Source organism: Lygodium microphyllum, chromosome 3, assembly GCF_053477565.2.
Source record: "Lygodium microphyllum isolate KBCC chromosome 3, Lygodium_microphyllum_v1.1.10, whole genome shotgun sequence".
NCBI lineage: Eukaryota > Viridiplantae > Streptophyta > Polypodiopsida > Schizaeales > Lygodiaceae > Lygodium > Lygodium microphyllum.
The window spans coordinates 117001750-117073838 of NC_141137.1; positions in this window are offsets into that span (position 1 = coordinate 117001750).

Below are 72089 nucleotides of genomic sequence, written 5' to 3' on the forward strand. Positions count from 1 at the left end.
AATACCTCAATTAAGCTTGAAGAATATGGTGGATGTCAGCTTCAATCCCATTGATGTAAAAATTCTTCATAATCCATCATAAATCCATCATAAAGCTTGAAATCTTCATAGAATTAGTCCATACAAGCTCCAACATGATGAAATCCGTGAAGAATCAATGCTCCGGCCTTGCTTGAACACTTGAATATCAAAGATTCAAGCCTCTTGAAGAAAAGCCCCAAAATAATCCTTCCATTTGAGCTCCAATGTCATGTGCGGGCTGAAATCTCCTCAATGCCTTCAATCTTGGGGTCTATCCGACTTGTACATAGCATTAGAGAAGCCTTGGAGGTCGGGGAAGTCCAAAATTTGAAGAAATTTAAGCTTCGAGATCTGTGGCTATGGCTGCCTTGCTGCATTTTAGGGTTTTGAGCAAAGGAATGGATGATCAGAGTTCTCTCCAACTGAGAGTTGCTATAGGCAAGTGTTAATGAAGTCTTTCAAAGCATTTGATCAATGAATTGAAGATCTGGAGCAGATCAAGTAGGGAAGAAGAGCAGGAAATATCAGTGCATTTTTTGGTGCATTTTTTGGGCTGTTCTTTGCTCCATAACCTGCATCATCCCTTGACCATGGTACTCCTCCTGAAGCTCATGCAACAAGGAACCTTTGCCCCATGCTTTGGCAGTGAGAAATGATCAGTAGAGAAAGTTATTTGAGGATTTCTTGGCAGCCACCATGGAAGCTTCAGCCAAAAGCTTGAAAGAGAGAGAAGAGAAGCTCTCTTTTGAAAAGTAACTATAGTTTAACCTCTAACTAAGCCCGGTTAACCATCCTTTACCCCAGTTACCTCCATTTTTGCATGAAGTTTGATGACGACCTGCCATTTAAGCCATCCTCCTCCATGTCTGACCTTGGATATCTCCAGATGTAGTCTCTTACTAATTGTAGATGATCTGCAGCACTCCACTACTGTCTTGTACAATTTTTGTCTGAAATTGATTTTGATAGAGGAAAATAGGACTGAAAATAGAAAAAAAGAATGGATCAAAGACCAATGCTCTGATACCACTTGTCAGAGAGAGAACTAGGGAGAGAGAAAGAGGAGAGAGAAGATTGCAGAAGAGAGAGAAAGACTGCAGGAAGAGAGAGAAAAAGAGTGATGGAGGAGAGAGAAAGACTAGATTTAGAGAGAGAAAGACAGGAAAGAGGGAGAAGCCATTGAAGCTGTGAGCAAGATGGGAGAGAAAGACTGTAATTGTATTAATGTGTCAAAAAGATGTGAAAAATTACATGTCCTCTTCTTTTATACCAATGTCAGTGTGACATGGCATAATATCAATGTTATTTACACTAAATCCTTATTCCTAGCTTCTTACATTCTTATGCTATTGTTTTTTTTTTAAAAACAATAGAAATTGCCCTTTAGGGGTTTAAAAGAGTTAAACTCTTAATTAAGAGTTAATTTGGCCATGGCTTTTGGGTTCTTTCATGTCAATGACTTTGAAGGGAAGTAAGGAATTGCGTATCTTGGCCGTTTGATCGCGGATTCCTGTGTAAAGACATGTGATTGAAAGAAAGAGAATTCTGCTTCAAACCTATAACCTCAGATCATCGCAGTACGTTGAGGCTCCACATTTGGGTATTTCAAAGGAATCATGGCGATGGCTTCTAGAGTAGGCCACAGACTTCAATTCCCTTCTTGTGTTATTCTAGAATGCTATTCAAGGAAAATGGGTGACTTCGCAATTGGTTATGGAGTGGTTTATGGAGTAGATAAAGCCGTTGCAGAGTAAGGCACCCCCTTATGGCTTTCCCAAGAGGCCTCTCTCTCTCTCTGTCTCTCTGTCTCTCTCTCTCTCTTCTCTTTCTCTATCTCTCTCTCAAAGCAGGTCGGTCTTGGGAAGAATCTCCATGAAATTCAAATTGATATGTGACAAATTGAATAGAAATCGCAACTGTTTCAACCAATTATCATCATCATGGGGACAGAGGAGGAGGAAGAGCAAAGGGCGAAATGGCCAAAGGCAAGATTGATTAGGAGTGAATCAAAAGAAGCATCATCCACATTGGATTGTTCTGGGCCTTGCGATATGTCTACGACATCTGACACACACACACACTCTCTCTCTCTCTCTCTCTCTCTCTCTCTCTCTCTCTCTCTCTCTCTCTCTCTCTCTCTCTCTCTCTCTCTCTCTCTCTCTCTCTCTCTCTCTCTCTCTCTCTCTCTCTCTCTCTCTCTCTCTCTCTCTCTCTCTCTCTCTCTCTCTCTCTCTCTCTCTCTCTCTCTCTCGCAATGTGACCCTTCTCATCCTTCTCCCTCTCTCCCTTCTCTCAGCAAGAAAACAATGCGCCCCCTTATTGCTTTCTCACGCCCCATCCCAAATCATAAGTGCCAGCCCCCCCAATGTATCTCCTTAACATGAGTGTAATACACATCACTATGGCTGCATAAGGCAAATAAAATTAATAACCCCCAATTTTTTGATATGAGCTATGGAAGCTTGTTCATTTGACAACTTCATTTGCACTATCAACTCCTACTTCAATTTTTTTGTAATCCTTGAAAGATAATTTTGCAAGGAAAATTTAGGGGCATGGCATGCATTGAAACATACAATTTGATGTAGGATTACAACTCCTCAATATTCGCAAAAATAGTGAAGTTGCTGACACGTGAAATCACTACAAGCACTGACACTGGGTTTTATGCTATTTCTTTCTTAGCCATGAAATGCATGAGTGGCCCAAATAGAAATAATGTCCACTAGTAGATTACATAATGTTGAGATCACTAGTCCAATTTGAATCACTATAAATTGTTGATGCAAATCCCCCCAAGAAATAAGCCTTGAAATTTGTGGTTTTATCCTCTTTGGTCTAGTGAATGACATATCATCCTCATAAAGAATGACAACCAACAAGTTTTCCCCCCCTATAAGCCCTCATAATTGCTAAGCTATTTCCTGGAGCAATAACTGGCTCACCATTGAAACCCATATTTTTGGAAATGATATAAGCCTTCTTCTTTTACCATTTGCTTGGTTGGACAGTAAATGTAATTGCCTTGGTTACCAAATCTATAAACTACCCTATGTAAGCATGCCTCTATAAAATCAGATACTGAAGGTTCTAGACTCTGTTCTTACGGATATATTTCAGTAGTCGTCTCATGCTCAAAAGGGAAGAACACATCACTATGGAGTCCTCTCATACAAGAACTTCCTTGTACCGACATCTCCTGGCTAGACATGCAGGGACACGGCCTCCAAGAACAGCAACAACAAACACCACATCTACATTGAACTAATGTAAAAAGTTGGTAATAATGTGCCAATTGTGTACAATTTTGCAATGTAGGCATTGCTTCTAGGTGTTGCCATTCTCCCCCACTTAATTGTGAAGTGACCTCACGAGCACAGCTACATCACAAAAATTCAGCATCACGAACACAGCTACAAGATCTGTAAAATCACACATAGACAACTAGTAGACACTGAAAAGGTAGGAAAAAATATTTATTCGTGTCATATGATAAAGCAAGCAATATAAATATTTCAATTAAGTTGTGTAAAAACTTAGGCAAAATAATAGTCCCTTTACTCATGCTCCCCACTAAAATGCATAACAAAGCTTCATCCAGTGCATATAATATACCAACGAGGAAGCTGTCTAGAGCCGCTAAACAACAAGAATCCCTCTCGGCAATAAATTGCCACACTACTATTCTACTAGAAATAGTGCTTATGAAATAGCCTTACTGATAAGCTCGATACCTAAAAAAAACCCAAACAAGGCAAGCTAATACTACAACACCAAATAGGACTCCTAGGGTTTAGCTGCTAACCCTCCATGTTCTACTCGAACAACCAGCCAATGGTCCCTAACTTCAAACTGTCCAAACTATTTTTCTTAAGTTTTAATGGCTTTCTTTTCATTGTCAAAAGAGTATATATATATATATATTCTTCTTTCCAAAAGGTCCCACCCCAAAGAGATGCAAGGCATCGGATGTAGGGCACCCGTCAAGGAAATCCCTACAGCCTACCACGATCTCAGAGGCGATGGTTATCTTCTTTTGGTTGTTTTTTTTTCTAACCTTGCAGTCTTAGGGCATTTGTTGTTTTTTTTTTGTTTCTTTCTTTCAAAGAAGAAATATATATAGACTCTTTCGAACTTTCAATAGTTGGATTTTAAGTTTTTTAGTTTAAAAAAAAGGATCAACTAGAGAGCTAAGAATACATCACTTAATTGAATGGTCAAACATTTCAGCTCAACAAATTTATTCAAGGATTCTAATCTAGTGCATAATACTAGTCACTCTGCTTGGGCAAATGATAAGCAAAGAGACTCACCAGCTCAACAACTCTCTGCCACGCTACTCCTAGTCAAAATTTTGTGGAGAGAACCTTGTTGCTCAGCTACCCCACATATATCACTAGAAAAACGACCAAAAAAAATAGGAAAAGACTCTATAGGATTCCTAATCATATACCCATGCAGTGAAATTCACTGTGTTATGCACACACATCACCCCCTTTTTAATCACTTCCTAGTGCTTAGTCCCATCTCTTGTGAGTGGACTTCATATAGACTGAACTGTAGATGTATCATTCATGTTTTAAATATTTATGTATTTTTTCTCTGTAATTACTTAGACTTTTAAAATCTCTAATGTAGTTAAATCAATTTCTATTTTTGTACTTGTCCTTTCAAATAAATCTGGATACAAAGTGGAGGTATGAAACAACCTGGTATGTACATGGATATTGCAACTCCAAGAATTATCAATAGAAACATGTGGCAGTGTGTAAATCAAAATCGTAGTCAAATCTGCAAATCAATCATGCACTAACTAGTACACTGTTAAAGGGTTAGATAAATAAATAATGAAACTTTTCCCCCCTACCCATGCAAAAGAATTGTCATATGCTGAGGCACATTCTCGATCAACTAGTCTATCTTAAGGCTCCCACTGCCTAGTTGTTTAAAAGCAGTATATTTCTCCACTGGATAACTATTCTTACATATAGAATCATCCACCTAGCTAAACTTAAGTAACCCCAATTCCTAGCACGGAAAGGAATACCCTAACCGTGAGTGCAACTAACTACTTAACTAAGTGGAGAAAAACTAAACTATAATGCGTTAAAACCTACAAGACATCAATAACTCGAAACATCGGTTTATTTTATTTTATTTTCTTTACCATTATTTGTTTTGTTTTGTTTTGTTGTTTTAAAAAAAATGAAGAATCAAGTAAAACCTGAAATACTAAGAAAACAAAATATCTAAACTAAAATATTCAAACTCGCTAAGAGCTTCGAGTGCAAATAGTAACCCTAATCCAAAATCATCAACACTATCTAAGTCAAACCTATCAACTAAACTATCAAATAGAGGATGCTCAGGAATAGCCTCTAGTGTAGGCATATCAGAGGTCACAGATCCACTGTCAAGTGCATCGTTAAGAACCTCCATCACATCATGGAACGAAGTCGAAGCTACATCATCATAGTAGGGCATAGGTGCCATTGGTAAAGCATCTAAAGAATGCCCCTCAATCGCATCCATATACCAACAGATATAATCCCAACATGGGCATGGAACACTAGTCTGCAAATCATGGTAAGATGGAGTAAGGTGGTAGACAATGGAATGATATCTAGCAATTCTTGCTGCTCTCTACCCACCCTAAACTGACTAGCGCCATGCTCAAGAGAAATAACACTAGTATAATCATGGTGCTGGTATGTGTAACCAATCATTCTTGCATTGCAATTGTACCATAACGTCGAAAGTATGTGCGACACTGCCAACATAAGAGCTGTGCATGCACAAATAAATACCGTTGACGAGACCTACAACCAAATGGTGGATGATACTGTAAACAAAAAATAATCACAAAAGAAGAACCACAACAGGCCTCCCCTCTCAGTGCATATAAGAACCTGTCATGCGTCTGAAAACATGGAATATAATAAGGCTCAACATGAATAGGATCAGAACTATCAGCATCAAGACGGGGGTAAAGCGCATCCATCCACAAAAAAGCCATACATGCATCCCATTAAAATCCCCCCCAAAAAGAAAAGAAATCCAAATGTAGATTAATCAAAAGATTATTTTAACCACAAACTGAACTATACCTAGCTACCCTAAGTCACAAAATGTTTAAGGCGGAGGCCATTAACCCTAAATATCTCATTTTCAGCATTAATATCTTGTACATCAAGAGAACCATTATCATAAACCTTAATAACCTTAAAAGGTCCTAACCAACGAATTTTAAGCTTCCTATGAAATTTGTAATAGGGGGAGAATGCGGTAAGAACATCAGACTTAGATGAAATTTCAGTAAGCTCCTCAATAACTATGGAGGAATTCAATACTATTGAGAATGATCATGACGAATCTGAGGAGAGTTTAGTTACAACATTTCTTTATGAGGTAGATATTCTGCCTTTTGGGTTTGAACAACTTCTAGTTGTTGCTAAAACATCTTACTATCGTTGGCTAGAGAAGAAAGAAAGAGAGTGAAGAAAAAGGAATAGTTGCAAACCTTTACAACAGCCGATATTACATGATGATAGAGATGACCCATCTCCACCTTTAAATAGATTTGTGCAGACTTTTAATGAATGTCATGGTAATTATGATAGGATAATCAAAGATTTAAATGAGACTTTGAAAATAGAATGTGAGGCAGCAATTCAGCTATGAATGAAGCAATGAAGAAAATTTCGGAGTTACAAAAAGAAAAGTCAAATTTCCAATTTAGGGAGAGGCGATATCTAGAAGAAATTTCACTTCTAGAGATGTATTTAGAAGAGCAAGAATCTAAATTTAAAAATGATGTGCAACAAATGGAACAAATATCGCCTATTCCTAGGAAATTCTCAGGAATGTGGGCAAACCAATGAATTTTATACAAGAAGTAAATTTCTGGCTACATTTGGAATTGGATTGCAAGAGAAAAAAATCTACTACCGCTCCTTGGCTATATCATTCCCTTAAATGCTCTATGAGCAGTAGGCCAAAGCCGTATCATTATTCTAAAGGGCAGTTAGGGAGATATCATACAAGGTAATTGCAATCAAGCAAAGCTCACCTGCCAAGTATATGTGAGGTAGTCTTATCACATCCCAAAGAAAGAGTAATGGATTTTACTGTCTATGGGGATGGAGTTGAACCAGAGCTTCGATGGTTTGAACCTCTGGCACCTAAGCATTTTCTAGAGCTAAAACGGGTTATACACTATTTAGGGTGTTGGATCCAAGGTGAGAAAGATGAGGATTTACACTCATTAATTCTTAATCTTAGCAGTACTCAATGGTCTTGGGATTTGAATGACCAAGAATGTTTTGAAAAGCAAAATGGAATTTTACATCGTTATCGTCGAACATTACATGCCCAATTTCCATGTAATCAAGAGCAGGTTTCTCGGATGATAGGTTTTATAAATACCACATTCACAATAAAGAATAATAGAAATGTGAATCCCATCTCGCATGGCTTGAGTAAAAGCCAAGGAAGTTATACCGATAAGCTATTTCTTGATATCTTGGATGTCCACATGATAGAAATGACTGAGGGTACTAGGGATCATTTATCTATTGTCACTTATAGGGCTTTACCTTTGGTACACTCTGTGAATGTGAGGGAAGAAGAACCGGAGTCAAGTGCTAGGCATAGTCCGATTGAAAATGTATCGATGGAAATATCAGAAGAAGTGCCTACAATCAAGCCTTGGAAAAACACCTATTTGTTTATTGAGGAGCTTGAAGTTGAAGTTGTTAAACTTAAAATAGAAGGAAAATATCTCAATATAGGAGCTCAATTGGAATCGCAAGATCGTGAGAGATTTGAGGAAGTACTACGAGACCACGTTGACGGTTTTTCTTGGTTGTATAAGGACCTTAAGGGTATCAAAGCTAAACTACGTCAGCATTATGTTGATCTGGAGCCAGGCACAAAACCCATATGTCAACATCAATGATGAACAAGCCCTATGTATGTAGAGTTGGTGAAGGTTGAAATCACTAAGCTTTTAGATGCTGGGTTCATTTATCCTATTGCATATAGTGAATGGGTGTCTTCTATTGTGGTAGTACCCAAGAAGAATAGTAAGAAGATTCATATTTGTGTTGATTATAGGAAGCTGAATAGCAAAACACGTAAAGATCATTTTCCTTTGCCATTTACAGATCAGGTACTTGATAAGGTCGCGGGCCATGAGCTATATTCTTTCATGGATGGGTTTAGTGGTTACAACCAAGTACTAATTCATCCTGAAGATCAATCCAAAACTACCTTTACTATTGAATGGGGTACATTTTCTTATAAAGTAATGCCTTTTGGTTTGTGCAATGCACCCACAACATTTCAGAGGGTGATGATTGTAGCCTATCAAGATTTTCTATGTCAATGGATGGAAGTCTTTCTAGACAATTTTTGTGTCTATGGGACGGCAAAAGAAATGCCTGAGCTACTGACGCAAGTGTTCAAGCATAGTGACGACATAGGTATCTCCTTGAACCCTGATAAATGTGTTTTTGGAGTGCCAAAAGGAATCTTATTGGGGCATATCGTTTCTAAAGAAGGCATTGCTATGGATCCATCTAAAATTCGAAAGATTTTTGCACTTCCACCTCCAATAAATCTTAAGCAATTGCGTGGTTTTTAAGGACATCTAAATTACTATCGATAATTTATTTCAGATTTTGCTAAGGTGGCATCACCTTCGACAAATTTGCTACGAAAGGATACTCCTTTTCACTGGGATGATGTCTGCTAGAAAGCGTTTGAATTTTTAAAGCAAAAGTTAATTGAAGGACCAGTATTGGCACCCCCAGATTGAATGAAGGAATCCCATATTCATCAAGATGCATCTATGAATGTTGTGGGAGCAGTTTTATGTCAAGCAGATGACAATAAGGTGAATCATCCAATTTATTATGTGAGTCGAAATTTAAGTGATGTAGAAAGGAATTATACCACCACTGAGAAAGAATGCCTATCAATGGTATTTGCGGTGGAAAATTTTTGTCATTATTTATTAGGGAATAAATTCGCCATTTATGTTGATCATGAGGCGTTAAAGTATTTGCTTAATAAAGCAGAACTTTCAGGACGTGTAATTCATTGGATGTTATTATTTCAAGAGTTTGATTTTCAAATAGTTACTCGTCGTGGTAGAGCTCATGTCTTAGCAGATCATCTCTCATGATTATTAACATCAGACAAGGAGGAAGGAGTGGAAGATGATTTGCCGGATGCATCACTTTTTGTTGTGGAGACACAAGTCCCATGGTATGCTAATATTGCCAATTTTCTTAGTACCGCTTGATATCCACCTGGTGCTGATAAGTGTAGGAAGCAATAGATATTAATGCAGGCACACTCCTATGGATTATTAGGGGGTTACCTTTATAAATTCTTTCCACGTGAGGGTATCTATCGACGATGTGTAAGGGAAGATGAAGTCCTAGTGGTTCTTAAGGCATTGCATGATGAGCCAAGTGGTGGCCATTTTGCTGGTGAATTAACTGCAAGGAAAGTTCTATTAGATGGTTATTGGTGGCCTACCCTATTTAAATATGCTTATTATTATTGTTGAAAATGTGATATATGTCAAAGGACTGATCGTCCTTCTAAGAGTCTTGCTACGCCTTTGACACCTATATTGGCATTAGCACCTTTTGAGAAGTGGGGAATTGATTTTGTGAGCCCAATTGATCCACCTACTAGATATCGATCTAATCATTATATTTTGGTCTGTACTGACTATATTGCAAAGTGGGTGGAAGCAAAAGTGCTTAAGAAGGATAAAGCCATTGATCTGGCTAAGTTTATGTAAGAAAATATTATTGCATGTTTTGGTTTCCCACTGGAACTAGTAAATGATAGAGGTTTCCATTTCTTGAATGGTCTAATTAGTGAGTTAACAGAACTATATCAAATTAAGCATCACAAATCAACGCCTTATTATCCCAGAGCTAATGGTCAGGTTGAAGTAACCAATCGCATTATTTGTGGGATTTTAACTAAAACGGTTGCTTCTCACAGACGAGATTGGGATGAACGTTTATATGAGGCATTATGGGCCTATAGAACCTCTTATAAAGTGATAGTGCAGAATACACCTTTCAATTTAGTTTATGGAACCAATGATATTTTCCCAATTGAGCAAGAGTTGCCCACTTTACAAGTAGCCCTATCATTTTGATTAGGTGAGGTTGAATCTTTGAAACAACGGATTTTACAATTGGTAAAGTTGGATGAGGAGAGATTATTAGCTCTACAAAGTTTAGAGGCGATGCAAAAACATCGTAAAGCATGGCATGATCAGAACATTAAGGTACAAGAGTTTAAAGAATGAGACTTAGTTCTACTTTATGATACGGAAAATATTTTCGATCTGTTATATGCAGAAAATGCATCTCCAAGGTCACCTTCTTCCTTGTTTTTACCAAATCGAGGACATGCATCAAAAAATGAATCATTCAAATCCTTGAATTCATGAATAACATCTATAGGATATTTATCTTCCTTTGTTGAAACCATTAAACAGTCTAGGGTTGTATATTTCGATGTAGACAACCAGTGAGTAATATCATTATCCGAATCATTGTTAGATGAAAATGTTACAACATATTCACCAATACCCACTTGTTCTGTTTTGTTAGGATGATGCATAGTATTCACCTCTACTTTTTCTGCTTTTGCTGGTTGTTGTGTTTTAAATAACCAAGCATAAGGCCCTTCGTTATCGGTCCTCTCTACTTCTGAATCATAGAATTCACTATTGGATTTTTCATCCATCTCACTAACTACTTCATCTCCTAACTCCCTCAAAAACCCTTTTGCGGTAACTTGAAGCTTGATCTTATCATTTGAGGATCAATCACAATTGAACCTTTATACCAATCCTGAGTGCACCTTGCTTGGTACAACCAAGGTCAACCCAGCAACACAGAATATGAAGAGATATTTGACAATGAGCGAACTACTAGATAATTCACATGAAATTCTAATCTAGCAATTATGGTTTTCACATTGCAAAGTAACCCCAAAGGAGTCACTTTGCTTTGATCAGCCACACGCAAAAATATATGGGTAGATTCTAGATCCTTCAACCCTAATTCTTGCATCGTTTGATCCATCATTAAATTGACTGCTGAACCACCATCCAGTTGTACTTCACTCAACGGTAGTGTCTATAATTGGTGCTCCTGGATCCACAAATAAATCTACAATTTTTACTTCCTTAGTTGTTCTCCTTTTGGATGCATTTGCAATTACTTTAGAAGCATTAGTCTCAATCCTTTTCCTCCTACATCGAATTAGCTTATGATAAAGCTGCCTTCAACATATAGGCACTATTTCAAGTAGCTGCCTTAGGTTAAATGTTAAGTTTATTTCCTCCAATGTTGCCCAAAGATCATAAGTCTTATTTATTATTTTCGCTTGCTCTTTACTCCCTTCTTTTGGAGGTACGAGTCTTTTAGGAAAAGGAGCTACCCCTAACTGAATCTTAGGATTTGCTAGAGGCATGGGTAATAACAGATGGTCTCATGACTGCTGAGGAGAATCCGATTCACGTAGCTCTATGTTAGGGTCTATGTCCTTAGATTTATCCTTCACGGCCTCTTTTGATTGGGGACTTTCTTCCTCTAGACCTTGCTCCTTTTGTTGTTGCTTTTGTGCTCTAGTAATGACACCAATCATGGGGTCAATCTTAAAGGTCACCTTATGAGGTATGAATTTAGACCTAATCCCAATCTCTTGCCTTGTTGTTTCTACTTCAACTAAATTTATAGCAGACGTTGAAGGTTCCTTAGAGGCTTGTTTACCTTTGTCAATACCATTACTATCTTCTTGCTTAGGACAATTTTCTTCATAATGTCCCTCGCCGCTACATCTCCTACAAAGAGGAGTAAAGTCTTGATTTTTACACACATGTGGACAATAAGTAGCTATGTGACCTTCTTGTTGGCATCGATAGAAAATTATTGGTCCTCTAGGCCTTTATTGTCCACCTTGCCCCATTAGATTACGAAAATTACCGTTATTTCTCTTGAAAGGAGAATTTCTCCCTTGATTGCCATCACTATTATAATTGTTTCGGGGTACTGGAGGTCTACCTTGGGTTGGCAATCCTCGTGGCCTAAAAGGTTGAATGGGTGGTCCAATCTCATAAGTCGTATTATTACGGTCCATGTAATTATAATTCGTTTGCATTGAACGGGCTTGTTGTTGCTCTTGCCCTATCTTATGCCAGCAATTGGTATCCAAATGCCTTGTCTTCAGGAAAAAAGTGCAAGACGGTGGATGATCAGGCATTAATCTTGAAGGCGTCAGACACTCTATAGCCACATGGCCATAACCATGACACTTACCACACCGGATATTAGATCTAGGTGGGTTTGAAGTTGAATTTTCCGACGATTGTTGTGCACTTGGACCTTTGTTATTACCGAATAAATTTCCTTCAAAGGCACTTGTAATGCACTCATAATTTCTTCCTTCAACTTTCCTAGGGATTTTGCAATAATATCTACTACTTTTGCTTCATCAAGAGGAGACTGAGGTTGAGGCATAGAGGGCATTCCTGTTTGCATCATATAGGCTAGAATTGAAGTGTATGAATTTAAAGGTACACTTGATACATTGGAACTTGCAGGTGCTGATGGATTTAAATGAACAGTCACATAAGACACATTCTTAGGTAACCCGCCTGAAGTGCTTGGATATTCTGTCCTCCGAGGTTCTTTGAATAAATCTCTCCGTCATTGTTGACTAAGTTGCACTTCTTCCCACCATCTAGCATGTATTTTAGCATATGCCAATGTAGCCGGCCATTGTAAACTAACATGCTGATGAACTTCATGATTAAGCCCATCAATAAACCTACACTTTTGAGTGGGATTGTCAGGAGCTGGATTCATATTTTGAATAATTGTCTCCATCATACGCTCAATGTAATGTTCAACACTTTCAGTTGCTCCTTGGGACAAATAATCCAATTAAAGTGCTAGTCTATCTTGGAAACCTTGCCATCAAAATTTTTCTAGGAAAGCTCTGGATAAGGCAGCATAGGTCCCTTTATGTTGGGCATCTAGGTTCCCATAACATCTTGCTGCTTCATCTTTTAATGTTGCAGGGAAAATATGAATCTTTTGATCATCGTCTACTATTTCATTGGCGACACAGGTCACCTCAAATCTTTGCAAATGTGCATCGGGATCTTCATCCCATAATCCCCCAAATTGCGTGAAATCGACTAATCTGACTGGGTTGCAAGCCATTGTTTCCTTAAAGAGCGTCCCTAGCCCAAAAACTGAAGTAGAGTCAGACCACAAGGGTTCCTTGGATTCTTTGAATAAGGATCTTAATCCCAAGTCGTATACAAGTCTCGATTGCTCTCTTTGACGAGGAATATGAAACAAAGAATGTAATCCCAAATCTGTATGGTTCAGAGAGAACTCTATCCACAAGGGTTCTTTTGGTACTTTAAATTAGTAATTTAACCCAAAAGTAGATTCTAAATCCCAACTAAATGTAGATTCGTTACTCCCTATCATGGCATTAGCTTTACTCTCTATGCTCTCACTTTGCGTACTCTTACCTCAGTAAGACTATCAGTGCTTGAAACCACTCGGTCCCACTGGTACGAATCTACTTTGCTTTCCTTTGGTGATGTTCTAGCGAATGATATGAGGGGCCTAAAAGGTTCTACGTTTGAGTTAGACACAGTGTCTACCCCCAAGTTCAATAATGTGTTGACCCTCTCAAGCCTTTCTAATAACCAAGCCTCTTGTCGCGCCACTCGTTCTCTAGCTCGTTGATCTCTAGCTTCATTTTGTTGTTTCCATCTCTCCTCCGAATTCATCCAAAAAAATAGATATTATTGTCATACTCCAAAATTTCACAAGGTTTTTTTGTTTGAACCTAAATAGTTAGGGTTTTACTTGCATGCACGCTTAAAAGGTTAAGAATGGTTGGCAACTCCGGATCTATTTCCCCATAAGGCAACTTTTCTTCTTGCTTAGAGATTAGGCCTAAAATTTCCGCGATCTCTCTAATGTCTTTTGTGTCGAAATTAACTTTTGCACCTCTGGATACATGCATCCAGGGCAACACATCATCTCATACTTCTCTTCTAAAGGTTCGATAGGAGTTGCGATAATACCAATCAAAGTGGTACGATACACTAATTATATTTCTCTTCTAAAGGTTCGATAGGAGTTGCGATAATACCAATCGAAGTGGTACGATTCACTAATTGTATTTATTTCTACTACATCTATTAGCCCAAAATGCACTGCTAATAAAACTATGCTTTGCGCACAATCGTTATAACCCCAGCTCCAAGAAGATATTTGTTCTACATCCGTAGTTAATTGCGGACCAAAATATTTACCTCCCTCTACTAATTCAATGTCTCTCGCCCAATCCAATAATCTCCTTTTGCAATCTTGGGGAAATTTTAGAAAATAGACTCTTAGAAAAGAGACCGCGTATTCGCTCATAAATATCTAGGATTTAAATATCCTAGGGAATTGATCACACATTCAAGTGCACTTGGCTCCTGGTAAACGCACCAAAAAATGACAGGCCAAAGATCACGTCACTTTTAACCAGGTTGCCAAGCCAACTCCTAAGAGTTGTGTTGCACTAGATAAGTGATCTTGATAACTAATTCTTGTGATTTATTCTAGTCTTCCTTTTTATTTATGACACTCATACGTAGTAGTCCAAGTAATTTAATAACCAGAACTCAGTAAGCTTGTTTAGCACTTCGTTTCTTAAATCTGCACAGCTAGGTATTTATTTTGGGCATAAGGATGCTAAGCCTAGGAAAAATATGGTTTCTCCCCATCTTTCAGGGGGGCAGCTCCTTATAAATTACTTCTACCATTCTAGTGGCAGTTTATCCAGGAAGTTTTGATGTTTAACTTTAGAAATATTTGTTTCACAACATAGATTCAATAGAATCTATGAGTATATCTCCATTTCAATTCCTTATTAAATGTTTCCTTCTCGACCTTTTATAAAATTACTTCATTTTATTTTTAAAAATCAACAAACATTCAAACCAAATCAACTAACATGCCATAAACCCATAAACTTTTAATTCCCCTTTTTAAACGTTTCCTCTCTCCATATTGTGCATTCCATTTTTTTTAATGGTTAAGTAATTAATTCGTTTTTATATTTTCCATGAAAATAACGACTTTTCTCTCCACTTCTATGTCAAATATAAATTAGAACAAATAGAAGTTTTTCTCATACTCTTTCGTATATAAATACAATATTGCTTTTAAATTTCCATTTCACCCTTTTAATTGTAAATTAATCCTAGTGGCCCTCCACTCTTCATTGTAATTATCAAATAAATTCTTTTAAATAATGCGAACAAAATGTAGATCTTCAGTGTGGATGCTGAGGCTTTCCCTCATGCCATCGGGTAATTGCCTTATTAATTTTATAATGTCTATAGTTTAAATTTAGGGTTATAGTTTTTTCTTGACATCAATTATTATTATAAAATACTATTACATTTCTCATTTTTACTCATCCGTGTGTTGTTGAACAGCACACAACGTATCTTTTTATTTTCTCAAAATGAAAACATCATGTTTTTCAATGTAAAAATCTTTTAGGAACAATATAATTAAATTTTTTTTCTTTTTATTTAAAATTTACAAAAATCCATTGTCACATAAAAATTTATCTTTTTAGTTCTCCATGAATACTATATTTTTATTGATACAAAATCCATTTTATGTGAAAATTGTTATTTTTTATTTAAAATTATCTATTTTTGAATTTTTAAATATACTAAATAGTCTCTAAAAAGTATGAATTTTTTTAGTAAATTTCCAAAATCATTTTATTTATGAAAAAAAATCATAGTTTATAATTGTGTAATAAAAATTTTATAAAAATTTATTTGTGTCATTTTTAAGCCATTTTCAAGCATTTTTGACTATTTTGTATTTTTAGAAAATAGAAATAGATCCACATAAATGCAACTGGCCATTTAGTGTAAAAAAATAGGTTTCAAGACATTTAAAAAAATATTAAACTGAAAATTTACTGATGCTATATTCTTTATTTTTGTTAAATGGTTTAGGCGCATACTTGTAAAACCCACGGATTGTCGTCGCTTCTTTGGAGACCGTGTCCTCTTTCAGTCCAGTCTCACCGAAAGTCTAACTTCTAGCCAGTCATCTCGACTGTGAGCTCGTACTATTTCCCTTTCTCTCATTCGGCTTCTTGCACTATTGTTTTTTTTTTAAACAATAGAAATTGCCCTTTAGGGGTTTAAAAGAGTTAAACTCTTAATTAAGAGTTAATTTGGCTATGGATTTTGGGTTCTTTCATGTTGACAACTTTGAAGGAAAGTAAGCAATTGTGTATCTTGGCCGTCTGATCGCGGATTCCCGTGCAAAGCCAGGTGATTGAAAGAAAGAGAATTCTGCTTCAAACCTATAACCTCATATCATCATAGTATGTTGAGGCTCCAGATTTGGGTATTTCAAAGAAATCATGGCGATGGCTTCTAGAGCAGGCCACAGACTTCAATTCCCTTCCTGTGTTCTTCCAGATAGCTATTCAAGGCAAATGGGTGACTTGGCAATTGGTTATGGAGTGGTTCATGGAGTAGATCAAGCCGTTGCAGAGTAAGGCGCTCCCTTATGCCTTTCCCAAGAGGCATATATATCTCTCTCTTCTCTTTCTCTATCTCTCTCTCAAAGCAGGTCAATATTGGGAAGAATCTCCGTGAAATTGAAATCGATATGTGACAAATTGCATAGAAATCACGACTATTTCAACCAATTATCATCATGGGGACAGAGGAGGAGGAAGAGCAAACGGAGAAATGGTAGAGGCAGGATTGATTAGGAGCGAATCAAAAGAAGCATCGTCCACATTGGATTGTTCTGGGCCTTGCGATACGTCTGTGACATCTAGCACACACACACACACACACACACTCTCTCTCTCTCTCTCTCTCTCTCTCTCTCTCTCTCTCTCTCTCTCTCTCTCTCTCTCTCTCTCGCAATGTGGCAATGGCCGCCTTCTCATCCTTCTCCCTCTCTCCCTTCTCTCAACAAGAAAACGATGCACTCCCTTATTGCTTTCTCACACCCCATCCCAAATCCTAAGTGCCACCCCCCAATGTATCTCCTTAACATGAGTGTAATACATCTCGCTATGACCGCATAAGGCAAAGAAAATTAATAACCCCCAATTTGTTGATATGAGCTATGGAAGCTTGTTCATTTGACAACTTCATTTGTACTATCAGCTCCTACTTTAATTTTTTTGTAATCCTTGAAAGATAATTTTGCAAGGAAAATTTAGGGGCATGGCATGCATTGAAACATACAATTTGTTATAGGATTACAACTCCTCAATATTCGCAAAAATAGTGAAGTTGTTGACACGTGAAATCACTACAAGCACCGACACTGGGTTTTATGCTATTTCTTACTTAGCCATGAAATGCATGAGTGGCCCAAATAGAAGTAATGTCCACTAGTAGATTAGATAGTGTCTAGATCACCAGTCCAATTTAAATCACTATAAATTGTTGATGCAAATCCCACCCCAAGAAATAAGCCTTGAAATTTGTGATTTTATCCTCTTTGGTCTTGTGAACAACATATCATCCTCATAAAGAATGACAACCAACAAGTTTTTCCCCCCTATAAGCTCTCATAATGGCTAAGCTATTTCCTGGAGCAATAACTGGCTCACCATTGAAACCCATATTTTTGGAAATGATATAGGCCTTCTTCTTTTACCATTTTCTTGGTTGGATAATAAATGTAATTGCCTTGGTTACCAAATCTATAAACCACCCTATGTAAGTATGCCTCTGTAAAATCAGATGCTGAAGATTCTAGACTCTGTTCTTGCAGATATATTTCAGCAGTTGTCTCATACTCAAAAGGGCCAGAACACAGCACTCCATCTTCCTCTCGTACAAGAACTTCCTTGTACAGACATCTCCTGGCTAGACATGCAAGGACAGGGCCTCCAAAAATAGCAACAACGAATACCACATCTGCATTGAATTAATGTAAAAAGTTGGTAATAATGTGCCAATTGTGTACAATTTTGCTAAAAAAATTTGCAATGCAGCCATTGTTTCTAGGTGTTCTCACCCTCATCATGAGCCTAGCCATAGCGCAACTATCTTTTTCCAAGTTAATGTCAAAAAAGAGTGGGGGAAGATGGGCTTCCTGCTAGATTTTTCTTAAGTAAAAACCTAATGGTCCTAAGGTAGTTACAGGTGGTTATGAAGGCTGGTGTGGGTCTGGGTAGGAAGAGAAATCCTTGAGGAAGTACTTGATGGATGGGTACAAGTGCCCTACTTTGAAAGTCATGCATCCCTCATGTGTCTTTGCGTTGACATTGTAGATCCTTGGAAAGTGGTATCTTGCATGTACATTCTTGTCATAGTCTACTCCATATCTGTGTGGGTAGGGCATGTAGATAGGAGCATTCTGTTCCTTAGGTAGCATGCCACAAAAGGCCATCCATGCATCAAAATTGGTGTCCCGAATCCTCCTCCACTTTGGTTGCACCTTGTAGCCTTAGACGGTTTTGGGAACCTAATAGACCTTATCCTGCTAGTAGTCCATAGTTTCCTATTAGAATATCAAGCTCTTTCATATGTGTTTGACTGGACATAGCTAGTCTAGCTATATTAGTCAGGTATATTAAATAATTCGGTACTCTAGTCTTTATGGTTGGTGTGAATGGTCCTTCTGTACTTGTAAATACTTGACCTATGTCTTTTCAGAAAGTAGGAGAATGAGAGAGGAAGCATGTTGCTTCACTCTGTGTGTTGCTCTCTATCTGCATCCATGAAAGCTAACATGGTATCAGAGCCATGAATGGGCTCACTGGTGGAATGCACTGAAGAAGAAGACTTGAAGATTGACCTGAAGGGCTGGAAAAGGAAGAGGACTGACAATCATTTCCATCAATGGTCACACAGAGGTATGCATTGTTGAGCATTGGATTCTCATTGCTTGAAGGAGGAGCTGTGGCTTGCTGAGGAGTCTCCCAAGGATTGGTTGAGCACTAGTGAGTGCTTCATCATTAAAATAATCATCAAATCATGCAGCAACAGACGTCAGTCTAGGCAGCGTGATTGCGCCTGTTTTGCAGGCTGAACTCCGTGGCTGGGATTTATTATATGGATTGCTCACCAAGGCTCCATTGAGCATTAACAAGTGTGTGGCTTGTTTGCAGGCTCACCAAGGCTCCATTGAGCATCAACAAGTGGGCATTCATCATCATTACCATCAAATCTGATCTGAATATACTCTGAACTGTTTGTGTGGATTGTGCCTGTGAACATGCTGCTCTCATTGGCAGAGATTTAAGGTGAAAAGCACTTGTCAAGTGGCATAGAGCATGGATGCATACCAAGGAAGGTTCTTGAAGGGTATACTTTGCTATTGCCCCTATGGGAGCTCATGTGTGAGCTATAATAGAGTTGTACAAATCTGAATACACAGGGCTGAACTATTATTGGAGTTACAGGGACATTATACACTTGTGTCTACATTTTGGATGCTCTTTGGCATGTACATTGAGCTTGAATGTAGCACATGATGCTTGGTAGAAGACATCTCATATTTCTTGGGTATTTTGACATAAATTTGGAGCTTGGAATGGCCTAATCTGAGAGCTTGTGACAGGCTGAAAACTGGAAAAAAAATTGCAGACATAAAGCACTAATTTGTTACTCCTGTTCTTGGAAGAACTAGTTGATTTGGTTAGCCCCACAGGTACTTGAAGACTTGGTCTGTACTGTTAAATGCTTGAGCATTGGAAACGGAAGTGATGCAAATGTTTTATGGTTTTTTGGGACTGAAATCAATCCCTGTTGCCAATGCATTGGCAGTTTGAAATCTGGGAATGTATTTACGACATTCATATGTGCTGGTTATATGCTATTTTGTGTTTCTATGCCTATGTACGGCTTGACACATGTACTAACAGCTATCTATGAAAGTTTGGGACATGTATGACATGTATACCACTCAGTTTTGGGCTTGAAACCACTGCTGGTCACTCATAGCATTACAGTTTTCAGACTGCATGTATGTACCCTGGTAGTGAGGTTGCAGGAGTTCAAACCGAAGTAAATACATAGCATTTCTACTGACTGTTTTACCTATAGGTTAAGCCACTTGTTTGTAGGATGTTTTGGGTTGTTAGTGGGCTAAAATACCTTGGTTTTTTACTACAATTAATTGCAAAAAACTATCATAAATAGTTTCGGGCTGAAGTTGAACTATTAAGAAGATCTTGGTTTGCAGGTAGTCAGGCAAGGTCTACAACATGGCAAATGCTGATAGAACTGATAACGTAACCCAGATTGTGGGAGAAAAGCTTGATAGCAACAATTATACAATATGGAAGTTTCGCATGGAGAACTTTCTGATAGGCAAAGGATACTAGGACTTAGTGACAGGTGTTGAGGCTGAACCTGAAGTTCGAGAAAGGAATCCTACAACTGATCAAAGATGAGCGCATCGAGCTTGGACGGAAAGAGCTCATAGGGTTTTACATTGGCTGTCATTATGTATCTCAGATGCTATGGTGATGCAGATCATGAACTGTAAATCCCCAGCAGATGCATGGAATATATTAGTCAAATACTATGGCACAACCAAGTGCCAGGAAGATACAATTGAAGTAGAAATTCAATAACATGGAGAGGAAGAGTAGATCCATACAGGATTATGTCACAGAGGTTAAGACCATAGCAGATCAGCTGACATCAATTGGTTCACAGGTTGAAGATGAAGATATGGTTGCAGTGACTTTGAATGGCTTGGGTCATGAATACAAGTCTTTTGACACTTGAGTATCTGTGCGGGCTGAAATGCCTGACTTTAATGAGCTGGTTGCATTATTGATTCATGAAGAGGTGAAGCTTGGCTTAGCTACAGGGTCAAGCAGTTCAAAGAATAAGGATGCAGTTTTTTACTCGAATCAGCGTGGCCTGTTGAGATATCGAGCTCCACTCGTGATACGCCAGGGTGACCGTTGTATATTTATGTCACCGACTTGTCAGTTGCAGACGCGGTTGGTACACCGCCCATGAATAATAGCTACATGATAGCTATCCTTATCTACTCTAGTTCGTGGCTCAGTTAGTATGCCACCTTAGTTAGTTGAGTTTGGTTTTGAGACCCATATATAGGGTTCTTCTATTTCTTTGTACTAGAGTTCTTTTGGCTTACACAACTAAGAAGAGGAAAACTGTTTTCAGCCTCCACCCTTGTGTGTCTTCCCCCATTGTGCAAGCAAGAAAGCTTCAAGCGAGACTCCTTCCTTCTCTCCCACAATCTTGACATGGTATCAGAGCCTTGTTCGTGGTAAGGAGCTCAAGAAAGCAAGCCAAGCTCGCGGTGGTCTGGTAAGAGGAGCAGTGTTGCTTTCATTTCCTGTTTTGGGAGCAGATCTCTGCAGGTAGCACAGCCGGAAATTGCAGGAGTGCATTGTCTCAGGTTGAGACGCCCTTCGCGGTGAAGCAAGAGGGCAGTATATGCTGCGGGCAAGGGCTTTAGCCCTCGGCGACCTTGTTTTTTTGATTTGAGGCCATTTCGGGGCATGTTTTGCAGACGGAAGTTTTCTGCACGCACTCAGGAAAAGGCTCAGTTTTATGCTGTGCGACCACTGTTCTACAGGTCGGTGAAAAGTTACTGTAGAAATTGCATCGTATGCTTGTGCGCAGAGACATTGGGAGTTTCAGAATCATCCTTGGTTCCTGTTTATGCAAAATCGTCACTAGGAAGTGACTGTGTGGTCAAATACCACTTTCGCCAGTTTTGCAGATTTGCCCTTGTGAGGGTGAAGCTGTGTTTTTTGCAGTGACAGAATTTCTTGCAGTATTCTGTAATGGCGTCTGATTCTCTTTCACAGATTGTCACTGAAAAGCTTGACAAGAACAACTTCCAGGCATGGAAGTTTAGAATGACGAATTTCCTTATGGGAAAAGGATATTGGGAATTTGTTGCAGGAAATGAAGAAGAACCAGTTCTTCCTGATGTTCCCAATCAACAACAAATGCAGGCATTTAAAACATGGCATGAGAGAGCCAGGAAAGTTATGTATTGGCTGTCTATCAGCATTTCAGACTCTATGATTGTGCATATTCAGGATGCAAGTACGCCAAAGGAGGCATGGGATACTTTGTCAAAAATGTATAGCACAAATACGCAAGCCAGGAAAATGCAGCTCAAGCAAGAGTTGCACAATGTGCAAAGAGAAAATATGAGCATCAACGACTACCACATGAAGGTGAAGAAGATTGCAGATGCACTTGCTTCCATTGGGTCGCCAGTGGAAGATGATGATTTAGTTTCCGTGACCTTGAATGGTCTAGGAAAGGATTATGCACAGTTTCGGACATCCATTTCAGTTCGTGAAAGATTTCCTGATTTTGAGGAGTTGATTGCTCTTCTAATTTCTGAGGAGCAGAGAAATGGTGGTGCATCTTCTTCAGGAGGAACTTCAAAAGAAGCTGTCTTCTACTCAAATGCTGGAAGAGGTAGAGGCAGAGGTAGAGGAGGCCGATTTGGAGGCCGTGGTAGAAATCAGAATATGCAGCAAACTCAAGAAAACCAGTCCTATGGAGGAGGACGTGGTAACTCTAGAGGCAGGGGGAGCCAAAGAGGTCGTGGTGGATGGCAAAGAGGTCAAAATGCAAACAGTAATGTTGAATGCTACTATTGTGGTAAAATGGGTCATATGGCTAAAGACTGCTATAAAAAGCAGAATGACATCATGAATGGAAAACTGCAACAAGGGAATTATGCATCTTCTAACAGACAGGGTGATGACAGAAATGAGCATTTGTTCATGGTGCAGCACATGAACAATTCTGTGACAAGTGCAGAAGAAAGCAATGATGTATGGTATGTTGACTCAGGTGCATCAAACCACATGACAGGTCATGCAGAATGGATGGAGGATGCAAGGAAAATGGAAAAACCAGGATTTGTGGAGACTGGTGATGATACTGCACATCCTATTGTGCAGATTGGAAAAATTCCTTTGTCTATGCAGGATGGGAAAAAGAAATACCTGTCCGATGTATTTCATGTCCCGAATATCACCAAGAATCTGGTTTCAGTTGGTCAAATGGTTGAACAGGGCTTGCAGGTCAGATTTAATCCTCATGGATGCTTTGTTGAGGATATGAAAAATAAAGGTCGCTTGATAGCAAAAGGAAAGAAGAAGGGCAGAATGTTTACATTGGATGCAGACATGTCTGAATTGAGTGCAGCAATGTTTGCACATGGGACCGGTGTAGTTGCAGATATTGATATCTGGCATAAACGCATTGGTCATGTTAATGTACATCGACTTAAATCAATGCAGGCCCAAAATATTGTTGCAGGATTGCCCAAATTCAAGGTTGCAGAAATGCATAAGGTATGTGAAGCCTGTCAGTTTGGAAAACAGGCAAGGAAACCATTTCCTAGACATGTTCAAGAGAGTGAGAAGCCATTGGAATTAATCCACTCTGATGTGTGGACTACTAAAGCTGCATCTCTTGGAGGCTGTCATTATTTTGTCACTTTTATTGATGACTATAGCAGGAAAGTTTGGGTGTATTTTATGAAAAAGAAAAGTGAAGTTTTTGGGCATTTCAAAACCCTTAAAGCTATGGCTGAAAAAGAAACAGGTCTGCAAATAAAATGCCTGAGGTCAGATGGAGGGGGAGAGTACCTCTCAAATGAGTTTGCAAAGTTCTTGCAGGAGCATGGCATAAAGCAGCAATATTCATGCAGTTATACCCCACAACAAAATGGAATTGCAAAAAGGAAAAACAGGCATATTGGAGAGGTATCTCGTGCCATGCTCAATGAAAAAGACTTGCCAGATTTTTATTGGGCTGAAGCAGTTGCTACAGCAGTCTACATAATGAACAGGACTCCCACTGCAGCAATACATGGAATGACTCCAGAGGAGAGGTATACTGGTAGGAAACCAGATATTTCTCATTTGAAAATTTTTGGTTGCATTGCCTATGTACATGTGCCAGATGAGCTGAGATCCAAGTTGGATCCAAAAGCTGAGAAGTGCGTCTTTATTGGTTACTCTCTGCAGCAAAAAGGGTATAGATGCTATAACCCTTCTACTCGTAAGTTTACAGTGAGCAGAGATGTTGTTTTTTATGAGATGAGTAGCTGGTATAAACCAGTAAATGTGATTGATGATGAAGATGCACAAAATGGTAATGCTACACAGAATTCACAGCAGCAGTCACAAAATATTAGTGGACCTGGAGCGTCCTCTAGCAGTGGTTCACATTCTTCGCCATGGACAGGCAGATTGAGATCAGGAGAATCTTCTCAAAGCAATGCAGATAGTGGTATGCAGGTATCACGAAAAGGAAAAGAGAAGGTTGATCAGCCCATGTTTGATGTGAATGCAGGTCACTCTTATGTGGATGGTGAATCCAGTGGCTCAGAACAGAGCATTGATGATGAGTTGGGTATTCCTTCTATTGTTACACCTGGAGTAAGGAAGACCAGGGATGTTTTGAGAGCACCTGGGAGTGAACCTACTTTGCGCAGGTCTACAAGAGCTAGGTATCCTGTGGATAGGCTGAAATATGATGGATTTACAGCCATTCACTATGCATATATGGTCAAAGTGATACAGGAACCAGAACCCACATCTTTTGAGCAAGCCATGGGAAAAGAAAAATGGGAGAAAGCCATGGATGAAGAAATGGATGCCTTGGAAGCAAATGCTACATGGGAGTTAGTACCTTTGCCTAAAGGTAAGAATGCAATTGGCTGTAAGTGGGTTTATAAGGTGAAGCACAATGCTGATGGTTTTGTGAACAGATACAAGGCAAGATTAGTAGTCAAGGGGTATGCACAAACATATGGCATTGACTATGAAGAAACATTCAGTCCGGTTGCAAGGATGGCAACCGTAAGAGCAGTCATTGCTATGGCTGCATCAAAGGGATGGTCTTTACATCAGATGGATGTAAAGAATGCCTTCTTGCATGGTGATTTGCAAGAAGAGGTCTATATGGAGCAGCCACCAGGTTATGTGCATGCTGTTCATCCTGAGTTTGTTTGCAGGTTGAAGAAAGCCTTGTATGGCTTGAAGCAAGCACCTAGAGCATGGTCTGACAAGATAGGACAGTATCTTGTCACTATTGGCTTTCAGATTTCCAAGGCAGATTTCTCACTTTATGTGAGAAAGACAGAGAAAGGTATTATGCTGCTTGTCATTTATGTTGATGATTTGATTATGACAGGTGACAGTGATGAAGATATCCTTCATGTGAAAATGCTATTGAAGCAAAAGTTTGAGATGAAGGATTTGGGAGAGCTGCGTTATTTCTTGGGCATTGAGGTGATTAGATCACCAAGTGGGATACAGCTCTTGCAGAGGCAGTATGGATTGGACATGCTGTCCAAATATGGGATGACAGGCTGTAAGCCTATTTCAGTTCCTTTGGAGCAAAATGTGAAGCTGAGCACAGATGCAGGTGAGCTTCTAGAAGACCCTACTATGTACAGACGCATAGTAGGAAGTTTGATTTATATGACTATTACCAGGCCAGATTTGAGCTATGCTGTTGGATTGGTAAGTCAGTTTATGCAGGCTCCAAGGAAACCACATTTGGATGCGGCTAGACGCATACTTAGGTATGTGAAGTCCACATTGCAGTATGGACTATTTTATGAGACTGGGGTTCAGATACAGTTGCATGGATACACTGATGCTGATTGGGCTGGTAGTATTTCTGATAGACGATCTACCAGTGGATATGTATTCTCTTTTGGGAGTGCTGCAGTCACTTGGAGCAGCAAGAAACAGCCTACAGTTGCCTTGTCGAGCACAGAGGCTGAGTACAGGGGTGCAGCAATGGCTGCATGTGAGGTAGCTTGGTTGCATAAGCTACTTTATGATATGCATCAGTCTACAGATGGGCCAGTTGTCATTTATTGTGACAACATGAGTAGTATACACTTGGCAAATAACCCAGTCTATCATGCTAGAACAAAGCACATTGAGGTGCATTATCACTATGTGCGAGAGAGGGTTTTACTAGGTCTTATTGATCTAGTTTATGTCAGCACAGAGGATCAGGTAGCTGACATATTCACGAAGGCATTGGGCGCAGAGAAGCTGCGCAAGTTCAGAGACCTGCTTGGTGTGCAGGAATTGGGATTGAGCTCGAGGGGGAGTGTTGAGATATCGAGCTCCACTCGTGATACGCCAGGGTGACCGTTGTATATTTATGTCACCGACTTGTCAGTTGCAGACGCGGTTGGTACACCGCCCATGAATAATAGCTACATGATAGCTATCCTTATCTACTCTAGTTCGTGGCTCAGTTAGTATGCCACCTTAGTTAGTTGAGTTTGGTTTTGAGACCCATATATAGGGTTCTTCTATTTCTTTGTACTAGAGTTCTTTTGGCTTACACAACTAAGAAGAGGAAAACTGTTTTCAGCCTCCACCCTTGTGTGTCTTCCCCCATTGTGCAAGCAAGAAAGCTTCAAGCGAGACTCCTTCCTTCTCTCCCACAATCTTGACATGGCCGTGGCAGCCATGGTAGGGGCTATGGATCTGGTAGAGGAGGCCAACAGAATGCATCCTATGGTAATAGCAATCAGCCATCATCAAATGCAAGAGGTGGTGGAAATTTTCGAGGCAGGGGGAGATCTAACTCTCGTGGCAAAGGCTCATGGCAACAACAGCGTTCGTCTAACAATCTGAACAAGGATAAGGATTGTCATTACTGCAGAAATTATGGGCATATTGCAAAGGACTTCTGGAAGAAGCAGAGAAACCAGAAGGGCAAACAACATGGACACTGTGCTACATCCAGTCAGACAGATGACTCTGGTGATAGACTATTTGCCATGCAATATGTCAAAGATAAGGCTACTGAAAAATTATATGATGATGCAGTGTGGTACATTGACTCAGGGGCGTTGAATCACATGACCCCTCACGGTGACTGATTCATTGATATGGTGGCTGAAAAGCATGGCTATGTATGCACAGGTGATGACACGCAGCATAGCATTGAGCATAAAGGCAAAGTGCCTCTTGTGGTTCATGATGGCAGGAAGAAAAATTTGCATGATGTCTTGCATGTCCCTTCAATTACGAAGAACTTATTGTTTTTCGGTCAGATGATGGAGCAGAACTTGCAGGTTAGATTCAATAAACATGGCTGCTTTATTGAAGAGTTTGGCAATGGATGCAAGTTGATAGCTCGTGGTCACAGGAATGGCCGAATGTTTACTCTTGATGCTTCTTTACCAGAGCTGAATTCAGCTATGTTTGCCCATGATTCTGGCACTGTTAGGGATTTGGAAATATGGCACAAGAGAGTGGGCTATGTCAATTTGCAAAGGCTGCAAATTATGCAGAAGAAACAGTCGATTAAAGGTTTACCCAAGTTTCAATATTCAGATATTAGTCATGTATGCGATGCTTGCCAGTTCGGTATGCAGTCTAGACTGCCGTTTGTTAGGCATGTAAGGCAGAGTACACATCCATTACAATTAGTGCACTCTGATGTTTGGGGGCTAGCTCATAATGCATCTATGGGAGGTTCCAGATATTATGTATCTTTCATTGACGACTACAGTCGCTATACCTGGTTTTACATATTGAAAACAAAAGATGAGGTCTTTGCTATTTTTCAGCAATTTAAAGCACAGGTTGAGAAGGAGTTTCAATGCTACATCTCTTGCTTGAGATCTGACAATGGTGGAGAGTATGTATCAAATGAATTTGATGATTTCTTGGCTAAAAATGGCATTCATAGGCAGCTAACCTGCAGGTACACTCTGCAGTAGAACGGAGTAGCTGAAAGAAAGAACATGGTTCTGATGGAAGCTGCTAGGGCCATGATGAATGAAAAGCATATGCCGCTTTACTATTGGGTAGAGGCTGTTATAACAGCCGTATACATTCTGAACAGGACTTCCACTGCAGGTATTCATGAGATGACACCATTTGAGAAGCTGTATGGCTATAAGCCGGATGTAATTCACATGAAAGTCTTTGGCTGTCTTGCTTATGTGCATATTCCAAATGAGAAAAGGAAGAAGTTGGATCCCAAAGCGCATAAGTGTGTTTTCATTAGATATTCGTGGGAGAAGAAGGCATACAAATGCTATGATCCCTGTACCAGGGAGACTTTGGTGAGCAGGGATGTTATCTTTGATGAGATGGGCTCTTGGTATGTATCACCAGTTGCAATGCCATCGGATATGCCTTCCACTCATGTCTCTACAGTTGATTTACAGCAAAGCACTGCTATGACAGGACCTAGTAGTCAGACAGTATCCCCATGGATAGGGAGATTGAGGAGCTCACTGTCCACTGACACCAGTATGTCAGTGAGGGGGAGACATGATGTCTTGGATAGCAAAGGAAAAGAGAAAGTTATTGAGGATGCATCTGGTATGATGACACCTAGCAGAATGACTTTTGCCTATGAGCCTATTGATACTTTAGACAACGAACTTGGTATTCCGACTATCTATACGCTTGGCACAAGGCAGAGCAGGTATATTCCGCCTCATGAGAGAGGGGAATCAAGTAGTGCACCACAGCTTAGACGCTCGCAGAGGGTCAGATATCCTATTGACAGGTTGACATACAGTGGCTACTCCGCAAAGCATTATGCTTACATGAAAAAGTTGATGGAGGCCAAAGAACCAGGTACATATGCTGAAGCAGTGAAAGATGAGAACTGGTGTGTAGCCATGGATGAAGAAATGAATGCCTTGGCTGAAAATAATACATGGGATTTAGTGCCATTGCCTGAAGGGAAAAAGTCCATTGGCTGCAAGTGGGTCTACAAAATCAAATGCAAGTCAGATGGTAGTGTGGAGAGATACAAAGCCAGGCTGGTCACAAAGGGGTATGCCCAACAGTATGGACTTGATTATGAGGAAACATTCAGCCCTGTTGCCAAGATGGCAACCATTCGCACTGTGATTGCCTTGGCTACTGCTAAAGGCTAGAAATTGTAGCAGATGGACGTTAAGAATGCATTTCTTAATGGTGAACTAGCAGAGGATGTTTATATGGTTTAGCCAGAAGGGTATGTTCACCCTGATTTTCAGCATTATGTATGCAAGCTGAAAAATGCATTGTACGGGCTAAAGCAGGCTCCGAGAGCTTGGCATGCTAGGATCAGTAACTACTTGCAGAGATTGGGTTTTGCTGTTGGCAGGGATGATCACAACCTATTTACAAAGAAGACTAACAGTGGCTTGGTAGTGCTGGTCATATACATCGATGATTTGATAATCACTGGTGATGATGACTTGGGCATACAGTATGTAATGAAGATGTTGAAATCTGAATTTGACATGAAAGACCTAGGAGAACTGAAGTATTTATTGGGCATTGAGGTAGTTCCAGTTGAAAATGGTTTATGGCTGATGCAGAAGCACTATGCCATGGAGATGCTGAAGAAGTATGGCATGGCTGAATGCAAACCGTTGGATACACCTCTTGATCAGAATGTCAAGCTAGACATGAACACTGGGGCTAACGTAGAGGATGTGACTGTGTATAGGCAGATGGTTGGCAGCTTGATTTACTTGACCATCACTAGGCCTGACTTGAGCTATGTTGTAGGGCTCATAAGCCAGTTTATGCAGAAGCCTAGAAAGCCGCACTTGGATGCAGTTAGACACATTATGAGATATGTTAAGTCCACCATAGAGTATGGGCTGTTCTATGTCAGAGATAAGCCCTTGACATTGATTGGATACACGGATGCAGATTGGGCAGGTTGCTCATATGACCGTAAATCTACGAGTGGATATGCATTTGGATTTGGTAGTGGCATGATTAGCTGGAGTAGCAAGAAGCAGCCTACAGTTGCTTTGTCGAGTATACTGAGGCAGAGTACAAGGGTGTTGCATTGGTAGCATGCGAGATTTCATGGCTGCTCAAGCTTATGGATAATTTTGGACATACAGGTAAATGCTCCAGTGAAGTTACTATGTGATAATCTGAGTAGTGTACTCCTGGCTATGAATCCAGTCTATCATGCCAGGACGAAACACATAGAGGTACACTACCATTTCATCAGAGAGATGGTTCTTGCAGGATGAGTGGATCTTATGCATGTAAAGACAGATGAACAAGTTGTAGATATCTTTACCAAGTCTTTGGGTAAAGATAAGTTCTGTGTTTTTAGACAACTGCTTGGAGTACATATGCTATCTTGAGCTTGAGGGGGAGTGTTAGAATATCAAGCTCTTTCATATGTGTTTGACTGGACACAGCTAGTCTAGCTATATTAGTCAGGTATATTAAATAAGTCGGTACTCTAGTCTTTATGGTTGGTGTGAATGGTCCTTATGGACTTGTAAATACTTGACCTATGTCTTTTCAGAAAGTAGGAGAATGAGAGAGGAAGCATGTTGCTTCACTCTGTGTGTTGCTCTCTATCTGCATCCATGAAAGCTAACAGTTCCCACCTCCATTGTGTGATTACGATGCTCTACTCCTCGACCCATTGGTTCGCTAAAGTATTGCCCAAACAAATGATCCTTTCCACTACCTCCAAGGATAAGACTCAGTCCAAGGCTCATGGGTAGAGGAAGGAGAACTCAAAGGGTTGAGATTGGAGCTCCTGCTGTTGCTAGATAGTTAGCTTCTACGGCCAGTTGATGGGATGATGATCCCTGCGTAGTGGCATGGGATCGTTAGGAAGCTTCTGTGGCCATGCTTGTGCTCTTTGCTAGGCTTCCTCCATGATTTTCCATCTTCTTCTTCCTATGGTAATAATGCACTCGGAAACCTGGGAACCTTTTGGCTCTTTTGGGGGTAGATCAAGGAAGGGTTGTTCTTGCTCGGCCCTTCCTCAGTGTCTTGTTCCATCATGGGTTGGATAGGGGATCAAGGCTGCTCCTGCTCTTCGAGTCCAAGTTCCTTGAGCTCATCAATGGAGTAAGTAGCTACATTGCTGTTGTTTGGTTATGCCTGTGTCAATTGGGAGTGTGTGCTCCTGCAGGCCATACTTTAAGGCTCTGGTTGTCAACTGCAACTTCCTTTTCACTCTCTCGACCGAATCCTCGCCTTCAACTTGTGTGACGTGAAGCACTATGCTTAGAAAGGCTTTCCTTTTCGTGTTGGAGCACACTTCAGTAGCCTCAACCCTAGATTTTGCGAGCACTCTCTTGCACTCCGCCACCACTGCCAAGCACTCTTTCAAACTTGTGCCTCTCCCATTGCTGTGCTTTCTCTTCCAGATCTTTCTTTCCTTTTCCCATCTCCTGAGACAACATCATTAAATACAATATTAGTAAGTTTGGGAATCTCCCATTTCCCATTTTTTGAATACTAAAAAGGTGGCACCTAGATAACATGCCCATAAATTTCTCAAAACTATATGATGTGAGCTATCATTGGAAAGCGCTTGAAAAATAGAATCTATTGAGCTATAGAGCGCTTGATTTGGAGTTATAGTGTTCAAGTTATGACAAATCCAAAGATTTGACCACGTGTCCCAAACTTATGGGAAATTCCCATATTCCCCAATATGGTGTTATTATCACTTGATGTTGCTCATTCCACACTTCCCGCATTTGGGTCTTCTCTTTGTCCTGACGGTTCAACTACTCTTTGGTTATTTTTCTTCCTTGATTGACCACGAAGAATTGCTGGTGGGCTTTTGCGAGTCTTTCTGATAGATCTTCAGTAATTTGTGCTTGGCTTTCTAGCTCCACCAGGTGCACTCTTCTTTCGGTCATGGTCACGGCCATCAGTGTCTCCACCTCCTACTAGGCATTTTCTAGGTTGTCTTGCAGGCTTTAGGTAGCTTCGTCTATGGCCTCTTCCTTCTCTTTCACCACAACTTCTATTTTTCTCTCTAGTCTCCCTTGCTCCTTCATTGCTAACCATAGCTAGAATACCCTAGCATCTTCCTATTCTTGGCATTGTTCTTCTGAAGCCTGGTCAATTTCCTACTGGTTCTCTCGTAGTTCTACCTTCATTTCCTCCACACATGCCATTCATTGTTGGAGCTTAGTGTGTTGTTGGACGAGCAATTTGTGGCCCCACTGCTTGGCCACTAGGTCTTGGGCTTCATCCTCTAGCCTTTGCCTTAGGCGATCTTCATTCTCTTGTGCCTCCTTCTCTTTGGCATTGAGTTGCTCTTTCAGGTTTCGGATTTATTTCTGGTATTCTGTGGCTTGCTGTGTTATCTCTAGCCTTAGTGCCATAGATATTTCTCTTTCGGCCTCTAGTTCTGCCCGTTGCTGCCTTCTTCTCTGCCTTAGCCTTCTCTAGTTGGTTGGGCCAGAAGTTCATAGCTACATAGGCATCATAGTCTGCAGTTGGGTGCATTGTTGGTGATGCTATGGTGGTGGACGCTTCCAACCTTTGCCTTTTTGGATCTTGCCTAGACTCAGCGTCACCTGTAGTAGCTGGCCTTTTGAATCCTGCTTCTAGCACTATTTTTTTTACTTTTATGACCATGAACTACATCATGGACATAAGTTTAGTGGTGTCCGTGGTAGGCTCTTGCTAGGGGTTTGTGGCCTTCTTCTTCTCTTGTGCCCTAGCCTCCTTTTGGGTAGTCTGCACTTCCTACTCTCCTCGGTTGTTGTTGCTGATGGTTCTATTGTTGGATTGCTCTACCTCCACTTGACGTTCTTCTTCTCCTATCTTGACTGCTACTGTGCCGCAGTTTCTTGCATCATCAAAACTTCTCAGGAACTCTACACACATGCGGTAGTCCACCGCTTGTCCTACTTTCTCCACATACTTTTGGAGGGCACATTTGTCCACTAGTTGCTTTGCAATCAGCTCCTCCAGGATAGCTTCGTCCAAGTTTAGTGTGTGCTTGAAGGTGAATTGACTGAAGCCCCTTGTTTCTACACTTAGGCCATACCTCATTTGTTCTTCCTCCATGAAGGGGAGTTTGCCACCTTTATCTTTCCCTACCATTGTGGGTACCTATCATTTACCATAGTCCAACATTAGTATTTCTTAAAGGGCTTTTCGGTAAGCAAGAAATTTATTTTTCTTCCATGAAGAGAATGAAGAAGATGAATTAAAGACATGAATTTTTGAACGACAGCCTATTCATTCCAAAACATTTTTGACACTTTCTTTCCAAACCTTTTTTACTCTTTCCTATTTTTAACTTTGATTAAGTCTTTTTGTTTCCTTCTTACCTATGTTTTCTTAGTCACCTAATCACCTTACCCCCTCCCCCTCGAGAAATGATGAGAATCCTTCCTAGGATTGGACATGGGAGAGGCAAGGGCATTTGAGCACAGTATGGTGCTATCTACTTTGGCATAAGCCAATCGCAGAAATCAGGGTTGTATTCCAAGTGGGTATGACGATTGAGATTACGAGGGCTAACAAATACTTGGGTAATGTAAGTAAGGACATTGGTTAGAAAATAACCCGAGTTAATGCTGCTAGCCACATGTAGCTCCTCTTCCATAAGGATGTGATCAATGTAAAGGTGGGCCTGATAATCTAGATGTTTGTTTCGGGTGATGGCCAAGACCCTAAAAGAGGTTGGTGCTACGTAAGTTGGGTTATACTTGATTGTTTTAATCACATGTCGCTGCCTAGCATTAGTAATTACTTGGCAACCCCATTTCTCCCATTGGAGACATAGGTTACACAATTTTTGTAAGAACGATGAGTCAGAGTCAGCGAGGCGAGTGAGTTCCTCAAGCTCAATGGGTGATGCAGACCTTGGGGCTTGTGGTATGATGTTATTAGCTGTCTAATGAGCACGTGCTCTTTTGAAATTTCACCATTATCGATCAACTCCTTTGTGACCTTGGGGAATTTTACAGTCATGAACTCTATTCTTCTCAAGTGTAGGATATGAACAAACATTAGAGGCAAGGGGTTCATCAAGTAAGCCGAGGTTAAGTCTTTTGTAGCTCCTAGCAAATGTGGTAAAGGTGTTATCCAAGAGCTTGATGCAAGTCACCAAGTCATCTCTTGTATTTGCACAGCAAGGTCCTTGGCGACCGATACAAATGAACGTTGCTTGTAGGAAGACCCAAGACCTGTGAGTGGTTGCGGTGGAATTGGACTATGGTTCTAGTGGTAGCGGACTAGATAGTGGTGTTTCTAAGGGTAGTTGTGTAGTCTGATTTGTGTGTCTAGTGGTGCTTGGGGGTACTAAGGGTGGCTCCAGTGGGATAGATGATGCATTGCTCTCCTCTTGCGCAACCACTAGGGTGCCAAGCTCTCTGGACTTAGATGATTCCAAGGTATCAAGCTACTGTTTTAGTTGATATATTAGTTGAAGTTTGATGACCGCAACTGTCATGGGTTCTATGGGTCTTGTAGCTTGAATTTTGTGGGTTGTCACTGCCTTAGATGGAGTGTGGCTGCTTGGGGGTGGGGTGCCAAGCGATGATCATGGTTGGGCTATGCTTCTAGGATTTCCCTTCTTTGGCACCCATATCTAGGTGTTGCCTTCATAGTATCCTTGGGCTCGCAATAGATCTTTGGGGATCCATCGCGGCTTGATTGTGCACCTACGTTGATAGCGTCGGGTTGGTCTCTTAGGTTTCAAATGATAGTTGTTAGCCTTGTAGGGCTATGTTTGCTTGCTATGAGTAGGTTGCTTTTGGTACCTTGGCACCCATTTAAGCATAGGATCTGTGGCATTGGGGATAGCCTTAGTTGGTGGTGGTTTTGTAGTTTGGGCGGGTTGTGATGACTCACGACCCCCCTCCTTAGGCTTGGTCCTAGGTAGCTCTATCAGTGGCATAGCAGGCTTTGGTGGAGCCTTGCTGCTCTTGCTGAAAGTTATCACGATTTGAACATTGCCAATGGAAAGGTGAATACACATATCGTGTGTTTGCTTCTTGAAAGTGCATTCGAGCAACGATTCTTGACTTTCATCCTTCATATTTGGCAATACATAGAAGATGACTGATAGGCTCTTAGACTCGATAAAGACTGCGATCTTGCACTTCCCTAGGAGTGCATATGACTTGCCCTCGAATGGGGGACCAAGTTTAGATTTGGTGGGCTATAACTATGGTTGACCAATGAGGGTCCAATGAGCATAAGTCAAGACATTGAAGTCAACTCCCTCATCGATCAAGGCATCAAATGCATGCATCACCGGGCGATGGCTGTGATGCGCAGATACGCTAGTGCTACTACCTCCTCATCCTTGTCCTCTATTCGGTGATGGTGGCTACATGGACATTGGCTTCAAGGATTTCAAGTTCTACATTGCCCATCCTACTAATGGTGTGCACTCGGAAAGGTCCTAATCCTCAAAATTTCATTTTCTGCTTATGGCCCTTTACTGAGTAGAGCAAAACAAGGTCTCATTGCTTAAAGTTGCATTGTTTGATGTGCTTGTCGAACCACATCTTCCATCGTGATTTCTCAAAAACTAGGGCATGGGTGACTAGAAGCCAAGTCTCTATGAGTCATTCCAATTTCATGAGATGGTTGGTCCAAGATTCCTTCTCTTCCCATCTCTCCGTTACTGCTATCCTCAAGCTAGGAACAAAGAATTTTAATGGCAAGATGGCCTCAATCCCATAGGTTAGCCTAAAGGGTGTTTGTCCTACAACCGTTTTATAGGTTGTCCGATAAGCCCATAATGCTACCATAAGTTTGTTTTCCTAGTCACTTCGCGAGGTAGAAACTACCTTTGTAAGGACATTGACTAAGATCTTGCTTGTGGATTTTTCTTGGCCATTAGCTTGAGGGTAGTAGGGTGAGGATTTCTATGGATGATTAAGATGGTTGAGAGCAGATGGGCAATCACCTCATTGATGAAGTGATTGCCTTGGTCGCTTACTAATTCGATAGGGCAACCAAATTGCGAGATAACTTGCTCCCACAAGGACTTCACTATGGTCCTAGTGTCGTTCTTCCTGGTGGCTCGTGCCTCGGCCCATTTTGTAAGATAGTCAATTGCTACGATGATGTATCTAGCATGTGAGTATTGTGTTGCAGGACTGATGAGTTCAATGAAGTCGATTTCCCATTTCTCAAAGGTTTGTCATGCAATGACAAGGATCAACTCCATCTTATCCTTCCATGTAGGAACTTTAGTCCTTTGGCACTCATCGTAATGCTTTAAGAACTTAGTAGCATCGCGGAATAGGGTGGGGCACCACAATTGAGATTGCAGCACCTTGTAGGCTATCGTATCCTCAGTGAAGTGCCCTCTAGCAATCCCACCATGCGGTTCACTCAATAGCTCGTGCATCTCGTGCTCGCACATGCATCGCCGTAGCAACTTGTTTTGCCCTAACCTATAAAGTTGACTGGCTATCAATTGGTAAGGTTGGATTTTTAGGATGAGTCTCCTAAGCCTAGCCTTCTTGATAGGTCTCTCGGGTAGATTGTGCTCCAACACTTGGACTATATCATCCGCCTGGTACGACATTAGATCGGCTTTAAAGAAATATTTCTCACTAGACAGGCCAAAGAGGTGGGCGTTTGACAAATTGTCAGTGGTGATGCCTTGTCTAGCGGCTTCTCCTATGGGTATTTGGGACATGTGATCAGCCATCTAGTGCTACTTGCCCTTGCATACCACCACAGAGAAGTCAAATTCTAAAAGAAGAAGAAACCATCTAGCAATGCATCTAGTAGTGCAAGGTTTACTTGCAAGATATAACAAGGCTTGATGGTCTACAAAAAGGTGAAAGGCATGGTCAGGAGGTAGTGTCGAACCTTCTTTACAGTGAATACCATGGCCAACCCCTCCCTTTTTGTGGTGGAGTAATTCATCTCCGTATCAGTGAGTTGTTTGCTAGCAAAATTCACGGGGTAATCCAAGTTATGTTCACCATGCTGGCACAAGATAGCTCCAATAGAAAATTTAGATGCATCTATATGCATGTGGAACACGATGCTCCAGTCTGGGGCTCATAAGATTGGTGTAGTTATAAGAGTCTTTTTCAATTTCTCATATGCCCCATTGGCCCACTTGAATACGGTCAACAACTTGTACAATGGTCTCTCAATCAATGCGTAATTCAGCACGAAGCGTCGATAGTACCCTACGCAACCTAAGAAACATTGAACTCCCTTATAATCCTTGGATGGCGACAATCGATAATGATGTTTAATTTTGAAAAGTTGGTGGCTATGCTATTCTTGGACACCACGTGCCCTAGAATGCATCTGTGCTTGACCCAGAATTGGCACTTCAGGGGGTCCAATGACAGGTCGTAAGGCCGGCATCGTTCAAAGACTATTTGCAGTTTTTTCAAGTGTTCTTCCTAGCTAGAGTGCATGCATAGGTTGTCTATAAACACCTCTAGCTCTTTTCTAAGCATATCTTTGAAGATGGTGCACATTAGGCGTTGAAAGGTTGCGGGTACATTCATTAACCCAAAGGGCATTACGATATAAACGAAGACACCCCACTCAGTGGTAAATGCAATCTTGTGCCTATCATTGGGATGTACTTGCACTTGGTTTTATCCTGAGATGCTATCTAGAAAGATGTAGGCCTCTTTACCTGCTACCCTTTCAAGCATGTGCTCTGTGTATGGTAATGGGTAATTATCCCTTTTTGTCGCAGTGTTAACCTTCTTATAGTTCACGCATACTCAGATCTTCCCATTCTTCTTTATGACTATCACGATTGGTGATACCTAATCTATGTGCTCTATTTTGTAGATGAATCCTGCCCTCATTAGCTTGTTGATTTCCTCCTTAACGACTTGGGCATGTTTTGAATTCATAAGGTACGGTCATTGTTTTATAGGACCCACATTAGGGGCCATTGGTATGCTATGCGTCACCACTCTAGGATCCACTCCTTTGAGCTCATCTAAGGACCAGGCGAACACATCCATGTACTCTTGCAAGAGCGCAATGAGACTGGCCTTTTCCCCCTCGGTCAGTAGGTTGTTAACTATAAATACAGGTTGAGGCTTCTCATCTTCCCTTGCCAAGTTGACTTCTTTGACCTTGGTAGGTCCCTTGATCGGCTCACTTGTCTGTCCTTTTCTTTTCACCCCCAGCAGGATCACTGCCCTTTCACCTTTCTTAAACATCGTAAAGCATTTTGGTAGGTCTTGTAGTTTCTTTTGCTATTCTTTCTTTGACTTCTTCGTCTGTCCTCTCCTTTCTTTCTTCAATCATTTGCGCCTTAGGTGGACTAGCAGGTCCCCCTTGGTGCATTTGGTCCTAGGAGGTTAGGGTATCTATGGGTCACTCTTTGTAGTACTGACCTCCAATTTAGAATTAAACTCACAATCCTCACTAGAGGAGGGAGTCTCCCCTAGTGGTCATATCTCGGTGGGTGCATTCGTTCTTAAGCAAGGGCATTGCCGATGGTTGGGCTATCCCTACGTGTTTGTAATCTATTGCTCCCATGTGCTCCAACCAGGAGCGATCGCACTTCATCCGCACGACTCCTCTCTCAATCCTGTAGGCATTCCCTCTTTGGGGCTTAGAGTCTGCTTTGATCTATTCTATCACCCTTCCTTCAGTGTCGTATTCTATGGTGTCTACTTCTTCCTTGCTTTCCTCACTAATGGAGTGCCAGTCCTCGTACTCATCATCAAAATCAACTCCTCCTAACTGCTTGTCATCCCCTAGAATCTCGTCTCTAGCCTGCAGTGACTAAGGCCCAATTGTACAGTAAGTTCAGATTGTGCACCTTAGTCCATTTACACTTAGGCTCGTCTAATAGATCTCTAAGGGGCTTGAGATTAGCAGTGGGGTTGCCAGCCAATCTACCTGTTAGGTATTCTAGGATCTTGTGAAGTTCCAACCTATTGCTAGGGATATAGAAGGAGATAGACCTTTGTTGGCTACTTGAGCTCTTGGCCATCATGTAGAGTGGCAATGTGGGCTCCTTCTTTGACACGCTCGCAATTTTTGTAGCCTATTTGTACGTCTCCTCTTCATCTAAGAATGGGAGATCAATGATGCTAGGACATGCATCCAATCTCGCTCATCCTCAGGGCAAGGAATGTACTTGTTGGTTAATGGCATGTATGATATCTTTACTGGAACATTACCCTTGAGCATGGTTGAGATGGCATCTAGGTTGATGGGGGTCTTCTTCCAAGTGTCCATCTCAACCGTCACTGCTTCCATTTGGTTTCCTAAGAAGATCAAATTGTTTCCCCAATCTTCGACAACTCCAGCATTACTCATCCAGGGTCGGCCTAGCAAAATGTTGTAGTCCACTCCCTTCATGATGATGAAGTTCACAGAGAACTAGACACCCGTGATCTTCACTAGCCAATTCTTCAACACTCCAAATGGCCTAACTTTCATTTGTTAGCTAGAGTTTTGTTGAACCTAGCGATTTTGACATGCAGGTTTCCCTAATCCTGGAGCACAATATGGCTCAAGACACTCACTCCTACCCCAATATCTATGATTCCCTTTCGTGTTATGTCTTGTAGGACTAGGATAGGCAAGATTGCATGCATCTTAGTGCCTTTCCCAAAAGGCATTGACATGTAATGACTTTGGCACTGAGTGCAGCATCAAGCTGGTGGGTATTTGCATGACTGTATCATGATCCTGCAAGTTAGCAACAACATGCTCCATTGGTTCTTCCACCCAATGTTTGAACTCTTGCCATAGTGTGGGGTGTTGCCTGAGCAAGTCTCCTAAACTTAGAGTCACTGGGGTGCTCACTAATGTCGTGAGGAGGTTGCTGGTTGCTTGCCTCTCTCCTAGGTTTGTGCTTCTTGACCATTGGTCTTGACTGACTGGCTAGACCATAGCATCTAAACTTGGCCTAGGTGCCACCGCATGTGGCATGGGTGCGTCTCTTGACCTTGGTAATGCAAGTGAGACTGGTTGATCACACTAGAGAGATCCTTGATCTCATCCTCTAAGATAGGATCAACATCCTTGAGGTGCTCCTGGGCTTCCTTTACCCACTCCTTGACTTTGGCTATTGCCTCAAGTTGGCGCCTAGGGTGAGGATACTCCCCTACCTTGGCACTCCCTTTCTCTACCATCTTTGGGGCAGTGGTCTCTGCCTCTACATCCGTGACCTTCTTGCCAGTCACTAGCATTGTCACATCCTCAGTCTTAAGCATGACCTTTGCGTCTTCCTTCTCCTTTGACTCTTCTTTCCTATTGAGGCTGCATCTAAGTTGCTAGGCCCAGGCAATGATATGTTTTCTTGCTTCATTTGTGCTCTGGTCATGACATACAGTGGGATGGATGTTTCTTCGTTGTCAAATGTCTCGACTCTGAATAGTTCCAAAGGCATTGATGCCACGATTGCCAAGCTAGAGGATGGCTTCCGTCTAAGGCAATTGGTGAAGACATGAGTGATGCCACACTCGACATATTTGAGGTCGGCTTTTTTCCTATTCATTTATTCTCTCTCTCGACAACGTGATGAGATATGGCCCACTGGGTAACCGCAAGTCCAACACGATATTGGATCTTGGATTGGCCGTACAAATCGTCTGCCCCTACTCCTAGCTAACACCATCACCGATATTGGTCAATAGTCCATCAGGACTGGATTGCCCTCTTTGTCGTATGAGATGTAAGGATTCATGTAGGCTTCGTCTTTGTTAGGCTCCTCCACATAGTGGACTAGAGCATCACTCAGTGGATGGGTGATGTGGAGTCCTAGTGGCATGGGTATGCTTGTTGGGTTGATCTCCATCCTAGGGATGGTTGGTTTCACATCATTTGGTACTAGGAGCACCAATTGGGCTCCTCTTCCAAAGAAATTTGGTAGCCTATTCCCTAAGTATGGTAGATTGTATTGGTGGATATAGGGGAATCTTCCAGGAAAACTACAGTGCATGGTATCATGGACAAACCTACCATAATTCACACAAGGCCTAGATCTAAGATCTTGGTACTCGGTTGGGAAGTGGTTGCCACCATAGTGCACACATTGGACATGCGGTTGCACTAGTTTCCTCACCAATTCTTGCAATCATGCTAGCTCCATCCTCACCTCTCTAGCCTTGATCTATACTCTTCCCCTTGTCATGTGTGCTAGGGGTTGATCTCTTGCTAGAGGTTGTGGTCCTCTTTGAGGTCCTCTGACTGGAGTTGTCGCAATTCGAACTTCAAGATCTTCTCTCTCTCAGCTGGTCATCCACCCTAATTGCTTCGTCAAAGACCCTAGCTAGCACATCTCATTGCAAGCTGGAGTTGCTTGCTAAGGCTTTGTACAATTCCTTGTTGCGGATTCCATTTATGAATACGATGGAGACATCCCTTTCACTAGGTCACTTGTTCGTGAGGATTCTCTTAAAGAGGCTGTGCACATGAGTGATGTAGTCTATTATGTCCTCCTTGCCCTTTTGACTAATGTTCATTAGTTGGACTATGAGGTTATCAAAGTATCGTGCCTCCAAGAATGTTTTGATAAAAAGGTCCTTTAGGCGGGTAAAGTTTGCTCGCTCAGTTGCGTCTAAGTTGGTGTACCATGTCCTACCTTTATCGCCTAAGCAGAGCCCAAAATCCTGGGAACGTTGTGCAAGGTCCGTGAGACCGTTGGCCTTGCAAACTTGCTCGAACTACTGTACAAAGCTATATGGGTCGCTACTACTACAGGGATTTTTAATTGGCTCTTTGCCCCCTGAGTAATTCCTAGGCTTGAGAGTAGAGAGGTCGCTAGCGTTGTTGCACTCTACTAGGCAGCCCTGTTGTCCATGAGCCGCTTGGTCACAAGCTTGCTTAGCGTAAGGTCTGCCTCTAGAAATCTCTCTCTCTCTCCATGTTTGGTCTTGCCTTGCTTTTTCCAGCTAGTGCAAGCTTCGTGCACATCTATGTCCTGTTGTAGCTTCCTATCTCTCTGCTTGTGGTTGTAGGTAGCTATGCCATGCACCACTTTCCTAACCACTTTCCTCTCTTCCTCTAGGCTTGCCACTACCTCCTCTACTGGCCTACCATGGATTACAATCCTAGTTATAGTAGGTCATATTCATTGACCATGTCTTGGATCGCGATTAGGAATTTACCCAAGCCCAGTTGTTCTGGGTTTGTGTTTGCTCCCGACATCATCTCTACCTCCCGTTCCACAAGGTTATCGATTAGTCCGAGTAGCTTTGGTAGCGCCTTGCCCTCAATCTTGCTGTAATTGCGGTCCCCTTGCTGTCTTCGAGGGTCCTATCGATGGGGCCCTAGGGCACTTGTCTATGTTTTGGTGGTCTTCTTCTACTGGTGGGCTCCTTTGAGTTAATACGACTAACTGTGTTCCTTGTTATTGAAAATAGTCCTCAATTTATGTACATTTAGTGTTGGTGCTTTGTGTGCATGGTGCAAAATTAGGCTTTCCATTCTTTTGGTGCACTTATGTAAAAGAAATCACTATGGGGTGCGCAAAAAAAACAAAACAATCATACAAGTATGGCTACCCCCTTGGCTTGGTTTGGCTCTAAGCACAGTCTCTGGTTTCCCTAAGGATTTTGTCTGGGGTCTATGCTGCTCCTTCTATCAAGGCTAGGTTACCATATAAAGGTTGATTTTTGGCTCTGTTGGTCTCTTGGCCAAGCTACTAGAGGTCCCTTATAGACTATACAGTTGTGGTTTTCTCTAGTGTTTAGCCTTGGCGAGCCGGGTCGGGTTTCTAGAGCTGCACTGGGATGTACCCTGACTGGTCTTCAGCTGGACAAGTGGTCTTGGTTTAGTGTTTTTGTGTTCTGCCCTGGTGGTCTGATTCCCAGAATTAGACTGTCGAGCTCTCCTTAATCTCTCAAATACAAAATGAGGTCTCCCTTGCTACTCCTAGCCTCTTATTGCCTTGCCCAGGTCTGCATCCACCTTAATCTTGCTCCTCTTGCCATCATTTAATCCAATATTTCATTTTTTGCCCTTCTTTTTCCTATTTCAGCATGTTATACAATAGTAAAAACCCTACTGTGTGCTCCTATTCTACCTAAATGCAAATAAAAATCATAAGACAATGCTTGGGCTCAATCAACCTACTTATCTACATATCACAAACCCAAAATACTTACTTATTTCAAGGATTAGAATGCGTGAATCTCCTATCTACCTCAAGCACTAGTTCGGGGATGAAACCATACTTCCATGCTTGATTTGAAGCACACAACGCTCAAGGCTCAAATCCGTCTGTCTCGGCAACAAAACCAAAATGAAGTGGAGCTCTCTCGCTCAACCCCTGAGACCTATGGACCACTTATTTGTCAAGCGTTTCAAGCCAAGTAGCCATGGCTACCTCTCACATAGCCGACATGCTCTCCCTACCTATGGGGTGTAGTGAGCTTACCTTGATGCCCAATCGAGTAGCCTCCCCTCCTGTGCACACTGGTAGCTCCGCGATCCTCGATGCAAGCTCAAGCAACCTCAATCCCTCTTTGTTAAGCTCCATCCTCCATAGCCGCGCAAGACAAGAGAGGAGAAGATAAAAGAATAAGATGAAGAGAGGAGATGGGAAGCTTCTTCTTCTCGATCCCTCACTCTCACACACTCACTCCCTCACTCAAGCACACACAAGAAGGCAAGAAGCAGAGAAGAAGAAGAAGCATTTTGCCACACACCAAGAATTAGAGTTTTCATTAACTTTTTGGCTTATATACATGCCCTCTTTCCCTTGGACAGTCGTCCCCTTTTTACATGGCTAGCCATGTCCTAGGCCCTTTTTCCCTTTGCCCTAGCTTCCTAGCTTAGTCCTACTGCCCATCCATGGTTAAAATTTGCAAAAGAGGAAGCTTGGTGCTCTTTTACAAATATTTTGGCTGCGCTTTCTTGCTTTTGACTTTTTTGCAGCTTCCATGGTTGCGTCTTGGACTCCTGATGGTTGTTCCCATGCTTTTAGATTTTTTCCAGGCCTGTTCTCTTGTGAGGTGCCTTTTCCTTTTTTCTGCCTTACACTTTTTCTCTTGATGCCTCTTTTTTCGCTTTCTCTACTCTGTAGTAAACAATGAAGGATTTGGGTGAGCTGAGGTACTTTCTTTGGTATTGAGGTGATCAAATGTGATGATGGTATATGGCTATTCCAAAGGAAATAAATCTTGGATATATTATCCAAGTATAGTATGAGAGCATGAAAGCCTCTTTTAGTATCATTGGTGCAAAATGTGAAGTTGAGTGCTGATGTTGGGGATGAGATAGAAGACCCTACTATATTCAGGAGGATATTAGGGTCTAAAGAGTCTGAGTTACATGACTATCACAATGCCAAACTTGAGCTATGCTGGTTGCCTTGTTAGTCACTTTACACAGATGCGTAGAAGGCCTCATTTGGGTGTAGCTAGATGTATATTGAGGAATGGAAAGTCCACTTTACATTATTGACTTTTTTATGAGACAAGTAAGGATGTACGTGTATTTGGATACACAGATGCAAATTGGGCTAGTAGCATGTTAGACAGAAGATCTATTAGCGGATTCATATTTTCCCTTGATAGTGCAATAGTTACATAGAGCAGTAAAAAGAAACCTTGATGGAACCTAAAATGGGCGGGCACTGGCTATAGCACTAGCCGGACCTCTAACATGCAGAAGACAACCCCTCGGCCTCGCCATCAAGAGCGTCTACAGGACACATTGCCCTGCCATCGTACATACATTTTGTGTTTTTATCGTGTTTATGGTCCAACCCTTAACCTTCCCAGACTCCTCAGAGGGAGACCCTACACATTTTGGTGTAATTCACCACGAAGAACAACATAGGAGGCACCTCTCGACTGATTGCTGCGGCCCCACTACGACCATCCTATACCTTGGAGATTGGCCCCTCGATGCGTTGCTAACACATATAACACATATGAAATAGACTTTGCTCTTGGTACCAATATTATATCGTTCTAGCAATATACCAGTCCTCACTTACTTGTCCCCTTGGACCCACCATCTAGACCTACAACTTGGATGTCTTATTCTCTTCAGCGTGGGTCATTTATCATTCAACCAAGTGCTATGCATGCCAGGAATAGATACCATGTGTATGATTCATGCAATGGTGGATGCCTTCTGTGTATAAACAATTATGGTTTAAAATCAGCCTATGTTTCGTGCAAAAATAGCCCTTTTAATGAATTTTTGCTAATACGCAATGCTGCATTGCAGGAACCTAGCACCAAGGTGAACCTCGTGTTGCTAGATCCATTATTTATAAATAAATCGCATCCTAAATGTTATGCATAAAGAGAACAATTAGACTTTGCATTATTTCAGTGCTTAGACTATGGTACAACATCATCCTCCCCTCACCGTTTAAATTTTGCTGCGGTGCATAGGTGTAGAGGTTCTTTTATGCCATTTTTTGTATGTAAAAGCAATAAATACACACTTTAATACAAAGGAAAATGGCAAAACTGAGGCTTAACCTCATGCTTCAGCCCCGTCAGACATTCACATACATAGATCTCATTTTTTCATTTTTTTCGAATGCAAGAAACCCATTTTTTTCATTTTTACTCTATTTTTTCTATTTATTTTTAATAGAAAATAAGTATTTTCTAGGTTTTTTCTAATAATTGATCATTGAAATTGAATCTTAGCGTTTTTTCTTATTATCCCATGTCCACTCATTTTTTCCCACTCAAAATCAAAGAAACTATCAATTTCCATCAAAATTAGTGTTTTTTCGAGTTTTGAAAATTTATAATTACTGTAAATTAATATGGGTTCTAATAATAGTGATTGCAGCCTTCAAATATAATTCAAGGAACATTCAAATAAAATTTTAGCCCATGTGCACACCATTTAGACCATGAACAATAAACAAGCAAAATTCTTTCATAAAATAGAGCATATCGCCTTTTTGCGTGTTTTGAGTTTTCTGAATATTTAATTGGGACTGTGTATCAACCAACCAGCCATGGATTTCAGCATAGATCTTTAGTCTTCAGCCTTCTCAGCCTCCTGGAACAATCCGGTGCCTCTCGGACAAGCATCCATCTCCCGATTCTCTTCTTGATTCTTGCCACATGAAGTGCCTCTATGCAGGAGAGAGAAAGAAAGACTAGATTCTGATCTCCACAACTGGGCAGCCATTCCATGCACGGTCTAGAGCGATGAGGAGCGAAGATTGAATGTAGATCAGCCATCCGGACAGTTGGGGGGTTGTTTGCAGCCCCCATAGCCCATCTCCATCAAGCGCAAAAAAATGACGCCTTCTTTCTCTGCACGCGAAAAAAACAAACCCCCCCCCCCCTTGTGATTTTGATTTTTTATTTGGGCTCCCCTGAAGGGAGCCCCCAAAAGGCATGACCTTTGGGACTTTTAAAGTCCATTCCTACTTGGCCTTTTGGCCTTGGCCTCCCGGGCACTCCCATTTCTACGTCCGGTACCCGAATTGAAGTCCGAAAAATCCTGGGCATCCATCTCAAAGTCCTCCACTGCGAGCATCTCCCAGGGTCTTGTTTGACATGCCAAAAAAATATGAAAATTCACCAACTGTCGTCTAGTGGGTCTTTTAAGCATTTTCGGGCATTGTCGCTTAAAATCGTACTGATTACAACTGCCACCTTCGATGAAGCCTATTTTTTCCCTGAAATTCAAAATTTTTGACTATTTTTAAGCACTTCTCAGCATCAAAAATCATATGTCAAACCTATAGTTATTTTATCAAGTACATAGGTTGAGTATAGAGGTGTTGCTATGGTAGCATGTGAGGTGGTATGGCTGCAAAAGTTATTGGGTGATTTGGAAGTGTAGGGAGATGGTCGAATTGTCATTCATTATGATAACATGAGTAGCATACAAATAGCTAGAAACCTAGTGTTCCGTGTTAGAAAAAAACACATTGAGGTGTAGTACCACTTTGTGAGAGAGAAGATACTTACAGGAGGAGAAATTGACTTGGTATATGTCAGCACATAGGATCAGATAGCTGACATTTTCATAAAGGCATTTGGTGCAGAGAAGCTTTAAAATTTTCAAAGCTTACTTGGAGTTTCAGAGATATAGTTGAGATTGAGTGGGAGTGTTGAGATGGCATGCTCAACATGTGCGGATTTTGATAATGTACCTCCTAGCTAGATGGGTCTACACATCTACACTTAGTACATTGGTGGTCATTTTATGATCCTCACATGGCCACTGACTTATCACTTATTATATTTATTTTGTTGCATCTACCTATATAGCTAGTATAGTTTTAGTGCCACTGTCGATTAGTATAGTTAGTTATGCATTGTTTGACATAGTAAGTCACTTTCCTTTATGCTTTATCTTATCTATACTTTGTGTACATTGTATTGTGTGTAGAAGAAGAAGAAGAAACTAGAAAGAAAATGTTTTGGCCTCCATCTCTCTTATTGTGTTCTTGAGTGAGTTTTCTCTTATGTGTATGGTGTGTGTGTGTGTTTGGCATAGTAGCTCAAGAAAGGTAACCCCCCCCCCACCCCACCACCACCATGCGATTCTTGACAACTTTAGGCCATTGTTATGATAAGAAAGATGATATTCACAGTGACAAATTATTGCATGAAAATTATGCATTGTTTATATTAAGATAAGATGATGATAAAAATGAGGATTTGTTTGTCATGTAGCATATGATGAATGTTATTATAGGAAAGGGGACATGTGATGATGTATGGTATATTGATTTAGGTGCATCTAATTTTATGACCGACCATGCTAAATGGTTTGGAGAGATGCATGGTTTACAAAGTCCAGATTATGTAGAGACATGTAATGATTTGTGTCATCTGATTTTACATATTGAAAAAGTTACTTTGTCCTTATATGATGGTCAGGCAAAGTGTTTGTCAAATGCTTTACATGTGTCATCTATCACAAAGAATTTGGTGTTTGTTGGTCAACTAGTAGAGAAAGGATTGTAGGTAAGATTTAATGCAAATGGCTATTTTATTAAAGACTTTAATAATACATACAAGTTAATTGCAATTTAAGGAAGTAGAGTTGGCCACATGTTTACCTTGGATGCTAAAATTCCTACTATAAATGCTATTATATATGCTAAAGATAAAGGTATGGTTGCAAACATTAAAATATGGCACAAATATATTGGACGTGAAAATTTGTAAATGCTAAAATTAATGCACTCCCCAAAGGGTTAGCTACAAGTTTTCTTACATTCAAAGTTATAGAATTATATAAAGTTTGTGAAGCATGTTAGTTTGGAAAGTAGACAAGGAAATCATTTTTGCAAGAGAGAGATGTAAACAAGAATATACTTGATGTTTGGAACCTATCCATAATGTATCTCTTGGTGGTAGTAAGTATTTTGTTACATCCATTGATGATTGCTTTAGAAACCTTTGGCAATATTTCATGAAGAAAAATAGTGTAATGTTTGAGCACTTCAAAACTTTCAAAGATATTGTTGAAATATAAACATGCCTGAAAGTTAAGTGCTTAAGGATAGATGGGGGAGAATATCTCTCTAACAAGTTTAGTGATTCTTTGAGGTCTCAGGGGATAAAGTGACAATTTACATGCATGTATATACCACAAGAAAATGGGGTTGCAAAAAGAAAAAATAGACATATTACAGAAATTGCACATGCATTGATGGTTAAAAAGAATATGCCCAAGCATTTTTGGCTTGAGATAGTTCATATTGATGTCTATGTTATGAATAGGTTTTACACAGGTGTAATTCATGGTATGACTCTTAAATAATATTTTAATTGTAAAAAACATGAGGTATCACACTTGAAAGTATTTGGTTGTATTGCATATGGTCATGTACCTGATGAGTTAAGAAAGAAATTGGACCCAAAGGTTTGAAAAATGTATTTTTATTGGTGGATACTCTACTCAGCAGAAAGAATATAGTCGTTATAACCTTGTTAATGGTGAGTTTCTGGTGAGTAAAGATGTTATTTTTTATGAGATGAGCACTTGAAGGGGTAGCCCCACATCTTAAAGTGCATCAACTAGTATTGTAGGTAATGACAAAGGGAGGAAGAAAGTGTTAGATGGCAATAATACATATACTAATAATGTGGTTCTTAATGGAGACTCTAGTAGTCTAGAGAGTTTGAATGATAAGCTTGGTATTCCTTCAATCAAGACACTAAGTATATAGAGAGCACATGGTAATGTAAAGGTTGCATTGAGTAATCTAGTGGTACGTAGGCCTAATAGGGTGAGATACCTTGTTAGAAGATTTAGTTTTTGAGGGTTATGTAGCTTACCATTATGCTTATATAGTAAAGGTAGTTGAGGTTATTGAGCTCACTTGTTTTCTAGGAGGCTACTGGTCATGCTCATTGCAATGCAACAATAGATGAGGAGATGGGGCTGCATTAGAGGCCAACATGACTTGGATCTCGTACCATTGAGAAAAAGTAAGAAAGCTATTGGTTGTAAGTGGATTTATAAAGTAAAGCATTATACACAAATGGTTATATTAGTAGGTATAAGGCTAGGATGGTTGCAAAAGGCTATGCGTATATATATTGCATAGCTTATAAAGAGACATTCATCATAGTTGCTAGGATGGCAATTATTAGTTATGTGATTGTTTTGGCAACATCCAAAGGTTGAAGATTATAGCAAATGGATGTAAAGAATGCATTCTTGCATGCCAATTAGGGCCAAAAACACTTAAAAAAAGACACTTGTAAGAAAATGATTAAGTTGCTAACTAGTTGAGATTTTGGAAGAATGAAACCACTAAATTTGGTTGCTCGGATGTGATTAATGAGATAATATTTAATTCGTTGAAGGGGCCAGTCATTAATTACCCTCATCTTTTAATTTATGTCAGGGTCACCTTTTCAATCGTTTTTATCTCGAAACTTGGGAGGATTTGTATTTTCAAGATATATCCACCGAAATTGAGTTCATATGCTCCTGCGTCTTCTTTTCACACACCAACCACTCTTTTGCCATTCTCTTCTTTGTGCTCACTTTCTTGTAACTGTGAGATTCATTTGTGGTTGATATACTAAAGTGTTTTAAGCAATACCTCTTCAAGTAATACAGATGCGAGCACATGTAAGTACAAACTTACCATCCAATTAGATCCAATTTATACATCTTGGAGAAGTATACATCGTTGAGTACTAACAAATGAGATGGAGGCTAACATATTGTAAATAAAAGGAAAGAAACATATAGATTTGTGAGTGGATGGAAATATTTATCCCAAGGATCCTTCCACAGGTAAACCTCCTAATTTTTTTTATATTCATGACTACGTAAGATATGTTGGGGAAGGTTATAACAGGATGCTTGGCTACTGTACAAGGTTATGCTTTGCATCTTGCACATACATAGCTCAAATACATGAAATGAGAAAATAATTATTAATTGCACAGAAAAGTATATCTAAGCTTACAAATAAGATTGACATTTTGGAAAACGCTAATAAATCATTACAAGACAAGCTAGAACACTTGAAGGAAACTCCAATAGGATTCAAAGAGAGGAAGAGACCATTAAAAAATATAACTAGCTTGTGTGAGAGAATAAAGAAAATAAGACTAAATCTTGCAAAGAAATATTCCTCTAACATATCGGACATTAATATTCAAGAGAGTGAGAAGAGAATCAATCTTTTAAATGATACCATGAATAAGAAATATATTTTGAGGATTACCTTGACCCCTTGCAGTATCGGTTGCAAGGATTGCTATGAATAATAAGATTCCACATGTTTTCGGAGAATACATTCATATTGAATCGTCTATGGCATATGAAAATTTAAAAAAAAAATCTAGTTTTGAATACAATGTGTTTAACAATATATGGGTTGATCTAAGAAGAGTCCATATTGCAATGGTTCACATGTATAGACTTACTATAGAGGAATGTCATGGTATTTTTAAGTTTTCCTTGAAGTTAGATGAAGCACATATTCAAAAAGGAAAAAATATAGAAAGAGTCAACATTTACATTATGAAAAGGGTATTGGACTATAGTAATAGTCGGGGTCAAGCACCAGTGCATAAGTTTCACTCTAAGATGGAGATTTGGTGGGTTGGTGTTGCTTAGGTACCAATTGAGAATCATCAAATATTGAAATGGTTGTTCACTCATACAAATATTCCAAACATTATTAAGTCTCAAAATGAAGGAGAAATGTTGGTGGTTGATGGGGTTGGTAATTTTAATGTGGAATGGCATATGAGTGATGACTTAAAAACTATCAAATGTATGCTTGGAATATGTAATGGGACAAATGCAAAACATCCTTGTATTTATTGCATGGAAAGTGTTGGGTCTAAAGATTGGAGCAACTTGCACCCTGCAAGAAGAGCCCCAACTAGAGAGTCTTTAGATTTGAGTAAACTTAAAAACAAAAAAGACATATGGGATCCCATTTCTTCAATTCCTCTTAGAAATGTTCATATATGTACTTTGCATGTAGAGATTAGAATAATTGAAAAACTTCTCAAGTTGCATCTTGATTATACATACTCGATTAAGCCCTTTTCTTTATCAGATGAGTGCATTAACAAATGTGAGGCATTACTCTCCAAAATGGGTTTTCATGGAGGCCAAGTTTACTTAAGAAAAGATCCAATACTTTTAGGGAAAATAAGAGATGTCTTGGCTGATATCTCAACGGGAGGCTCAAAAGCCAAATGCTTTTTAGGAAACCATACAGGAAAATAGGTGAGCATTACTACTTGGGAGTATTTGAGAGAGCTATGCGGGATAATGAAAAACATTGCAAGCACATCGTGACTTGCATTTCTAAGGATGGAGGTTTGGAGACACCTCAATATCTTTGTAAAGCTCCTCAAGCAACAAAAGACAATATACACATACCCAGAAGAGTTCAAATGTTTGATTACAAATATTTTTCAAGCAATAAAGGAGGCATGGGGAGAAAATGATATCACATTTTATTTGGTAAGAGAGAATTTTTAATCCAAGTTTTCTTTGAAAATATTTCCAATGGCATGAAATGTTTGTTACTCTCTTGTATTTACAACATATCCTTCATATCCATGGGCCTTACTTTGTGGAGGAGCAAGGCCCCCTAGCAACTTATAGCAGCCACCAAGGCATGGAAAAAGCTCACTATTAAGCTTGTACAAGTTTTTTTCGAAGCACAAGACATGGAGGAGGAGTTACAAAAAGCAATGCTCTTGAGGAGCTATTCAATTGGTTTTTTCGACGACAGCTTCAAAGAATCAATACTAAAGATGAAAATGAAACTTGCGAATTCATAGTAATCTTCAAGATAGAAAAGTACAAAGCTAGCTCTCAAGAGTCTTTACATCTTCCTTCTCCTTAGGGATCTTTTCTCTATAATGTAGAAATTTTCTTCTCTTGTAGCCAACTATAGATTTTATATCAGTTTGATTTGCTGCCAAAGCATAAGATAAGAGGGACAAAAGGTATTCTGCTCTAGAAGCAGAGAAACCATGACCATAACCAAAAATATTAATTGGTATTGTCTTCTCCAAAAACATCACCTTGTGTGCATTATATCGTAACCCAGAGAAACCAAGAAGCCTTGTAAGTGCCTTAATACATAGTATAGGCCATGTTGCTTCCTTTGAGAAGATGTTATGGAATACTAAGAAGACACAGGGATCAATCCTTGCCAAGTAATGGTCAAGTGCAACATCTTTGAATGAACTAGCACTAGCTCTCAACCCTTTTCCCCGTCCCAAGAAGTTATTAAAATCTTCTATCTCCAATTGCAAAAAAGATGAATATTAAATGAAAGTTGAGATAAAACATATTAATGTATCTTACAAAATTGGAGATAATAGTATCAATTGATTTTCATCATTCTCTAGATTAGTTGGATTCCATATATTAATTGATGATTGTGCCTCATTGGTATCTTTCAATTCTTTGACATACTCTGACTACTCTATTCCAAAATTGGAAATTTCAAGTCGGTCTTGAAGGCGGTTGAACTCCTCATCAATAATCCCCAACTCTTTCTCAGCATTCTTTGCCTTGTTGAAACAAAGAGAAAGGGTATCCCCTAGATCAATAAACATGTTATCTATTATTTTAGTGTCCAGTTTAAGTAACTCTTCTTTCGATTCATTTTTGACATCAATACCATTTGCAGCATCACAAGCCATTGCAATGATAGTTAAACAATAATCCTCCTTGAGATTGAAGAGCCTTTGGCTTTCTTCAATAATGGTTTTAGCTTTGAATTGGGAAACATCTAGTTTGTCAGCAATGTATGCTTCTTGCTGAGGGTCCAAACATTCCTCTACATCCTTCTCATTTGCCACCTCATCCAAAAGGTAGAAGCTAGAACATTTTGGTTCCTCCAATTGTTGTTTATCAGATTTGACAGGATATTTAACAAAGAGTATACACAATGAATGCAATTGCTTTTGACTTCCCTTGCATTTCCTAGAATGAGCAGAACAAAACACATCTGGTATACAAAACCTATCGAGAGAATGATATCCACACTTCCTTGTGAATAATGACTTCTTTGAAGGTGAGCTCCCAATAGGTATATGAACATATTTCTTTGCATCATTTTCAACCACAGGAAATGAAAGACTTTCAAACTTAGCAAACTCCTCCACAATTCTTTTTGAAATAACTCAAGACATTAGGGTTGAAAATATCATTTGCAATTCCATAGTAAGATGACTCCATGCCATTTTGAAGAAGAAAGTCTAGGAGCCTTTCTAGAGGGAGAAACCTATGTGATCTGAGACAATCCAAGAACCCTCAATGGTGACTTACCTTTTCCTGGAGATTTCTTAGGCATTCCCACACTTACTGCTGCTCAGCAAGGAGAAGAAGCAGTGGGAATTTCAGGAGAAAAGGAAACACAACCAAAACCCCTTGACCTTGAATACAACCTTCTTATTTTTCTCTTTGGAGTGACCACATCTGGGGAGCCTTCAATATCTTTTGGTTTAGACATCAAAGGATGCACGATACGGCATGAATATATGAAGCCAACCACATGGAGAATGTGTCCTCACTTCGTATCATAAAACACAAATACGGTGCAAAAACAAACTTGCACGTTTGATGAACCGCACGCCTTGCTTCATAGTATCGTGATTCCCACAACAATTGAAAGGAAATATCACCTAAAATAACACAAGAAACTTGGAAATAGCTTCAGATGACTAAAACAATTTGAGTGCAAGATTCAGTTAAAAAGTAAACAAAATCCTTATAATACGTATTTATACACAACTAGGGTGATTTGCCATGTGGACGGTCACGTGGATGGTCGTCAAAAACCCTACCCAATAATACAATGCCATGTGTCATGGGCCACATAAGTATATAAGACTGACCTTGGCTTACATGGCTCATTTTAGTCATCATTATAAAATGCAAAGAACAACCCTTCGCAGCCTGCCTCTCTTGGTACGCAGATCGGTCGCTGTATGCTCACGTAGTGAATCCCGGAAGGTCCCCAAGAACAATGAACTCTACCTTTTTGCACAAAAAACAATGTAAAAGCATGAACGACAAGAAGCAAGAGACCAATTGGGTTCAATCTCCCCCCATGCCTTGTGTGAGCGCTTCACAAAGTATGTATTTTATGTATATTTCCATCTTCATGCTCAATAATAGCCCAATTTACAAAAATATATCAAGCTTTTAGCTTTTGAGTTTGCTTTCTACAAAAATAGGAAATAAAGCTAATGGACGGTGCCCATGGAGTCTAGCACGCCCAACACAATATCCCAAATAGAAATAACATATCTGTGCGCATACGCGCATACAAAATAATAATCAATAATCAATAATCAATGTCTCGATAGACATAACAAAATATAGGCGTGGCGCCTATCAAAATATAATCCATAGATCGAATACTCGCTAGACTCCAATGCTTTCCTCCGCCACTGCTGCTATCTCTACACATCAACTGAAGCATTCACAATCGTTAGTAAAATAATACAATTAAACCGACAAAAGTGAATACCTAGCAGTCTTCAGCTACATAAATAAATCAACTGGTTAGAAATAAATCCTAACCTTAATTTATTACGAGTGCGCACTCTACACTCATAAACGTTTATTAATTTAATATGCATTTTGCGGAATCACCCGCTATGGAATCACCCATGTACACACTAAATTAATGAAACGCCCGAAAAGGACAGGCATCCCCATCAACTTCTCGCACAAAGAATCCTCTTTGTGTATGAGCCCCGGTCATCTAAGTTTACGGAATTCACTGTAAAACCTCACGGAATCCACCGTGGCACGGAATCCACCGTGGCACGGAATCCACCGTGGAATATGCCTCCTGGCATCATACCCCCGGGGTGGGATAGCAATTGACCTCAATTGCTATTAGCTCAATGTGGAGCTAACAGAGTGGGGAAAGCATTTAAGTCTCTAGCGTGCATCCATTGTGCTTCCTCTACATGATGGTTCTTAAATTTTACTAGATATCTAGAATACCTTCGGCCAGTTCTAGTGGTCATGTAGTTAGTGTCTATGATGGCTTCTGGTTCAAGTATTTCAGTCTCTTCCTCTAATAAAGGTGTGTTTTCATAAACAGGGTGGATAGGTAATTGGCCTCTAAATGGTCTCAATAAACTAATATGAAATGTATTTTGAATTTTCCAATGAGATGGTAATTCTAACTTGAATGCATTATCATTAATCTTATGAATGATTCTAAATGGTCCATAAAATCTAGGAGCTAGTTTGACAGCTGGATGTCTATCTACACTTTGCAGTCTACGCTTTTCTATTCTCAGCCAAACATAATCATCAACTTTGAAATTCATGGCTTGTCTTTTCTTGTTGGCTTGTTTGGTATATGATTGTTGGGCTTTAGCAATCATATCCTTAACCTCATCAAAAATACTGTTATGCATACTAGCAATATCATCAGCACTCTGAATTCTATTAGACAAAGATGCAACAGGTGTAGATAATCTATATCCATAAATGACTTCAAAAGGTGCTTTCTTTGTAGATGTGTGCGGTGTATTGTTGTATGCAAACTGTAATAAATGCAAATGAGTATCCCATGTCTGAGGTTTAGAGATAGTATATGCACGTAAAAGATCTAGAATGGTGCTATTTGTGGCTTCTGTTTGTTCATTTTTTTCTGGATGAAATGCAGATGAGAAATCAATCTTTGTGCCTAGATTAGCAAATAGTGTAATCCAAAAATTGTTACAAAATCTAGAATCACGACCTGAGATGATAACTTTTGGCAATCCATGGTTAGTAAAAACAATTTTCAAAAATAATTGTGCTGCTTGTGATGCTGTTAAAGTTTTCTTACATGGAATGAAATATGCTTGCTTACTAAATCTATCTACAACTGTCCAAATCATATCATGGTTAGATTTAGTATTTGGTAAACCAGTAATGAAATCCATAGAAATATGTTCCCAAGGTTTAGATGGAATAGACAAAGGCATTAGTAATCCATACTGTTTACCATGATGTCTTTTTATTCTTTGACAAATCAAACATTCAGAAACGAAATTAGATACATCTGCATCCATATGCGGCCAATAAAAATCTTCAGTTAACATATGTAATGTAGATATGATACCTCTATGACCTTGATATGGGGGACAATGAATTTCATTCAAAACAAAAGATCGGAATGGAATAGTAACACACAGTCTCTTTTCATAAAACATAAATCCATCATTATATGACAATGAATCAACAGGAATGAAATTATTTTGAACTAATTTATTCCAATCAGAATGAAAAGTAATATCCTGGTGATATGTATCTTTCATAGCAATCAAAGAACCAAAAGATATGACAGAAATATTATGAATTGCAGGTCTTCTACTCAATGCATCAGCAACTACATTTTCTTTTCCAGGTTGGTATTGAATGATAGGATGAAAACTTTGAATGAAGAAAGCCCATTTGATATGACGGTCAGAAATTTGGGGTTGGCTAAGTAAATGTCTAATGCTTTGCTAGTCGGTCTTTATCATGAATTCTGAACCCATTAAGTAGTGCTTCCACTGTCTTAATGCTTGTACAATTGCTAATAGTTCTTTGTCATAAGTGGAATATTTCAGCTCAGAGGGTTTCAGCTTAGAACTAGAATATGCTATTGGATGATTGTCTTGCATTAGTACGGCTCCTATTCCTGATCCGCTAGCATCGGTCACAACTAGAAAGAATGGTCTATTAAAGTCAGGCAATTGTAAAACAGGGGCATTGGTTAATGCACGTTTCAGTAAGTCAAAGGATTTCTGTTGATTTTCGGTCCATTGATAAACAATTCCTTTCTTGAGAAGTTTGGTTAATGGTAAAGCAAGTAATGAAAAATTACGTACAAACTTCCTATAGAAACTAGCAAGACCAAGGAATGAGCATAATTCATGCACGTTTTTAGGGACAGGCCAATGCAATATTGCATCAATTTTCTTAGGATCAACTTTAATTCCTTCAGATGATACAATATGACCTAAATACTCAATTTCTGTCTTAAAGAATTCACTCTTTTCAGGATTTGTAAACAATTGATTTTCTTTCAGTAATTGAAAAACTAATGACAAATGCTCATAATGCTCTTTCTCATTTTGACTAAACACCAAAATATCATCAAAGAAAACAATCACACAGTACTGATATTTCAAAAATATACGGTTCATCATTCTACTGAAAGTGGCAGGTACATTAGTCAATCCGAATGGCATGACTAAGAATTCGTAATGGCCAAACTGTGTTCTGAATGCAGTCTTAAATATGTCAGATTTATCTAGCCTCACCTGATGATATCCAGACTTAAGGTCAATTTTACTAAATATAGAAGATCCTTGCAGTTTGTCCATAAGGTCATCAACTCTAAGTATAGGATACCTATTCTTTACAGTGATCTTATTTAAAGCTCGGTAGTCAATACACATACGATAGGTATTATTCTTTTTCTTGACTAAGAGTACAGGTGCACCGAATGGAGAACTGCTAGGTCGAATTAAGCCTCTATTTAGTAATTCTTCAACTTGACTCTGGATTTCTTTTTGCTCTATTTGATTGTGCCTATATGGTGCTTTGCAAGGTGGTTGTGTGCCAGGTATCAAATCAATCTTATGGTCTTCTGGACGTGAAGAAGGTAAACCTAGTGGTAGGTCTTCTGCAAAACAGTCCTTAAAATATGCAAGAAATTCCTTATGTCTAGGATGCATATGATTTTCCTTTGCTTGCAATTCATTCACCCAAATGAGATATGATTTAGTACTCTTGCGTAATGCACGATTTGCTTGAGTATGCGAAAGCAGGGGAAAAATATTAGATGCATGCATACCATATAATGTAATAGATTTTCCTTGAAAATTAATATTCATTGTGTGTGTGCAATAATCTATATTTGGATTATGCTGGTGTCTCCAAGGCATTCCTAAAATAATGTCACTCGACTGTAATGGAACAACTAAGAAATTTCTTCTTTCGGTGTATGAACCAATTTGAATCTCTAAATCTTGAACTTCTTGTGTACCATTATACCTAGTGCTTAAAAATGCAACTTTTATGCGATAATGCGTAGGTACAGTCTGTAATTTCAATTCCTTTACCAATTTTGCTGAAATAAAGTCATGAGTACTACCGTCATCATGCAAGATAGTTATTTCCTTTCCATGCACCAAACATTTCATAGTCAATAATGAATGTGGAGTAGGCATACCTAGTAAAGTGTCGGAAGTAGTAGTAGTATCATCCTCATCTTCAGTGAAATCAGGCATATCCTCATGCTCGTCTTCGTCCATGGCTCCAAGATAGTTGATATGTGCTGGTGGCTTCTTTGAATGACAATTTGCTGCGAGATGCCCCGGCTGGTGGCATTTATAGCATACTATTGGCTTGGTTTTGGTTACATTATTTGTAATGGCTGGAAGTCTGGGTACATTTGGATTTGCTTGTGGAATAGGCTTAGGATTTGAATTGACATTGGATGGTAATGCAGGTGGTTTAGCCCAATTCTTGTGGAAAGATGGTGAAGAGAAACGACCTGGATTAAACCTTTTAAAATTGGAATTGAATTGTTTAGATCCATAATTACCATTGGCTTGGAATTGCTGTGGTCGTCTGTCTCTACCGCGTAACTTATCTTCAGTGTCATGAGCTAGTGAGATGGCGTCTTCAAGGGTAGCAGGCTTGAACATGTTCACTTCAGCGTAGTAATGTCCAAGAAGTCCAGACATATACTTCCGCTTATGTGTCGTCTCTGGTACGTCTTCAAGCATGCGTAGCTGTAAGAGTGCATTCCAAAAACGCTCTGTATACTGTGGAATAGGCTCACGATCCCGTTGTTGAAGTAAATCCCATTGCTTGATAGCCTTCTCATGAAATTGCGGTGGAAGGAAATTCTGCATGAACTTCTTCTTGAAATCTTCCCAAGTAGCAGGACATTCTATGCTCTTGCGTACTACAGTCCACCAAAGTGATGCTCTGTCTACCAAATGATTAGTAACACACTTGATTTTATCTTTTTCTGGATAAGTTTCCTCATGAAAATAGTCATCAAACTGACTAATGAATGATAAAACAGTCTTTCCTTCTCGTATGCCATTGAAAGTTCGAAATTTGAAACTTCGTTTACTTATCTTTGATTCCTTGCGAATGGTTTGTGATTCAAGAGTGGCGTCGATGGTACGTCGAATCAAATCTTCAGCTTGAGGTTCTTCTTTGTCGGTAGACACTCTTTGTAATTTTGCCAATTGCGCTTGCAATGCTTGCCTAGCCCTTCATTCTTCTTCCAATTGCAGCATGACTAGATCCAGCTTTTGTTCCATGGTAGGCTCAGGTAGGTCATCTTCAGCCATAGGATCATCCATATGTGGTTCCGTCATCCTGTAAAACTCAAAAGACCTTTCTCACTCAAAATTAGGTTAGCGGGATGAGCGTAGCTCAAATTCGGGGTTACAAGGCTATGTGTTTTTGGGTATTTCTTCAGAAAATCTGCGATATTTCCTTCTTCATATGCTGAAAATACTTTAGCGGACTTGTGAATGGGTAGAATACTTTGCCACGAACAACTTTGCAGTTCAGAGTTTCTGCGCAAGAATAGCCCTTCTAGGAGTTTTAAGCACTAGTCAGTTCTGACTCCAGTTGACTAGTTTGACTTGCAGAGTTGCAGACTTAGCCGACTTGCAGACTTGCAGAACTTAGACCGACTTGATGAACTTGCAGGACTTGATTCCAGTCGACTTGCAGGACTTGACTTCTGAAGTGCAGGACTTGAAGTTTGTTGACTTGCTTGCCTTGTCCAACTTGATGAACGCTTAGTGATTTAAGCTTAATAGCTTAAGCTTAATGGGGAAAATTAATCGTGGAAAAACGGCGTAGGTGATGAAGACGTGGGCAGCCGTTTTATGCCGTCGCGAAAATCTCGGGCGTCCTCAGTTACCTCGATGTCAAGTTTTAAAGCAATTAAGCTTCTTCTAAGCTTAAGTCAAGCTTAAACTTAAGAGAGATAAGAGATATGAAATTTTTTTTCTCACAGTATGTCCATGACTTGATGAAGGAGATGAATGTGTGGTCCTCCGCATGTACAGCCTGGTCCTTCGCGATCTGAGAGTAGAAACAGGGGTTCTTGATCACCAGAAGTCTGCCTGTATTGACGGTTCGCGACGAGATTGATTGTAGAACCCGATCGTTCCTGGAGCTCCCCCTTCGCTCGAGATGGGTAGCGATTGGAAGCTCTTGATCTCAGCTCCGCTCTGATACCACTGGTGCGCATATCGGTCGTTGTATGCTCACGTAGTCAATCCCGAAAGGTCCCCAAGAACAATGAACTCTACCTTTTTGCACAAAAAACAATGTAAAAGCATGAACGACAAGAAGCAAGAGACCAATTGGGTTCAATCTCCCCCCATGCCTTGTGTGAGCGCTTCACAAAGCATGTATTTTATGTATATTTCCATCTTCATGCTCAATAATAGCCCAATTTACAAAAATATATCAAGCTTTTAGCTTTTGAGTTTGCTTTCTACAAAAATAGGAAATAAAGCTAATGGACGGTGCCCATGGAGTCTGGCACGCCCAAGACAATGTCCCGAATAGAAATAACATATCCGTGTGCATAGGCGCATACAAAATAATAATCAATAATCAATGTCTCGATAGACATAACAAAATATAGGCATGGCGCCTATCAAAATATAATCCATAGATCGAATACTCGCTAGACTCCAATGCTTTCCTCCGCCACTGCTGCTATCTCTACACATCAACTGAAGTATTCACAATTGTTAGTAAAATAATACAATTAAACCGACAAAAGTGAATACCTAGCAGTCTTCAGCTACATAAATAAATCAACTGGTTAGAAATAAATCCTAACCTTAATTTATTATGAGTGCGCACTCTACACTCATAAACGTTTATTAATTTAATATGCATTTTGCGGAATCACCCGCTATGGAATCACCCATGTACACACTAAATTAATGAAACGCCCGAAAAGGACAGGCGTCCCCATCAACTTCTCGCACAAAGAATCCTCTTTGTGTATGAGCCCCGGTCATCTAAGTTTACGGAATCCACCGTAAAACCTCACGGAATCCACCGTGGCACGGAATCCACCATGGAATATGCCTCCTGGCATCATCTCTTGCCTATCGTGCCGTATCCACTCTGCTTTGTAGGTGCTTGTTTTCTACTCCATGATACTGAGATACAAGATCTCTTACAGAGCTGACACTTTTTCTTTGTCACACTGTATCGGCTCCTCCACAATATAGAGTGAGAGCACCTCTTGCCGGGATAATGCATTATTGGGATCGCGCCGTATTGGCTTCTCTATGATACTGAGCGAGGGAAACTATTTTGGGGCTAATGCATCTCTATGATTGCACCATATCAGTTGGTTTACGATACGGAGTGAAAAGTGTTTTTCTTGGATTACTATGTTTTTCCCTCGAGTCGCCTATGCAGCTCCATGATATTGCGGAAATAGGACATTTCGGAGATCAAAATTTGCTCCTCTCGCACAGTATCTTATCCTCTATGGTCCATAGGTTTTGATTGGTCTTCATATCATTTTCTAGTAGGTGATCTTTCCCTCCTAAGATCCCTCCTACCCCTGGTTTTTCTCCCTCAATCTCTTGCCATGCAATCAAAGAAATCATATCCGAAGACTATGTTTTCTCCTCTTGCCCAAGGCAAGCTCCATGTGGTTAATGATCAACCTTTTGATCTTATTGGATAGTCCTCTCCTACAACTGCTAAGTTTCCAACCTCCCCTAGAGCACTTGATCAGCCAACACAAAAACCTGGACCCTCTTCTGCTCATGGGAGGAGAGCCTTCCAAGCCAAGGAGAAAGAGAAGGTCTAGGTTTTACTATATTTAGAAGTGTTTAAGTGAGATAAGGAAGGACAAGAAAGCTACACAACATGTCATTCCAAAGATAGATTTTATCAGAGTTGTCAAGGACATTTCTAATAGATTATCAAGAGTGTTGACTAAAACTAGCATGCAAAAGATATGGTAGCTTGTAGTGATTCTTTGCCTTCATAGGAGGTAGTTGAAGACTTTGTTATTGACTTTATGATTGATGCTTACATTGATGTTGCTCATGCTCATAGGGTCACCTTGATGTGAATAAAGATTTTAGTATGGTTGGTAGAATCGGGTATAGGTTCATCGACAAGGTATTGAGGCCCTTGCCCACTACTGATAAAAAATCCTTTGGGATCCTTAACGTTCCACCAAAATTGTCGAGGAAATTGAAAGGACCAAAAATCAAGAATGTGACACATCTATACCCAACAAAGACCGCGTCCCATTCCAACAAGAAAAACTGCAAGAGATCATTTTGCAAGATAAAAATTGATGTGCTTAGCCTTGTCAATTATTATAAGAGAATGGGTGAGGTGTATGGACAAATGGTTATCAATGATTCTTGCACTTTTGAGGAAGAGGACTATCTTAGCATATCTCATGAGACAAGCCTATGCTAGTTAAAAAAGATATTCAATTGTCAGATTCTGTGGTCTATTCTTGCATATTATAATGCATTTTGACTCTCAAAATTTTTAGGACATGGAATGATGGTGTTGTTCATTGCAAAATTTTTAGGACATGGAATGATGGTGTTGTTCATTGCAAATAACACTCCTTTGTTTTTTCTATTGGTTTGAGGGTGTTGATTGCTTCTCTCAAATAAGAAATCTCTAAAAGTATATTTATTATTGATCCATTATAATCAGTAGAATCGTTTTCAAGATCTAGTTCAAACATAGAAATATTTTGCAAAATGTTCGATTCCATCACAAACTACCATATTTTTTCTCCTTATATCGAAAGGTATGTAATTTTCCAAAAGGGTTAATGTATACTTTTTTGTTGTATTTATTACTTACTAACATTTCACTTTGAAGAGGACATTGGAGTCTTACATATATTGATATATTCACTAGAGAAATTATCCGCATGAATTCTCTAAGTGGTATCCATGGCCAAGGAAAAATGTCTGTTGAATAGAATACTGCTTGATTTTTGGTTAATTGTCTATTTTATTTTATTTTCTATTTTAGTTACATGTTTTCATTTGTAGTGCTGCTGGCAGGCTCGTGACTACCTTCTTGGACACCACATATGAGGATATTGTTGATCTTGAAAAAACCGTATAACTTTCTCCACCAACAAGAAGTACCCTTGCAAAGTGATACACATACTTGTAAATGGAGAGTTATTTCAAATGTTTGTAGGACAATAGATTCAAAGATACTTAAGACAGATGGGGTGAATATAAGTTTCTTTCATATTTTTTGTTTTTTGAGGGATCCTTTTTTTACTTTACCAACTTGTTATAATTTTTTCTCGCAGTGCCAAAATTACTTTAGTTCATATATGTTGTGGATAAGGGAGCAATGTATTGAGTTGATTTTGGATAGGGCAATCACACCAGTTGATCCTGAGTCCCCTCCACAAAAATCTTCAACTAAGAGTAAGGGAAAGGGCAATGGCAAGTCATCTAGAAAGACTAGTAAGGTAAACTCCAAAAAGAAAGGAATACCAACACTTTTCCCTATGAAGTCTCATCCATCTCCTCTTCAGCCTCCCCTGAAGAGAAGAGAGTCTCTGTCAAAGTCAAATTCTTCCAGCAACAAAAGAAAAAAGCAACTGTAAAAGGAGACTAGATATCTTTGTAGAAAGTGATGAAGAAGCTACAATGCCAAAGAATGAGAAGGTACATCAAATAAAGGAATATAAATAAATGCAAATAGAAACTTAGAGGAATCTCCATTGTTATTTTGCATCCTTGTATATTTTCACTTCCAATTTTTAACTCTTGATTTAATGAAATATTTTTTATCCTATGTAAATGTAATAAATGTTTTCATATTTATGGCTCAAAACTTACAATTGTGAGAGACAAATAACTTGTACAAGAGAAAGAGTGTTTAGCTCTTTTTCCAATTATTCTACCATTGACTTTGAACTTATATCTAGGGGATGTACTACCTAGCAACTCCAAGGTATCCCTTATATCCTTTAGACTCCAATTGGAAGTGACATTTTTACCTCTTTTTCTTCTTGATGCGCTATAACTTGCACCTTAAGTTTGAAAGGCATGCAATCTGTATCAAAATCCAAGAGAATCCAAATTTCTAGTTTAAGTTTGTATCTCCTCTAAATCGAAGCCTGAATCAAGATTTGTCGTGCGATGTTATAACACAAACACAAGGATTGGGGGCATACAATACACCTCATGGTATCGCCCTTATGGTCAAACTCTTTAGATTTCCAAACCCTTCCTATAATGTTGTCCAGTTCCTCTTGTGCAAAATTTCTACTTAGCCAAGATACCTTTGTCCTTTGTAAATGTGCTATTTTGAAGCATGCCACAAAAATATGCAAGGGTATACCATGATAGGAATATTCTTCTTGAGATCCTTCCAGTCATCATGGACTTTTGAATATCTTGACATATTTTGAATTTAAAACTTTGCATTGTTGCCTTATTAGAATCTCCAAATTTAGAGATGAAAGACTTGGCAATGGTAAATCCTCAATATGTCCATATATACCTTCTCTAAAGGGAACCACACGCTATGCATAATATATTAAAACCCTTCTCTCCTAAAAGAACCCACGGTCCCATTAGCACAGATAATGTCTACAAACACCTCATGAATCACATGGAAGGTTCCAGTTAACTATCCTTGGCCATGTAAACATGTTGTACTTTGATAACACACCCTTCATACATAATTTTGAAAGCAATGATACATCCCTTCCAATGATGTTTTATATCCTCTCATTTTCTTATTTTTACCTTGTGAGAGGCTTGCAATAGGACAACATGGTAACCCAAACATTAATGAAAAAGTTTTTTGGCTCCCAATTTTAGTAAGATCCTTGGCTATAGATAATGTAGGAGTTTACTAAATGAGAAGGTCACATTCCTGGATACCAAATTTAGATTGAATTTGCAAAGAGAAAGAAGCTTTTCGAGAAATGTGAATGAACTAAAAAGAAATGTTAAGAAGACTAATGAAAATATATTGGGCACCAAAAAGCTCTCGATTTTCAAAAAAGTAATTATTAACTTCATAGCATCTTTATCATGTCCTTTGTCAAATTTTATAAGTAAATAAGGACTTTGGGACTACCAAAACATGTCAAACTTTGGAGATTTGGGCTAAAAAGGAGGAGAGAATCACGAAGTGGACTCTACTATCTTCAAAAAAGAGAAGACAAGAATACCATATTCTTGTACACATGGCAAACTCTCTTTGGCCCTTTTCTTCATCTTGTGATTAACAAAAGGGCATTTTTTGAAGTGTTTTTTTTCCTAATGGTGATTTGCAAGAAGAGGTGTATATGGAGTAACTAGCAAGCTATGAGGATGTACAACATCCCACATATGTGTGCATATTAAAAACATTGAATTTTATGTTTTTGATGTAGATCACTGGCTTTACATAAGGAAGAGGGATGTCGGTTTGGTTGCTCTTTGGTTGTCATAGTAATCTATGTGGATGACTTGATTGTTATAGGTGATAGTGATAGTGGGATTGCTAATGTCAAGGGCCTTTTGAAGCAAAAGTTTGAGATGAAGGATTTGGGTGAGCTAAGGTACTTTCTTAGTATTAAGGTGATCAAATTTGCTGATGATATATAGATATTCCAAAGGCATTATGGCTTGGATATGTTATCCAAGTATGGTATGATGACATGTCAGTCTCTCTCAATGCCATTAGAGAAAAATATAAGGTCAAGTGATGATATTGGGGATGAGATAGAATACCCTACTATATTCAAGAAGGTAGTAGGGAGTTTAATCTATATGAGGACCACAAGGCTAGTATGTTGTTGGACTTGTGAGTCAGTTTATGTAGGTACCTTGGAAGCCTCATTTGGATGTAGTCAAGGTATATGAAGTCCACCTTGCATTATGGAATTCTTAATAAGGTAGGTAAGGATGCGTAGATGTTTAGGTACAGAGATGAAGATTGGGCTAGTAGTAAGTTTGATAGAAAAAATACCAATGGATTCATGTTTGAAGGGAGTGAGCCCGGAGTGAAAGCATGCAAGCGTAGAAGCAAGAGCTATGATGAAAGGAGCAAGAGAAAGAGAGAGAGAGAGAGACAAAGATGTGGGAACTCCAACAGCCACAATGTAAGACTAGCATTTTGTTTATTAAAATATCACTAAAAGAATAAAGAATGAAGTGATAGTGATGGGTGCCCGCCACTTGTAGTGGACAAGTGTGCAAGTACTGTTCATGTAGTAATACATGAGTGGCTAGGCACAAGCGGCTTTACCCCCAACAATCTCCCACTTAAAGGCAAATGTGCCCTTAGTGAGGAGAGAATAATAAAACGTGATGAAGTACAAATGTGTATAAGTATAATATGATAAGAAAAAATGTCATCTCATCCACAACGTCCATTAACTTCCTAAGGAAGGAAAAATGCTCTATTGAGAGACATTTAGTGAGTAGATTTGTAGGATTTTGGTCAATTGAGATCTTGACAAGGTCAACAAACCTGTCCTCAATGACCTCTATGATGAAGTGGTAACTCATCTCAATGTGTTTCCTCTTTGCATGGTAGAATCTGGATGCAGTGTAGGGACCACATTGGTAACCTTGGGAATAAATGTGCCTCTTCCTAGCCTCCCTTGTATTACTACATTGACAGTACTTGCCATTGCACGTTGCAGGTGGCCACTGTCACTTTATTATTTATTCTTTTAGTGAAAATTTGAATAAAGGAAGGCCCGCCGATCACACATTGTGACTATTGGAGTTCCCATTTGTGTGTCTCTCTCTCTTATTGCTCTTGCTCTCCGCCGTAGCTCACTTCTAAGCAAGCTTCAATCCTTCTCACCTTTCAATTGGTATCATAGCTTTGGATCGAGCTTGATCATGGAGCTTGGCCTAGCATTACTTTAGCCCAGATTGAAAACCTAGAGCTTGGAGCTTCAATGCCAGCCATGGCTTCTTTCCTCTGAGGTAAGATTTCATCTCCTGCCTCTCCGCGGCCCTCATAGACTCTTTGCAGGTGTTCCTTGGCTTCATTGGGAACCTTGTATGGCCCCATTCGCCCCCTTATGCTTAGCATAACTAGCTTGGGGGTAAAGGTGGCTCTACCTAGCCGCTCGTGTATTACTACAACGACAATACCCGCCATTGCACATTGCAGGTGGCGGGCACCCATCACCATCACTTTATTATTTATTCTTTTAGTGACAGTTTGAATAAAGGAAGGTCTGGTCACACATTGTGAGTGTCGGAGTTTCCATTTGTCTCTCTCTTTTCTTGCTCTTACTCTCTGCCATAGCTCACTTCCAAAGCAAGCTTTGATCCTTCTCACCTTTCAGGTAATACCAAGGTTTGCCACCATATGGCTTAAGTAGAGAGCATCCTTGCAAGCCTCAGTGATTGCAAAATACTCACCCTCAGTAGTAGAAAGGGCTATGCATTTTTGCACCTTGGACATCCAAGAAATAGCACCTCCAGCAAAGCTAAAGACATAGTCAGAGGTGAACTTCCTATTGTCTATATGTCCTGCATAATTAGAGTCAGTGTACCCCATGACTCTTGTATCATGACCACCATAACTAATGCATATAGCTACTCCATCCTTCAGGTACCTTATGATACCCTTGGCAACATCTAAATGCTATCTACCAAGTGTAGCCATATAGCATGCCACAACTCCCACTGCAAATGCTATGTCCAAACGAGTGGCTATCATGGCATACATCAAATTGTCCATGACAGAGGTATAAGGGATCTTGGCCATCTCATCGTACTATATATAATTGGCCCAACTAACCTTCACATGAGAAGGTAGGCTTACCATCCTACATATGAAACCACTCAAGGAATTTTAGATATAATCCTTTTATGATAGATAGAGGAGCCCCTAGAGCGATTGCACGTGATGTGCATCCCAAGAATGTGTAAGGCCTATCCCATATCCTTCCTCTTAAAGATCTTCTTGAGCTTAGTTTCCAAGGTATCCAACTCATCATGAGCTCTCCTAGCAATAAGCATATCGTCCACATAGAGTACCAAAATCATAAGGCTACCATCATGAGCCTTCTTTGTGTATAAAAATGGATCCATAGTACTACAACTATATCCAAATGCAAAAAAAAAAAATCAAACTTGTGGCAATGCCTTCTTGCCACTAGGCAAAGGAACCAAATCCCATGTATGGTTAGTATGTAAGGAGTCAAGCTTCGATTGTATAGCCCTATCCCATTAGTGACTATCATCTTTGTGTATGGCCCCATCATAAGAGAGGGGCTTACCTACATCTATCACCATAACATAATCCATGGAGGGTGTAAAGCGCTCAGGCTGACGTCTAGCTCTAAGTAGAGCATCTCAAAGTGGGTTAATCCTACACAACAAGTAGGGCTAGGGTATCTAGTTGGCTGTAGGAGAGCAGGAGGTTCCTCTTGAAAGATCACTTTGTGTACCTTAACTACTTGTTGAGGCTGCTTATGCATCCCTTTTTAACAAAAAACAACATCATGGTTGCAAATAACCTTGCGAGCTTGCGGATCCCATAAGTGATAGCCCATCTCACATGCATCCCCATAACTAAGAAAGATGCATTTCACGGACTTAGGATCTAGCTTATTGCACTTGTCTTTGGAAACATGGTAGAATGTCTCACAACCAAAGACACGTAAATGAGCATATGATGGAGGTTTCACAGTCTAGATCTCCTTTGTAGCCTGATAATCAATATCGTTGCAAGGAAATTGATTAATTAAGCACATGGAAATAATAACTACCGCAGCCTGAAAGTATTGTGGTAAGCCTTCATGGCTAAGCATACTGTGGATTCTCTCTTCTTGAATCGTCCTATTCATGTGCTCAAAAATACCATTTTGGGGAGGGGTGTAAGGGACAATCAACTAACACTTAGTACCACACTCATTTCAAAACTATTTAAAGGATTTTGAGACATAATCACCCCCATTATCAGATTTTAAGCATTTCAGTCTATACCCAAATTGGTTCTCAACAAGAGAAAGCCAACACTAAAAGAAAAACATACGATTTCTACTTGGAGCCCTAAGAGAGATACCAAGGAAACGGGGTTTCCTACTGCAAGAAAATATATCTTGTACTATCAACAACCATTTTTTCATATTTGATATGGTCTCAACAAAGAAAAGAATACCACGAACAAGAAATTTTCACACAACTTTATAGAAACTTTAACTTTAACAAAATCCATCATTCTCTTCATATTCATCATAGAATTCTTTTATAGACCACAAAAACACAAAATAATACACCACTTTGAATGGAAAGATATCACATATGATTCATCTTCAAAGTTTCCATAGCTTTCTCTCACAATCTCTCATAGGTAGATATATTGTCTTGCATAGAATGGGCTATCTTTGACTCTCTCTCTCTCTCTCTCAATAGTACATAATTTCCTCACTACAATATTCAATAATCACTTACAATAACCTTTCTTTGTTGTGAATACCCCTCCCAAGAGGTGTGTCTGATATGAAAGGTCACCAGAGCCACTACAGTGGCTCTTCATAGCTCACTACTGTCACTTCACTCTAGTCTTCTCTTGAGTCTTCAACAGCTACTTCTTCCACTTCTCTGAGCTGTTTTGAAATTGCATTCACCTCTTTTCCAAGGCTAGAAAAATTTCCCATACTACACCCTCATCCAATACAACACTTAAGAGGCATATATAACATAATAGAACAGGAACAGAGGCTCTGTAGAAGCTCAATAGAGGGTTACAAAAGGTCAACATAAAGCATCCAGCTCAACTAAAACCAATGAAAACCATAAAAAATCATTCAATGAGATTTCAAACAACCTCAAAATTCATTAATCATTACTCCATCCTTCATATAGAAGAAAAATAGAACAAAACAGAAGCTATCAAAACTAATCAGACACTATTAGGACAGCAAACAGAACATGTTAGAACATCACAGAGCCTCATATGCCTACTAAAAACCATCATGAGCTTATCAAAACCATTCCACCCTATTCAAAAAACTCTCAAACCACTTCCAAACCAATCAATCATAATGTAAAATCAACCATTTAGAAGCCCACAAAAACAACAAAAATCAATCAAAAAAACAAGTCATTTCAGCATTCAACATATCCCCACACTTAATAAGGGAGCGTCCTTGCGACCTAGGAAAAAGAGAATACAAGTTCATCGAATAGCTCAACTTGATCTGCTTTAGCATCTTCAAGAACACCATCCAACCAAGACCCCAACTTATAACCTGCATCTAATAAATAATACAACGAAAGGAAAACCCTTTATCCATTAATACATCTTATGAAAACCCTTTATCCATTAATACATCTTATGAAAACCCTTTATCCATTAATACATCTTATGACAACATAAAATCATGACAAATTCATAAAGGATATAAGAGGTTCAACATCTTTACATCATGAGCTATCCATCCACCATCACCATCATTGCAAATCTCCAAAAATATAGCTCTCGAACAAATCAAATATCCAACCACCACGAACCCATCACATATAAATTAACATATGGCACAACACTAAACACAAAACAACTATCTAAATGGCACATGCTCCAAAAGAGAGATATATCATTATTAATAATGAAAGATACATCCACATGTATCAATGAAGATGATCCCTCTTAAAGGCTTGGTGATTGTGAAAATGGTCCATGGATAAGGAGTCATCCACAAAAGTTTTTGGAGGATTTTGAAAAAACTGAATGCAACACATCATCTCTAGCAAGACAAGGTATTTGTTAGGCAAACAAAGGGCATGAAAATACAATACATCCAGTTGTTGGAAATCAATGTTTACACTTACATTCATGCACAACTTTGGAATGGCCTTCAAATCATTATGTGAATGCTTGTGCATATACGCTAGGTACCAAGCAAAGTGATCCGTCAATCTCACTGAAGGATTTGTAGACTAAGAATGTTGTTGAGAAAAATGGAGATAACTCTGATATGCTTGACTAGCAATCATCCATTCTTGTGGAATTAATGGCCAATTAATCTAAGTTCCAGTAGAAGAATCAGTTGAACTCCACCTCTGTCTTCTAGGAATCTTAAACTTGCGTATCCACTAACCAATTGAGGGGGATGAGGAATAGAAGTGGTAGGAGATGAAAGAGCAACTAGTAAAAGAGGATGAAGAGATGGGTAGGCGAAATCGTAAAATGAGGATTGAGCTAAAGAGGGATTAGCTAAAAATTTAGGAGAATTTGTTAAGAAATGTGTTAATAGATAGGCAGGAAAATTGGAGAGAAACACTGTAGATGGGGAAGGACAAGATAGAGGAGGGAAAAAGACATGATCTTCAATGAAAGAACAATGTGTAAAGATAGGAATTTGAGGAGCACCTTGGGGTTCAAAGAGAAGGGGTAAAATGACCTGGGGTTTAGATTGATAAAGGAAAAGATAAGTATCATACCTATAGGCCATATGTTGATAATGAGATAGAGAAGGTTACTGATGGACCTAAGGCAAATCTATGATGATAAACTTCAAAAAAGGAGGAATCAATGGGGGTTGCTTGGAAAGATGGGCTAAAAGATCAAAACCTTAGTTGGTTAATGTTGTGTGCATGAGCTGAAGCTTTGATTTAGCATTGATTCAAAATGATAGAGTTAATCATGGTATGCCAAAAATTCTCAGGGCAATCAACCACTTTGGAGAAATAACACTGAAACATCTCATCTATTTGCAAATCCAAATGTCTGATATACAAAGCAGCTTGTAGTACCACATCCCTAACATACCAACC